Source organism: Diceros bicornis, chromosome 5 (genome assembly GCF_020826845.1).
Source record: "Diceros bicornis minor isolate mBicDic1 chromosome 5, mDicBic1.mat.cur, whole genome shotgun sequence".
Classification (NCBI taxonomy): Eukaryota; Metazoa; Chordata; class Mammalia; order Perissodactyla; family Rhinocerotidae; genus Diceros; species Diceros bicornis.
The window spans coordinates 57,884,146-57,955,598 of record NC_080744.1 but is presented as its reverse complement, the minus strand read 5'-3'; the positions used below and the strand labels follow the sequence as shown (position 1 = coordinate 57,955,598).

Here is a 71,453-nt window from a genome sequence, read left to right as displayed (position 1 = left end):
GTGCTACATCCCCCTGCCTTATCTCTTTAAAGAGACACCACTACCCAGACCTTGCAGGCTCATTCACAAATTACCTTCTCTCTGAGAGCTCATTTTCCCAGACTGTCTTTGGTTTGATCCTCTCAGAGTTGTGACATTTATTTTCAGATATTATTTTTAATTTCAAAAGTAATTTAGAATTCAATTTAATTAAAAAAGTTATACACACATATACATAGATACATATACACACATGCAATCTGCTAAAAGTTCTATACTATAATAGCTAAAAACACTATAAAAGAGTATTCAACAAAAAGTAAATGTCCCCTCCATCCCAGCCAAACACCAATCTGTACCCAGTTTTCTGGGTATTATTTCAAAGCTATTGTAAATATAAAATATTTTTTTTCAGGCATTAAAAAAAGATGTACTGTTTAATTTTAAAGCTACACTAACTGAAGACAGGGTAGAAAGGTATAAACCTGTGGATTTAAAAAGCAAAATAAAGCCTGAGGTATAATTCTTTTAAATGATGTGTTGATGTGTTGAGTTTAAAAATATTTTGTGTTCTAATACATGGAAAACAAGATGCTGTGAATCATTGACTGTCTTGAATAAACTGTCCAATATGATTATATATTTTTGTGTTCACTTAGCAAGGTCACCTTAACGAGTTTACACAATAGTATACAGAAAACAGAAAGCCACCAAATAAACTGGAGTGAGCAGGGGGCGGGGGAGGAGCAGAACGCAGACTGTCTCAAGAACCATCACGTAGAGAAGAGGTCTTGAGAAGGAAGAGAAATGAAAGCTGGAGAGGTAGGTGAACCCAGCTCCAGGCCAGTGCTCTCCTATAGGATTTTCTGCAGTGATGGAAATGATCGTGTGGGGCACTGTCCAGTACCGTAGCCACTCCTGCCATTGAGCGCTTGAAATGTGACTTGTGTGACTGAGGGACGGAATTTTTCATTTCATTTAGTTTTAATTCACTTGAATTTAAGTAGCCACATGGGTTAGCGGTTCCCATGCTAGACAGTGCGGCTCTGGGGGTTGCCACGGCTTTGGGAGGCCTCAGTGAGCACAGAGAGAGGAGAATGAAAAGGGGGAGAGAATAACGAGGGGAAAGTGAAAGCAGAAGAGGAAGGACGACAGGAAGGAGAAAGGAAGAAGGAAAAGAAAGAGCAGCCATTGGGCTTTGCCAGAGGAGAAAAGGAAAGAGGCAGAGAATAGAAGAAACGGACAAGAAGCAGCGAGGGAAGGAGAGGGGAAAACAGTAAGACACAGGAGCAAAGGGACAGATAGCTGAGAACAATGGTCTTAAGTGACAGTGACCCTGTATGGCTGGCAGGGACCTTCCCACCACCTCGGGCACTTATTCTGAGGATTCTGGGACAGCAGCACTGGAATGGCCTCCAGAGGACTAAATTCTGGGACAACATCCCACCCACTGACCTTGGGAGGCCTGCGGGCCTTGAGTGCCGAATCTGTGAAGGGAGCAGATGATCCCGAGGACTCCTCTACCCTAACGTGTGAAATAAAATAGTTTACTCCAAGGAAACCCCACAGGTTTGATACACCACTAGGTGTCACCATTAACCAAAATGAGTTTTTAATTTATTTTTTTTAACTTGCAAAATTTGGTGAAAGTTTTTTTTTTGAATCTATATCTGATCTACCCAATTTTTTTGGCTGTTTTCTCACTTTGCCACACCAAAAGCAAAGTGGTTTGTGCTCTGGAAGCCCACTAAACAGGGATATTCATTCTACTTTGGTTTATTTTTTCTTTCCCGTTAAAACTCTGCTAAATGCCACAAAGACGACGTGTATGCACGCACACAAGCTTGCTCACTTGCTTGCTTATTCATTCATTAAACATTTACTATGTGCCAGGCAGGGGCCTCACGTACAGCTGCATAAGTTGTGCACTGCACAACACCAGGGGGACACTGTTCCCATACACCTCAATGTGAATGGTGCTCCCTGATTTGTTCAGCCCAGCAGCTCTGCGAGACTCTGGTCTGGGCCATGGGGACAAAATCATGGTCTCTGCTTTTTCCTTCCTCTCTGTTTTCTCTCTTAGGAAAGACTGTCAGTCTAAAACCTTCTTTGTAATTAGAAATATCTGTGCCCTATATAAAATTTGAGAGTTATACATACCACATGTAGCTTTACCTTTCACACTTGTAAGAATGAAACTTTCATTCCTTTTCAGAAAAGTAATACCCCACGCTAAGCATAGTGTATGAATAAAGCAATGTACTCAGCCAGTTGGAAAATCAAGTCATGGCCTTTGCCCTTGAATTCAAGAAGAGGCTTGATCATAGCTAACATACAAGATAATATCCTTAAGTTTTGCGCGTCTCAACCTGACCTTTGACTAGAAGAGAAGAAGCAGCAATTGAACATGAACTTTGGGACCAGGACCTCTAGATTATAGCCTGAGTAGGTTTCTAGGGGAATGTACCAGTTGGGTTTTGCTGTGTCACAAACCACCTCCAAACTTAGTGGCTCAAAACGAGAAATATTTATTATTTCTCATGATTCTGTGGGTCCCTTGGACGATTCTCTTGATCTGGGTTGGTGTGGTGGGTCTCTGAGGTCTGTAGGTGGCTCATCTGGGGTTGGCTGGTCTCACTCACATGCCTGGAGGTCGAGAGGCTGGTGTGTTGAGGAGGACTCAGCTGGGATGGCTTGTGTCTGCTCCATGTGGTCTCATCCTCCAGCAGGCTATTGCAGGCTTCACATGGTGGTCTCATCATGGCAATCTCAGGGTACCAAAGAGCTGTAAGAGAGGGCAAGCTCCAACATGCAAGCATTTTTAAATTTCTGCTTGTGTCCTATTTGCTCTTGTCTCATTGGCCAAAACAAGTGACATGGCCAAGCCTGGAGCCAGTGTGAAAGGTATGACCAAGGATGTGCATACAGGGAGGTATGAACAAATTGAGGGCTATTGCTGCAACAACCTACTGAAGAAAATGAATTTAATTTCGCCTTATCTCAGTTTTTACCAAAATGATAATCATACTTTCTTTACCTATTGCCCAGGGATGCAAAAAGAATAAACACACAGAAGAAACTGCTGTGTATCATTCAAAGAAAAGGGACAATAGAAACATTATTAATTTTACTTCAGTTTCTTCATTTGCCTTTTTCATGTCTCCTCCATGACAAGACTAATCTATCCCACTTATTGGAAATTGCAACCAAAAGTAAAGGTAATATTTTCAAAATAAATTTCCATTTGTCTCATAATCTTCACTTGTAAATAGGTACATTTTAAGGGCTGTGTGTAGGGACACCCACCTAACAGTGTAAGTAGGAGTATTATTCAGGAGCAGAGACCCAGCAATGTCTGGCGGCATACTAACTTCCACAATTGCCTCTGTATGTTAGACTTTGCAGGTACATTTTTTTCCAAATAGTTGCTCAGCACTGCACAGGTTGACACTTGTTTCTATAGCACTCGAAGGACTTATCAGATAATAAGGAGAATGACTAGGAGTTTACAGTGTCTGCTCTGATTCCTTTTTGCATGTTGCTGAGTATTACTGAGGATAACAACACCTCTGCAAATTCACATCCCATTCTACTGGAACCAAGATTAGGCAAGAGCATTACTGCATCTTACTAATGACTTCTTTTTCCTATAACTTGTGATCTCTACCATTTAATTTGATGAATAAACATTTATTGAGCATCTACTACGTGTGAAGAAATGCTGCAGTGATAGAGACGAATAAAACACCATCCTCGCCCTCCTGGAGGTCATGTCTAATGGGACAGTTAGGTAACTAACAACAAACTCTAAGGCAAATCTGACAAATAAGTGCTCTGGGGAGCAGTAGAGAAGGAGTGATTTACACCGATGGGATAAGACTTCATAAGAATGACTGCATAAGAGAAGACTTCATAAGAATGACGACTTTTGTTCTGAGCCTTGACGAATGAGTAGATTTTTCAATGTGGAGAAAGGGTGAGAGAATTCCAGGGAGAGGGAACTGTATGGTAAACAGATATGATTTAAAGTATACATGTTTAGGAGAAGGAGATCACCCAGGGTGGCTTGAGTGTGGGATATGTTGTGGTAAGTAGGATAGGAGGTGAGGCCAGCTTGTCAAGGCCTTGAATGCTCTTATTAAAGAGCTTGCAATGAAGGCCTTCAATGGCCTATGATTAAAGCATTCTCATGATCGTAATTATTTTAGAAATGTTACTCTGGCTTCTGGATCCTGACAAAATGGTAACCCATTTTAGGCTACTGGCTATCTCCCTTAACCCAGCCCTGGGAGTGCCTCAGAAATGGGGCAGTTGGTGGATCTGAGTGTCTAATGTAATAACTGTGAGAAGCCTCTAGAGGGACAACAAATAGTTGGGTCCCAGGGTATGTGTGTATGAGACTGCAGTCTACAGGAGAAGAGGAAAGATGCCACAAGTGGCAAAGCTTTTATCTTGGGCTCTTTTTCTCCCCCATATTTCCACTAGCAGATTATGGTCTACCCCAACTCCACTACAAGACAAAACAGAATCACCAGTCCTGTGTCAGCAGGACATCAAGCTTGTGGCAACATTAGGGCAGACTTAACCCCTGGGGATAGGAAGGAGATAACAGTTGCAGATAGATGTATAGTCCCTCTAAGAACAGGAACTGCTACTACTCAACAGAGTACTGGAGGTCTCAGCCAATGTGATAAGACATGAAAAAGAAGTAATAGGTATAAGGATTTGAAAGGAAGTGACAAAATTGTCATTATTTACAGGTGATCTGATTATTTACATAGAAAACCTCACAGAATTAATAGAAAAACTTTTAGAACTACTAATTACGTTCGGCAAAGATGTCAGGAACAAGATCTGCTTACAAAAATCAGTAGCATCCTTCTACATCAGCAGTGTTCAACCAGAGAATATAATAGAAAATAAGATACCTTTCACAAGAGCAATAAAACTATAAAGTACCTAAAAATTAACTCAACAAAAAATTCAAAATAAATTTTTGGAGAAAAATGTAAAACTATTAAAGGACATAAGACTTGAAAAAGCAAAGAGATATGCAATGTTGGTGGACAAGACTCCTTAAGATGTAACCATATCAATTCTCCCAAAGTTAATCTAAAAATTCAAGGCAATTTCAATACACTCCCAATAATTTTTTTGAGAGGATGAAAAAAGTGTATTCAAAAATTTATATGGAAGGGGTGGGGGAAGGAGGAATTGGATAAAGGTGGTCCAAAAGTACAAACTTCCAGTTATAAGATAAATAAGTACTAGGGATGTACCGGCATACCTCAGAGATATTGTGGCTTCAGTTCCAGACCACTGCAATAAAGTGAATATCACAATAAAGCTAGTTACACAAATTTTTTGGTTTCCCAGTGCCTATAAAAGTTATGTTTACACTATACTGTAGTCTATTAAGTGTGCAATAGCATTATGTCTAAAAAAAATGTACATACCTTAATTAAAAAATACTTTATTGCTAAAAAATTCTAACCATCATCTGAGCCATCAGGGAATTGTAATCTTTTTGCTGGTGGAGGGTCTTGTAAAAAACACAGTAGCTGTGAAGCACAATAAAGTGAAATGCAATAAAACAAGGTATGCCTGTAATGTACAACATGATGACTGTAGTTAATACTGCTGTATGGCATATATGAAAGTTGTTAAGGGAGTAAATCCTAAGAGTTCTCATCACAAAGAAAAGAAATTTCTTTTCTTTTTCTTTTTTTTGTATCTATATGAGATGATGGATATTAACTAAACTTATTGTGGTAATCATGTCATGATATATGGAAGTCAAATCATTATGCTGTAAGTCTTAAACTTATATAGTGCTGTATGTCAATTTTATCTCAATAAAACTAGAAAAGAAATTTGTATGGAAGAATAAAACCGAAGTCCACAATTAGTTAAGTCAATTTTGAGAAGAGAGCAAAGAGGAAGGACTTGCCCCACCATAGCCGAGCTATATAATAAAACACTGTGGTACTAATGCAGAAACATGCAAATGGACCAAGGGTCAGAAAGTGCTCAGAAATGTATATGTGTGTGTTTGTGAATTTGGACGTGAGTGTACCTTGTGTATGGAAAGAAGGCACCACAAATTAATGGGGACAGGATGGGTTGCTTAGCAGATATTGCAGGGAAAACTGGCTCATGACACGGAGAAAAATTTAGTTGGATCCCTAACACCACAAAGAAAGGTAAACTTCAGTTGCATTAAAGATATGAATGTGAAAGGCAACCCTACAAAACAAGTAAATAGAAATATACGTAAGAGAATATATGTATGATCTTAAAAGTGGGGAAAGATTTTTTTAAAAACAAGACCTAAAAAGTGCAATCAGAGGCCAAAAAAAAATTGATGGATTTGAGTATGTAAAAATTAATGATAATGATAATGATGGATATCATTAGCAAAATTAACTGACAGGTGATAGACTAAGAAAAACCATTTCAGACTTCCAAAACCAGCAGGGGATTATTAGCTAGAATATATAAGAAAGTCCTACAAATCAATCGGAAAAAGACAGAGAACCCCATAGAAAAATGGGCAAAAGATATGAATATGTGACTCACACAAGAAAATTCAGTACTTTTGCTCAGCCTAACTAGTTATTAGATAAATGCTCAACCCCACTAGTTATTAGATAAATGAAAATTAAAACAATAGCAAGATATCTCTTTTTATCCATGAGGTTGGCAAAAGTTAGGAGATTGGATAATACCAAATTCTGGCAAGGTTGTAGGGAAGCAGAGCCGTATCTGTTCATCTGGTGGGAAAGTAAACCCATACAGCTAGGGCACATCAAAGATAAATAAAGCCAGACACTAGTTAAAGCCACGAGGGCAGGTTTTATTCAGTAACTACTGCAGTAGAGAAAATGAGTCCAGAGTGAACTGAACTCAATTTCCCCAAAACAAAAGGCTGGAGACATTTTATTTTATTTTATTTATTTATTTTTTTAATTTTTTGTTTATTGCAGTAACATTGGTTTATAACATTGTATAAATTTCAGGTGTACATCATTATACTTCTATTTCTCCATAGATTACACCATGTTCACCACCCAAATACTAATTACAACCCATCACCACACACATGTGCTGAATTATCCCTTTCGCCCTCCTCCCTCCCCCCTTGCCCTCTGGTAACCACCAATCCAATCTCTGTCTCTATGTGTTTGTTTATTGTTGTTATTATCTACTACTTAATGAAGGAAATCATACGGTATTTGACCTTCTCCCTCTGACTTATTTCACTTTGCATAATACCCTCAATGTCCATCCATGTTGTCACAAATGCCTGGATTTCATCGTTTCTTATGGCCGAGTAGTATTCCATTGTGTATATATACCACAGCTTCTTTATCCATTCGTCCCTTGATGGGCACTTAGGTTGCTTCCAAGTCTTGGCTATTGTGAATAATGCTGCAATGAACACAGGGGTGCATGTATCTTTACGCATTGGTGTTTTCAAGTTCTTTGGATAAATACCCAACAGTGGAATAGCTGGATCATATGGTAGTTCTATCCTTGATTTTTTGAGGAATCTCCATACTGTTTTCCATAGTGGCTGCACCAGTTTGCACTCCCACCAGCAGTGTATGAGAGTTCTGTTCTCTCCACATCCTCTCCAACATATGCTGTTTCCTGTCTTGTTAATTATAACCATTCTGATGGGTGTGAGGTGATATCTCATTGTAGTTTTGATTTGCATTTCCCTGATAGTTAATGATTTTGAACATCTTTTCATGTGTCTGTTGGCCATCTGTATATCTTCTTTGGAGAAATGTCTATTCAGGTCTTTTGCCCATTTTTTAATTGGGTTGTTAGTTTTTTTGTTGTTGAGATGCATGAGTTCTTTATATGTTTTAGATATTAAGCCCTTATCAGATGTATGGTTTGCAAATATCTTCTCCCAATTGTTAGGTTGTCTTTTCGTTTTGTTGATGGTTTCCTTTGCTGCGCAGAAGCTTTTTAGTTTGATGTAGTCCCATTTGTTTATTTTTTCTGTTGTTTCTCTTGCCCGGTCAGACATGGTGCTTGAAAATATGTTGCTAAGATCAGCATGGTACTGGCATAAAAACAGTTACACAGATCAATGGAATAGAATCGAAAGCCCAGAAATAAACCCACACATCTATGGACAGCTAATCTTTGACAAAGGAGCCAAGAACATACAATGGGGAAAAGAAAGTCTCTTCAACAAATGGTGTTGGGAAAACTGGACAGCCACATGCAAAACAATGAAAGTAGACCCTTACCTTACACCATACACAAAAATTAACTCCAAATGGATTAAAGACTTGAATGTAAGACCTGAAACTATGAAACTTCTAGAAGAAAACATAGGCAGTACGCTGTTCGACATGGAGACATTTTAAAGGCTGGGATATGCTAAGGGAAAGGCTCCTGGGGGTGTTAGGAAGGGTTAGTCCCTGTGAATAGGCCCCCTGGATTCTTTAATTGGTGCTCACCCAGAGGAGAAACTTCTATCTTTACGACAGGAGACAGTGGTGCAAGCTGAAGCAAGGCACCCACCAAAGTTAGTCCCTTATCCTCCCCCAGGGACTGAATGTTTACATTTCAAAGAGAAGGCTCTCAGGCCCTTGAGGAAAAAGTTTTGGGTGGTAGATTTACATCCCAAAGAGCAGAGAAAGGATTTATAATTGCAAGCTTTCTAAAGTAACTGTTCTAAGAGGGGGTTCAGAGGCCTATCTGCCTATCACCGGGTTTTGTCCAGAACAAACAGTACATCTTCCAGGTAGGCATTTTAAGGCGGGGCTGGGGTCATCCTAAGAATAGACCCTAAGCTGCTAGAAGCCATGTAGTTTGGTCAAGTCTCTTAGTGCAGGGGTTTAGATGGAGTCTTTTTTTTTTTAATTGAGGTAACATTGGTTTATAAAATTATGTAGGTTTCAGGTGTACAACATTAAAATTCAATACTGTATATATTACAGCATGCTCACCACCAAAAGTGTAGTTCCCATCCGTCACCATAAAATTGACCCTCTGTACGCATATTGCCCTCCCCCACCCCCTTCCCTCTGGTAACCACCAATCTGCTGTCTGCTTCTATGAGTTGGCTTTTGCTGGAGTCTTTAGATGCTGAGAGTTCTGCAGTTCTCAGGAACAACCTGGTAGTACTTTGTAAAAGTAAATATGCGTAGATATTATGACTCAGCAATTCCACTCCTGGGCATATGCTTCAGAGAAACTCTTGCACAGGTCCTAAAGGATCATGAACAAGGATATTCATCTCAGTGTAGCACTGGTAGCAGGGAATTGGAGGCCTTTGCTAGGGGAACGAATAAGTAAATGTGGCAGGTAGATTTAAAAACAGAAACCATACAAAATAACATAATGTATTTATATGTTCACATACATATCCAAGAACATATTGTCAAAAACATTAGAGGGAAGGCCTATGGGAGGGAGGGAAATGGAAGTGAGACTCAGGGATGAAGAGGGAAAAAAATAAAATAAAACAAGAGCAGTTCCTTAGACAGATGGATGATGAATGGGACATGAACTCCACTCACTGCACTTCAGTCAGAAAGACAGAGAGAGAGAGGGAAGGAGAGAGGATGAGGGGGAGAAACAGAGAGACAGTGTGTCACTCTGGCAGGGTGGGCAAAGAACGAGAGGCTAGGGTGGGAGAGGCCGGGGCAGAGCTGATGGGGCAGTGCAGGTGGGAGCGGACAGTGGTCAGAAGCAGAGCAGAGGACACGGAAATAGAAACAATCAGTGTTGATTAAGGACCTACTGTGTCCCAGGCACTGTTAGATTCTTTTATTCCCTTCGGGATCCCAGAAATTCCCTGAAGGTGGACACATTGATAATGGATGATATACTGCATGTGGGGTGGAGTCCGTGATGACCTCCAAAGTTTCCAACTTGGGCAGCTGGGAAGAGGATGATGCCATTAACCAAATTAAAGACATAAGTAAGATGGAAACGCACAATTTCACGGCCTGAGGTGTCCCAATCTATCTCCTTGAAAATCAAGATTCTAAGACGGCATTCCTATTCAGGGAGAAGAGAAGTGACATTGTGCTCCTAATAATAATTGGTATTTTCATAACATCAAAAAATGTGAGTGCTTATTGCACATTAGATACTCCGCTTAAGAAGTTTATACCCATTATCTCATTCATAACCCTATAAAACAGATACTATTATTATCTCCATTTTATTGGTTAGGAAACTGAAGCTTAGAGAAGTACTTGCCCGAGGTCACAGAGCTTCGATGAATCCCCGTCTTCAGATTCCTTAGCCGTACTATGTATCAGGCTTAATTTTCATATAATTCTCACAAGTTTTCCATGAGATAGGCTTATTATCTTCATTTTCCAAATGAGGAAGGTGAGGCTCGGAGCACTGAGATTACCGGTCCCCCCTCTATCAGCTGGTAAGTGGTAGAGTGGGATTCACACCCCAAGTTTGTGCTCTTTGCACAATACACACTCTTTGCTACTGCTCACTCTATTCCTCATGCTACTCATTCAGATTCAACCTATAGATGGAGTCTAAAGAGACATATTAACCAATTGCAATGTATGGACCTTGTTTGGAGCCCAATTCAAACAAATGGTTAGTAAAACCACTGGGGGAACAACTGGGAAAACATGATATTAAGGAATTATTATTGATTTTTGTGAGTGGTGGTAACATTGTAATTATGTTTTAAAGAAGGGAGTCCTTAAAAAAGAGAAATATGTACAAATGAAAAAATATGGTTCTCAAAGTGTGGCCTCTGGATCTGCAGCATTGGTATCATCTGGAAACTTTTTAGAAAAACAGATTCTCAGCCCCACTCCAGACCTGCTGAATGAGAAACTCTGGGGATGAGCTCAGGCATCTGTGTTTTAACAAGCCTGGTTACGAGTTGATCGTTATTGAAGCTGGGCGATGAGTACATGGGGTTCATTGTAACTGTTCTCTCTACTGTTATATGTGTTTGGAAATTTTGAAAACTTTGAAAAAGTTTTCAAAAACCCAAATCGGTTTCTCTACAGTGCCCCTTAGCTGCTCTCTTCTCACTCCTCTTGGTCCCTTCTTTTCCAGCTCTCCTCCATCTGGAACATTCCCTCCTGGCTTCGGAAATGGCAGCTCTCCTTATTCTCCTTATTTGCCTCAAGTTTTCCAAACCTTTGGGGCTCCTCCTGCTCTCGCCCTCTCTCCTTGTCCTCCCTGTTAAATTTTTCAATGACCTGTCTCTTACCAGTCACCATTTCTCTCCTCCCAGCGTTCTTTTTCACAGCTCGCTCTAGCTTCCGCTCACTCTGGCTGCAGAACTCAATTTCTTGGAGGCACCAAGGACCGCCTGCTTTGTCCAAGATCTTTTCTCTGCACTCGCTGCTTTGATTGACACTACTGAGACCCTCCTCTTCTTAGGTAATCTGTTGCTTCTTTTCTTTCTCTTGAAAAAGAAAATATTTGCCTCTTTCAAATTTTAAAAAATTTAATTTGTGCAACTGTTTTAATATGTAACAGATTTGCTGTTTAAAAAACCCAAACCCTACACAACGGTAACAAGTAAAACTGTCACCTGTTTCCTGGGACACTATCTTTATAGTTTGCTTCCTACAGCCCTAGCTAATCCCTCCGGGAGGTATGAGTTCATTCCTCAACCTCTGCCTTACTTAGGTTCTGCAGGATAGCACTCACTCTATGGGACCAGAAGACCACAGCCCATTGATTCCTCAGACTTAAGGATGGAGAAAGTTCAAGGGGGAGGAGTAAATGAAATAGAGAAAAAGACAGCAAAAGCAGAGCCAGAGTGAGTGTGAGGAGGATGGCTGGCAGCCGCCTAGAAGTGAGACAAAGAATGAAATGTCCCTCATGGATGTTCAGCTCTGATGACTCCCCAAACCTTTCCCTTCATTGAGTGTCCTCAGTTCTGTCATGGCTCTTGGGCTTTTTCAGGAGCTCTGAGGCCCACAAGCATCTTTAGAGGGCCTATTGATGACACACTGTTCAGCATGTGAACTTAGGATGAAGATTCATTGTCACGCACCATGGCTGCCTCTGTCCTGGGCTGTGAACGTGGACCCATCCTGGAGGCTCACTTCTCCCATGCGGCCAGCACTATGTGTGTGCTCGCTTCCCCTTGTTGTTCCAAAACCACGTCAAGCCACTGACTTACCAGCGATCTACGCATTGTCATATTTATCTGAATCTGTCAAATTGTATCTTCATTGCTCTTCTAGGAGTTTCCTGACCTTCCTGAGGAAGTCACTCAAGAAACTTGACTCCCTATTTTAAATCTATAGTCTGTCTATAGTCTTCCCAGGCTTCATGACTTCTTGAAACTTGTCTTAAGATGTTGTCGATGTTAAAATTATTAAGACTATGTAGAAATGTGCGATAGTGCTTATGATCCAATGTTAGTTTTAAAAAAAAAAGTAGTATACAAAACATGGTATATTTACTCCCTAGTAACAAGGTAAGTATTTTTGCTGACATGGATGAGAACGAGAATGGAACATGCAAGAATGAAGTTGTTGTCAGGCAGGATGGATTAGTGGGCAGTTTTTTTCTTTTATGAATTCCCTCCAACTTTGTATATAAGAATCACTTGGCTGAGATGTTTCCCTGCTCAGAACTTTAAAGTTCTCTTGCCAGTCTTGGCCAGGATTGCTTTGTCGAGCATCAGACTCTGTGTTGAATCTTCACAAGTTCACCACGTTGCTCATCCCCCAGATGGACCACCATGGAGTTATCTTTCACTTCCCTGTATCTCCCCTTTCATCTGGACAATGGCTACAAGTTAGTACTGTTCCTTCCATAACTTTTCTCTGCCTTCTTCGCCAGTTCTTACTAGTTTCCTTCTGCTGACAGCTAGTTATATGAGACCTGGTATGATGGGATGTCTCTTATTCACTATCTCTGATTTGATTTCTTTCCCATGCACTGGGCCTGTGTTAATTTGTTTCTTCTCTCAGAGGTGTAACGAGCCCAGGGATCTTTCTTCTCACAGACAGGTCTGATGCCTCCACTAACAACAAACAAACAACTCTACAGTTACAAGCACCAATACACTTTGTAATTATGGAGTATTGTGCCCTTCCTAAACATCTCAAAAGAATTTTACAAATTCTTACTGGAATTAAGTGGCACAGTCTCTATTATAAAAATGAAATGACTGAGGTATTTGAGGTATTTCCCCTTCCCACTGTCCCCCCAGAGGAAATAGAATTTGAAGAAAGAGTCCAAGTTTCTGGGTTCTAATTTTCTGATTCTTTGAACATTCTTTAAGGACTCTCATTGTATCTTGCCATCATTTCTATCACCCACAAAATCCTGTCAAGAAGAGAAAGCAGAGATGTGTGATATCAAAAATAAGTTTTGCATATCAGTGTTAAAAGATTGAGATGCAGACATAAGTAATCTAGTTATAATTTATTCTGCTGCAAACTGAGCCCCAAACTCTTATTTCAAGGATGGGGAGTGGGTGGGCATAAAGGAGTTAGCTCCATAGGTAAGATTTCCTTACTCATCTCAGTGGGCTCACCACACAGCCTCTCCTCAAGGAAGTATCTCTAGTTTGCTGGCTGTGTTGTCTGGGGCGAGAGAGCTATGAAGCCCTGGCTGCCTACCTGCTCTGCCGGACACTGGATATACCTGAGCCCTTTCTCAGGGTTGGAGAGGAAGCTGGATCCCTGCCAGGGCTGGCCTCTGGCCAGAGAGGCAACTCAACTTGAGTGGTCTGTTGGGAAGCTCACTGGCCTTCACCTGTCCATGCCACAAAGCTAGCAATGTTAACTGCACCAGTCTTCCAGCCTACTGAGCTGTCTGTCAGGCACTGGGGTCAAAACAAGGTGGCCCAGCTCAGCGTACAAACTCCAGCTGGCCGAGAAGCAGAAGAATCACACTGCATGTTCCTAGTGCTCTATACCTAGTGGAGATTATTGCAAACTGAAATGTAAGCAACCAGGGGTTGCTTGCCAGTTTTCTTTGAAAGGACCTGAAATGGGGATCAGCTCATAAATTCCCACAATTGTAGAGAACTAGAGTATCCAAGCAAGAGGAAATTACCAGCTTATTCCAATAGTTTGTGGCATCTCTGAGCTCAGGAGTACCTCCCAGTTCCAAGATGCTAGTGATCAGGCATTTCCTGTGGTAAAGTGGTTCTGAGTCTACTTGTTTAGAAGGAATCATTGCTTCAATAGGAAGACTGGTTTGTCATGACAAAAGCCACATTCTTCGAGAGGCCAATGTGTAGAACTATGGAGGAAAGTGATTTCTGGGAATCTTCACTCATTCTTCTCTGTGGGTTCATGGAAGTTGGTGTGGTTGCTCAAACCAGGGAGATTGGTGGGCTTGCCCAAACTAGGGAAGTTGGTGGGGTTGCCCAAGCTAGGAACTATGGGGTGAAATAGCCCCCTTTCAGCCAGTCAAGACCCTTCTACAGCAGAGAACTACCATTTATGTAGTGCTTACTATGTGTCACTGTGCTAAGTTCTTTACATGCCTAGCTTATTATATTTATTCCTCCCTATTGCCCTTTGGGGTATACATACTCTAAAGCTCTCATCCCTTTATAAAGGAGGAAACTGAGACTCAGAGAGGTTAAGTGACTTGCCCAAGGTCACCTAGGTAGTGAGCGGTGGAGCTGAGTTTCAAAACCCAGGTTCCTGTGATGCCAAAGCTCTCACCCCTACACAGTTTGGCCTCCTTCACCCTGGGCGGAAGTTGTCAGAACTGATATTAGGAGTATTCACTTTAGGTTGGTATCTGGCTGGAATGTAGTCTCCGCCTGCACTTTGGTTTAAAAGACAGGGGTGAGAGAGGAGAGTGCTTCAGACTGAGAACAAGAAGAACAGGATCTGGACCGAACCCCTGAGGTTAGAGGAGAGTGGATCCAACCGGCAGGTGTGAAAGAAGAGATGGATGTGAGAAACCTTAAGCTGTCATAGTCTAATTATATCTCCTCAGCAGCGCTGGTGTCGGCTAACCATGGTTTTTAGAACAATTTACCTAGAAAGAGGCAAATCATATTGCACCAAGGTTTATTTTTCACCTAAAATGCTAACATTCCCTGTGATTAGAATTTTGAATTATTTTCATTTTTTATTAATCATGCAGCATGCTTTATAAAAGTCCCAATGACAAGCCATTATTCCCCACTCGACGGAAGAAGCAGCTGAAGAATTCCATGGACAAGTAATTGGACCAGAGCCACCAGTTACCATGGTAACTGGTGGCATGTTCTGGGTAAGAACTTACGGTCCCTTATTGGAATCCAGTTTTCATTTTCTTAGATTAGTAAACCAAGGCTGAGATCAAAACAACTTCCTTTCTTTTGTTTCAAGCCCACTCAGGAATATCTTGCATATGTCAAGTGCTTTTATTTTGTTTTCCAAAGTACTTTCACATATATGGTCTCACCCCACACCCACAGCCCTGTGTGGGGTTAGACATTCTTATTTTGACTTATGGATCAGAAAACGGAGGCATATACCGGGGAAGAGACTTGCTAAGCCCCCAGAGCTGGTTCCTGGCAGAGCCATGAGTCCGGCACTCTTTCCTGTGGGTCACGTTGCCCTGCAGCCGATCCCGGATCCTGCCTGAAACTGAGCAGAGTAGCTAGGGTTCACACAGAGGTGATGACTCCAAGCCACAGCTGCAGAAGCGAAGAAGCAGATATGAATAAAGCTACAAAAGTGACTGTATTTTCAAAGACCTAGACATTTGCACAAGGGTCAATGGGTCCGTGCAAGTCCTGGTCTAGAGGTTCCCTCAGCCACCCCCCAGTCAAAGGAAACCCCTTGGCCTTTTCCTTCCTTCTTCCTTCCCTTCCTTGCTCTTCCTTCCTTCCTCCCTCCCTCTCCCTCTCCCTCTCCCTCTCTGTCTCTGCTTCCCTCCACACCCCCATTCCTTGGTCAAGGCAGAGCTTATTAATATAAGAAGGAACTCTGTGGTTGGCTCATATTCTCCTCCTCTGCTAGAGAACTATGTCCAATCAAAGCTCTGTGGTCTCAGGTTCCTCGCATCACATTCTGGGAGATGCTCTACGCACTGATCAGAGTGCAGGGTCCCTCAGGACCTGCATGTGGCTTGGGGAGGAGGACACAGCCATGTCCTGTGCTGAGCATTATTTGATTGCCAGAATTGTCACTCACAGCATCCAAAAACTGGAGAATCCACATCTCAGAGGGATCCAGAAATTAAACGTCCCCATCTGAAGCATGTGTGAGGACAGCCGTGGAAAGAGCCTGCCTGGGCCTCGGAGACAGAGAATCATCTGGTTGAGAATTCAGTCTCTGCCACTCCAAAGCCTCACGAACTTGTGCAGGGAAAGGATTTAACTTTTCCAAGCCTCAGATTCCTCATCTGTAAAGTGGCAAAAAAAAACCTAACACTATTCCCACAGGTTGTAAGAATTAAGTGCCAAGTACAGTGTCAGGCAAACAGTAGGTACCCAATAAATGTTAGTTCTCCTCCCACCAGTCTTTTCATTAGTTCCATACAAAGGTGCATTCCTAACTGAGTGACACTATTTGAAGAATTAATCTTATCTTAAGAAATAAAATTCTCTGTACTCTAACTGTTATGCCTGAAAGGCCAATGATTAGTGGGGTAAAGGGCGAATACCGCCAAAGGGCGCCAGCTTCAGAAAGAGCCTGGTATTAGCTGTGATTTCAGAGGTTTTATGAAGTCACAGAAGCTAATCCTTACATTGATGATGTCTCACCTCACCGCCCAGGACAGAGTGGCCCTTTTCTGATGATACATCAATCTTCCATGGCACTTATTACAATTGTAATTATAGAGCTCTTTATGAGATTATTTGTGTTTACACACTCTCCAAGAGCAAGGACCATGCCTAGCACGGTTCCTGGCACACAGAGGGTGAGTGAGTGGTAAAGTTTCTACTTGCCTTATCTCATTGTAACCATACAGCAATACTGTTAGTGACCCAAGGGTCCAGATGACAACTGCACTTTACAGATGAGGAAACAGAAGTTCCGAGAGGTTGACCACTGTTCAGGCCACGCAGCAAGTGGTGGGGCAGGCACTTCAGCCCAGACCTCCTGACACTAAATCCGGTTTTCCTTTCCTCCACGCTCCTCTGCCCTTTGACTTGCCAGCCTCGCCCTCATGTCAATTCAGATGGTGACGTAGAGGCGCTCAGTTCCCTGGAGCCTTCTGTCTGGGTGTGTCATTTGGTGGCCAGCTGCCACACTTTGAGTGCTGAAGGTCCACTTTCCACCTTAACCCACTGAGTAATGGGTTATTTATCGGCTGACAAGAGCCCCCTCTGAAGATGGCAAAGCAAGTCTGTACATGTTCAGCTCCACAGGCCTCAGGAAGCCTCTGGCAGGGTACGTTCCCAGGGTTGGGAACTTCAGCTGGTTAGTTTTGTGCTGTTTGTGGGGGGCCCTTGATATTCAGGTTCAATACTTTAGAAGTTTGGTCATTCCATTCATTTCTGTTTGCTTTCCCCCTCTCTAATCCCCTAAGATTTAAAAAAAACCAATTTCACTCAAAGCACTTAGGACAATTGGGTCTCAGTTTACATTCTCAATTCCCATTTAATTGCTATCCATTCTTTACTAATGAACCAGGTCTCTGATCTAGACATGCAGTAAACATCCCAACCTTCTCCTTTCTCGCCATCAAACCTATGTCACAATCTTGCCTTACTGTTCTATTAAATCCACGCCTCTTTTTTCAACCTCCCCATTTCTGGGGATCCCTGGAGAACACTTAGAGGTTCATGTTCAAGGAGCAATTGAACTTAATGTTTAGCCAGGCATAATGGGAAAACACCTGGAGTGGGAGTAACGAAATGCGTTAGGGGGGGCGGCCCCGTGGCATAGCGGTTAAGTGCGCGCGCTCTGCTGCTGGTGGTCCGGGTTTGGATCCCAGGCGCACACGGTCGCACCGCTTGTCAGGCCATGCTGTGGCAGTGTCCCACATAAAGTGGAGGAAGATGGGCATGGATGTTAGCTCAGGGCCAGTCTTCCTCAGCAAAAAGAGGAGGATTGGCATGGATGTTAGCTCAGGGCTGATCTTCTCATAAAAAAATAAAAAACAAAAAAACCCCAAAAAACCAAAATGCGTGTGAGGGCCCGCTCTGTGGCCCAGTTGTTAGGTTTGGAGTGCTCTACTTTGGCAGCGCAGGTTCTGTTCCTGGGAGCAGACATACACCACTTGTCAGTGGTCGTGCTATGGTGGCCCACATACAAAATAGAGGAAGATTGGCACGAATGTTAGCTCAGGGCAAATCTTCCTCAGCAAAAAAAGAGAAAGAAAGAAAGAAGAAAATGTGTGTGCATGGCCTACTTTACTTTAACTAGTCGTGAGATGTGGGGTGAGTGACTTCACCTCCGTGGGTTTGGTATGTGACTCTCTGAACCTGCAGTGGCTCCTCCCCAACCTCTTGTGTTCCTCTAGGACATTTCATCATCTAAAGCCCTTGATGACAAATCAGAGACACGAATTGTCTTAAGAACCACAAGTGAAAGGCTCACTGACCACTCAAAGGTCACTCAAGGCTCTTTTTCAGGAGCAGCAGGCAGAAAAGATCATCCTTAAGCCTAGTGTGGTCTGGAAGTACTTGCAACAAGATTGTAACTACTTCCTTAAAAAGACTTCAAAGCCCTTTATTAACCCAAATAATAGCTGAGCTGATAGGGACAGAACAGTAGCACCCCTTGAAGTGTGGGTGGCATGTACTTCCTGGTGGCTCTCAGGAGAGAAGCTGCTCTATCCCTCCAAAACTACCAGGGACAAGTGGCTTCACTGGTCACTGAGGCCAGCCTCAGCGTTTGGGCTGAGGATCAGCACAGACCTGAGAGAAGTGAGGGCTGGTCAGGCCGCTGTGGCCAAGAGAAGAGGGCAGGATGGGCCAGGTCACAAAACCAGGGAACACGTACCAGCGCTGGGCGTGGGCACCCTTCAGCAGACCATGTGGTCTGAGCAATGTCTGCAGACAGCAGGGAGCCAAGAGAACAGGCAGAGTCACAGAGCAGGAAGGAAACCAAGCCCAGCACGGAGCGCAGTGCAGAGACATTCAGAGGGCCCAGGGAAGCCAGATGCACAAGTGACAAGGGTGATGGGAACAGCAAGTGGCAGTAACAGCAGGAGGACGATTTAGTGAGCACTAAGGGCAGCAGGTTAATAAGACCTTTGACTTTACAACTGAACATGGACTAAATACAAAGGGGATCAGAACCACACGTATATGACCAGATGTATGTATACGCATATTTAAAAGAACACAGATATGTGAGAAAAGCAGGCAGAAATGAGCAGCAGGTGATGATAATATGCCCTGGAAACGGAACTCAGATACTGATCTAGACCAAGATGCAAAATGCCTGGTGGTACAGGGCCTGACACATGGTACCGGCTCAATAAACAATGTCAGCCGCTTTCTTCCCCTGCTTTCCCAGAGAAGGGACGCCCCTGCATCCCAGAGAAGGGATTGATAGTTTGAATTAGCATGAGCCTTGTCTACTTACCTGTTACTAGAGGAAAGTCTAATTGCTTAGTAAAGCTGTGCACTGTGTACCCCCACTGTGCTATTTACCTATTCTTAATTAACTTCTTTGTGTCTAAATTTCAAAGGTAAGACCTTATCAGGATGCACTGTACAATCCGCAGAAACTCTGAATTTGAATGCAGCCCCAGTCCCTAACGTGTGCCCAGTCAGGTAGGCACACGATGGAGGCCCTGCAGGAGCCTCTTGTCCATAAGGCACTGCACATAGGGGGCTTCTCAGTAAGGGCAGTGATAGACCAAGGCCGTGGCCACTGAAGCGAGCACCTAGACGCACCCTTCCCGGTGGGGCCGAGGCGGGCGGATCTCATCCACGCCTGCCCGTTGCTCCCACGGAGAACTGGGTTCCCAGGTCAGCCCGACCCGAGGAGCATCCGGGCCGCTGTCCCGCGGAGCAAGGCTGAAGTCCGGGCTGCAACACACCTTGGAACTGCAGCGCCAGACCTCCTGTAGGCAGGGCGTTCTTCCCCCTGCACGATGACATCATGTGTTTGGGGCTGAGTCGCTCCATAAAGCAGCTCGCGGGGAGCCAGGAGCCCAAGGGACGAAGCGCTCGCCACGGTGCCGGGCCGCACGCACGCGATCCCGGTGCGCGCCCCGCAGCCTCTGAGCACCGCGCGCCCGAGAGCGAGGAGCGGGAGCCGCCGGCAGCGCGCGCCCGCCGCGCAGGAGCCGCCGAGGATGCCCCAGCGCAGCCTGCACGCGGCCGCCGTCCTCCTACTCTTGATCTTAAAGGAACAGCCTTCCAGCCCAGCCCCAGTCAACGGTAAAGTTTCTGCCTCTTCTTTCCTAACAGTCCTGAGCTCTCAGCCGCCCCTGGGCAGAAGGATCTCCTGCGGGGCTCTCTAATGACAAAGTAAAATTATTTTAGGGGAGCAGGGAAGGACAGGCATAGTACCAAATAGCACATTTTTTAGGAAGGATGCTTCGTTTTCCTCTGGAATGCACGACCTGCTGCGATTGGGGGAAGCACGTTGTCTTCATATTAGAATATGTCTGTGCGTTCTCTGAGCGCCCCCAGCTCTGGAGGGGTGGCTTGGGAACTTGCTAACGGGGGGGACAGAAACGGAACCAGGATTTAAAATATTGTGCCTGGATCCACGCGCGGATAGAAGTGACTGGCGTTCTGAGCGGCGTCATTGCCAGGGAGGGCTTGCAGTCGCCCCAGCCACAGAACCCTCCGACAGTGGTGGGCGCTTTCTTTGGAGGAGGGACTCTTTACCATTAAATTTTATCTCCAAGTCAAAGGGATGATTCTTCTCATCCTTAATCATTGTTTTTCTCCTAGCGCTCTACTATCCTGAACGTACTGTGTGTGTGTGCGCGTGTGTGTATGTGCACTCAGAAGAGCATACACACCTCATTTCTGAGTGTAATTAGGGCCCTTCACCTGGAAGGGCTGGAGGCTGAGGCTGCCCAGTGGGGTGGCAGGAGGAGGTGGGGGGAACCTGACCTGTAGGCTCAGGTCCAGGCAGTGAGTTGCTGTGAGCAGTCAAGGTCAGGGTAGTTAATCCGTTGGAACAAGAGGAGGATGCCAAGCTTTGGCCTGGCTCTCCCCCAGCTGGGTGAGCACTTTTCTGAGGGGTAGATGGCGACTTTTCTGGAAATTTCCCAGGTAACCGATGGTGGCTCCTGCCCTTGACAGAGTTTGCCCCAAGTTGAGAGATATTTGTAGATATGCTACGATTCCTGGACCCAGGTGAGGTTGAAACATTTATGGAAGAGCCCAAAGTGACCATAATGGCAGAAAATCGATCCCCCCAGCTATGCAGTGGTGGTGGGAAGTTGGTCCTGCTCAGCAGCAGGAAAGCTCGGAGCCTCCTGGTGTCTTGAAGGTCATTGCACCCATGGGGCAGGGCAGGGACAGCAGGGCTGGACTGTCAGCAGCTTTGGCAGTACTCTCAATTCAATTCAAATCCACTGGCGAGTGTGATATGCTTGATATTATCCCCCTCATCTGGTCAGGGAGAAACAGAAAGGAGTTATATAAAAGTGGAAATTAATTTTAAAACTGCAAATTTTGACATGTATTCCCCTCTCAAGAAAGCTGCGCTGAGACCTGAAGTCTCACTAGAAATCTCCCTTTAGTTCCAAGCTGCTACAAGACAAAAGAGAGAAGCAGCCATTCACTGGCTGTCTTTCCTGAAAGCTTGTTACTCCCCTCAACTCGGGGGCAGCTCCTCCTCCCTTCTCTCTCTTCCCCTGCCCGCCCTGCCCCCCCCCTTTCTTCCCCTCTCCTCCTTGCCCCTCCTCCTCCCTCCCTTTCCCTCCCATTCTCCAAGTTGGGGTGGGAGACGCGTGCAGCAAAAAATCCACTTTCACCTCATACTGAGTAGCCAGCCTGCCTGTCCCCGGATTCTAAGAACACAGTTTTTATTCTGTTATTCCTCATGCAGATTTCTTGTCTTTTTAACTGCCTCAGGGGACAAGGTCGAAGCAAAAATCACTGATGTGTAGAGTGTCAGTAGTAACCCAAGGTTGGGGGTGGAGGGGCATTAAGCTGGGTATGCCCTCTCCCCAGAGCATTTAAACTTCCAGCAGTTGGCACTGGTGAATGTCTGAGAAAAATGGCCGGCGTTGGGGAGGGAGGGAGCAAAATAAGGTGAAGTCAAGTGTCTTCCAGAGAAAACTTTGGAATTCTTAGTTGCTGTGGGGGAATAGTTCAATAAATTCTGCAGAGCCTGCTCTGTCTGAACTTGGTGTGGAGAGTTGGGCTGCCCAGATAACTCAGGGAAGGTTCTAGCACCCAGGACAGGAAGCAGGTAACTCTGACCCCTGACCTGGATCTTTGTAAATACCATTTTCTCAGCAGGCACCCAGGGAATTCTCCCTGTCCGGTACAGACTGGGCCTGCAGGTTCTAACAGGCATCAAGCTGGGCCTCCCAAGTCTCCCAGATAGAACAGATGACCTTCTTGGGAAGGGAATGGTTCCCCTCCTGGAAGAGCCTGCTCCCTCAGGAAGCCACCAAAGTGTAGCCACAGGACCCTTGGTCTGGCCTGCCTTGTGGGGTCAGTTTAGTCCTGTTAAGACTCCTGCCCCTAAAGCTAAAGGCAGGGAACCAGGAGGTGCCGTTTCCAAATAAAGCAAACACACACGCGCACACACACTTCTTTATAAAATCTCTCTGAGGTCAGTTCTGAGCTGGTGATGAACCAGGCTGGGCCCTGACCTTCATCCGATGAACCCCCCTGACGTTTTACAGTGCTTCTTCTCCCCAGCCTCCAGCTCCTGAGCGCCTCCACACACCGCCATTTATACCCAAAGCTCCAAGTCTGGAGGACCACGCAGGCTTGCTCAGACAGAGGAGGGCAGGAGATGCTCTGGATGCTCTGCTTTTCAAGAACAAGTCCCCGGTCTTATGTCACCACCTGAGGTCTTACAGTCCCAGATGTCCACTCTTTAACATTGTGCCCTGAGCTTTCTCATCTGAGGATGAGAACTACAATAATAGGAGAAACCTCAGCTTAGCAAGCTTTGGGGAGGATAGCAGAGGATGTAGGCTATTAGGACTATGATTTGATTTTAAGGAAGGTGCAATTAAAACTTCTGGCCACGGCAGCCCTGCTCAGAGGAGCAGTGAGGATGAACTCCCCTGTTGCTTGTGAAATTTTATATCCTGGGCCTCCAAGTGCTCTGCCTGGCTAAGTGGCAATAATCTGGCTTCTCTGTCTGAAATCCGTGATTGTATTTTAATCGCGAACCCCTCAAACAAAATGTGGAATGAAAATGTTGAGAAAAGAGGTTTGATGTCTTCTGTAGCTTGGTTCCAAGGCAAGGCTCTGTTTGTTCCTTTCACTATTGTTTCAGTAAAAGGGGTAGTAGCAGATTTGGGGGTCACATACAAGTTTGGTTTCCCCCTGGTTCTGAAGGTCTTCATCCAATCGCTAATTCAGGGGAGGTTAATCTTGGGACTCAACTCTTGTGGAATCCATAGCAGGTTTCAGGGGTTCTGTAGACCTCTTGAAGTTAATTGTACATGAAATTTTGTGTGTCCAAGCTTATAGGCAATTTTATGGTGAAAAGGTCCACAGTACTCATCAGATGCTCTAGGGGTCTGCATTCCCCCCACTATCCCAAAGATTGAGAAGGAGACTCACAGATTCCCTAAGTGTCTGGAAAGTCATGTAACTATGGAGAGACTTCTTAGTAGCCACTGATCTTCCACTTCCCCTCCGTGGACTTTCCTCTCCTCATCTATAAAATGAGGTGCCAGCTACAGGTGTGTGACAGAGCCCTCAATCCTTCTCTTCCGGGGGCGGGGGGGGGGTGTCAATCAACAATGCCCAAACAAACAAATCAGGAAGGAGCAATATAGGTATGTTCTATAGAGATGTGGAGATAATGCCAAAAGAATCATTTTAAAAAGATTTAAAGCTGTGTCCCTTGGGAGCGGGGAAAATGGGTAGGGGGTGTGAGGGGACTGATATTTGTATAAAAAGCCTTACAAAACCATCTGATTCTTTAAACCATGTACAAATATAATTTGATAAAATTACCAATTGAACTTGAAAATTAAAAACAAAATTAATTAAAAACACTGAGGCAAAAAAATGAAACAGAACAACAAAAAATATGAGATTAAACCAGCTTAAAGAAATAATCAAAGTCCTCATTTAGCTTTTAAAGACCACACTTGGCTTAGGAAATGCCCAGTTGTGATAAGTGACTAGATTGCTGGTCAGTTAAGTTTTACTGTAAATCAATTCCCAAGAGAGAAAGGGGATGTGAGAGCCTTCCTCTCCCAGCTGTACCCTGTGACCAAGAATCCGGAGGCATTGGGAGAAGCTAGGAGAGAGGTACTTAAGAGGTGGAGTCCCCTTCGTTGGATGTGTCCCCTGAGACACCTGAGTCTCAATTTAGGGTCTCAGTCTCCTTCTGGAGGTGGAGAGAGAGGTGTGTAGGCAGGGTAATGAGAGCACGGCTCTGCAATGACTTGTTAAAAATCTGCGTTGATGTAGGAAGGAAGGACTGTATGTGCGAAGGGGTGGAGGGGGAGGGGGTAGGTGATTTGCGTTATAGACCTGGCAGAACTTCTCCTATGCCTTCCTACCAGCCCTGCAATTCTAACTCAGATGAGGGTGGCAGCTTCCTTAAAGAAAAACTTTCCTTTTGAGATTAGTTTTCACCTCTTTATGTACTGTTGTGAACTGTTCTCCAGGATATGTTAAGTGGGAAAAAGCAAGATGCAAGACAGTGTTTCCAGTATGCCAACATCTGTGTGAAAAAAGGAGAGAAAGAATATAAATATGTGTGTGTGTCGTCATACTGTGAAAGGGTTCACGCTGACTGACGAGACTGGCAGTCTCTAAAGGAGGCAGGGGATTGGGTAGAAGGAAGAGCTTTCAGACTTTGATGGCTTTTGGATTTTGAGCCTTGTGAATTTATTACCCATTCAGAGAATAAGATTTGGGTTCGCTAAGATGTCTGGGAGGCTTCCTCTCAAGAAGCCCACTCCTGCATGAGCCCCTGCACCAACCCACTGTCTTGTGCCTCTCTCCCTTGGGAGCACAGCTGCTCTGAGCAGCAGTTGTTCTGACACAGGCTGAAAAAGTTTTAATTTCTGGGCATCCACCTCCTTTTCAATTTCACCCACTTCAAAATAAAATCTGCAGTGTTTTCTCTAACTTGTTCAAGCTCAATCGTACTTACTTGCTTTGTTTTGTTCTTTGCAGGATCCAAGTGGACCTATATTGGTAAGTAGAGATCTTAAATACTTTTTTGAGGGGCTGGCTGTATTTAGTGAGAAAGCCAGAAACTTCATGATCTGTGGAGATTATTTTGGGGGTTGGAGAAAACCAGTTCTGGTGTTGTTAAAAGAGGGCACAAAGGCCTCTCTAATGAATCGCTCCATACAGGTTGCATACAGCACTTTCTCCAAGCAGAGGAGCCTGCTCTGTGCACTTGGGCTGTGAGTCAGAGTGTTAAGACTTCCAGATTCCTGCAAAGATTTCTCCCGAACCTCCCAGGTGAAAATGCCGAGGTTATCCCCAGACTGCAAGGACCCTGGGCAAGAAAGGACCTTTCTCCTCGGTAGGACATTGATCCTACAGTAAACAAAGAATAAAGGGCTCCTTTCTGAAAGTTTGGCTCAGGCCCCAGAACTTGCACTGCTAGCGTATCTAGAATTAACTTCCATTGCATGGCCCCATCGTTGCTAATATCCCTTATGTACTTATCATGTGCAAGGCACGTTGCTAAGTGGGTGGATAATTAGAAGGGTAGGCTGTGGTCTGTAGCTTGGAATTACTTAAAACTCACAATTCAAAGCAGAATATAATAAGTAATACTAACAGCTAATGAATAAATGGTTCACTGCTCTGATGGTTCAGAGGAGGATGAGATTGCTAGGGCTGGATGGTCAAGGAAGGCTTCCTGGAGGAGGAGGGCTTTCACCTGGACCTTGGAGGATGGGGAGGATTCAGCGTGGTGAGGAGGAATTACTGTTTGCCAAGATGATGATCACATCACATGAATGGAGGCAAGAAAGAGCAAGATGGTATTTGAGGGAAAACATGTAGAGAAGGAGTTATAGGGGAGTGATGGACTCTAAGGTCCAAAAGATAGGTGGGGTCAAACAGGCGAGGCATGCAGGGGCAGGCCAGACCTGTCCCGCTTTGTCCCATAGATAGAGGGGCAGGGCAGGGAGTGATCTGTGTTTTAGGGAGAGTAATGTGGTGGTAGGGGGTGGAGTGGGAAGGATGGGAGGGAGGCAGGAGGTGTTTGCCTTTGTAGAAGTCCCATTCTGTGTCTTAACGTCCAGTTTACGGTAATGGCAGTAAGAGGGAAGGAAAGGGCAAAGCAAGAGACCCGAAGAAGGAAAAATTGGCAGTCTGGGCCTCAGGGCCCCTTGGGCAGGTTCAGTGTGTGGGAGGTGACAGGAGCAGTGTAGGAAAGAAGGCGGGACTCGGGTCCCGGGCCTTATTCCATATGATCTTGAGTAAGCCATTCGAAACTTTTGGGTCTCGCTTTCCCCACCTGTACCCTGGAGAAGGGGTAGTCTAGATCAGTGTTCTTCAGACTGGCTTGGGGTCACCTACATCAGAATCACCTGGAATGCTCTCCAAATATGCAGATTTCTGGGCCCTAGCCTGGCCCTAGAGGAGGGAGGGAACCTGAAAATCTTGTCTATTTCACGCACTCTCCAAGTGATTCTTACGCACACTCTTAGAAAACCTCTGATCAGATGGTTCTCAAGGCCTTTCTAGCCTGAGCCTGAGGTAACTTGCCCCACCTCTTCTATCAGCCTCCCAGGTATAGTGGAAACACAAATCAAGTCTCTCCAGGGGGCCCTGCCTCTCGGTGAGAGCCCCCCTGGGCAGAGTGAGATGGTTACAGAGAACAGAGAGACACTGTGTCAAGGTGTGAGAGGAAAATCTTACTGGCACTTAGTCATGACATGGTGTTCCCCGAGGGAGGGCTTCCCTGTCTGGCCGTATGGACCAAGCCAGAAGCATTTCTTCCTGACTGCCAGCCCTCTGTCCCTCTTGTCCTGCACAATTAGAGCAGCTCTTTGCTGAGGAAGCAGAGGGCAGAGTCTAATGCTGCACAACATGCACTGGGTGAGCACAAAGGCAAATCAGGCTTTTTATTAGTGAAATGAGCATGCATGATGTGGAGTGAGCCCTCAGTGGGGGCCAGTGAAGGAGGACGCATGGAGGACCTCTAAGGAGGCAAACAGGTCCAGGCTGGCATCTGGCACCTGTGCTCAGAGTAACACAGGTAAACAGAGGGCCTGGCACAGGTGCTGGGGGGAAACACTTTCCAAACAGTAAGGGCTGCCTTGAATGGGGCAAGTCCTACCAGGCACCACGTGCTGGTTTTCCCAGGATGCAGACCTCAGCTGCTTTGCATGTAGATGCTGCTGAGTCATCCATGCTGAGGGCATCCACCAGACCAGCGGGGCCTCCCGCTGCCTGGAGCACATGGTAGGACTTCTAGAGGCACATGGAAAGAACTCTACCCTCATCCCCCTCCACACTGAGTCACCAGGCTGACTTCCTGGATGGCCCCCCAGGAGACAGGAGGACCATCCTACAGCCAAGATGGGGCCAACCCTGCCCCTGTGCCCTCCTCCCGGCTGGCTGAAGCAGCAGCTGGATATGTGCTACGTTTAGAACTGCTGAGTGGGCCCTCCCCCTGGAAATCAGCCCCAAGTCAACCCTGCTGAGCTTCACCAACTCTGAACTGGAGGGCGACTGCAAGTCAGGTTGTCACGTGAGCTGAGGATAAAGTCTAGCCTGCTGAAGTGAATGTGTGTTGGTAGAAGTCAGGATAGTGGGTGCCCTTGGGGTGTGGAGGTGACCGGAAGGAGGCACGAGGAGTGCTGGTCATGTTCAGTTCCTTGATGTGGGCACTGTGCTTGGTTTGTGAAAATTCATCAAGCTGTTCACTTATGATATAGACACTTTTCTGTATGTATATTATATACAACAAAAGAGTTAAAAAATTCCAGCTGGCTGGGAGAGTCATCCTTACCCTGATAGTTTTTTTAGCCGTCCCCCAAGAAAAACCAAAAAAACCTCTTAATGTGTTCAAAACAACAGCAACCAGAAAGAATGACTGTATTGGAACTAACAACCCAAGAACACGTCATGTGAGCAGAGAATGGGCACCATGCTTCATCCTTGAGGATACCAGACATTGCTTTGGTGCTCCTTGGATGTGAGCTAGTTCAGAAATAGATGAATACCGCTGTTTGCTAGAGATTTGGGAGAAATAAGACAAACCTCCAGAGGAGATGGAATGGAAGGGGAACATGGAAACCAAGCCCTCCTCCAGGAGGGTGGGCAAGTCCCACCTTTCTCCCAGTCAGGGCCCCGCAGGGCATCCACCAGACCAGCCCCTCTGTCCTGGTGCAGGGAACTCTGGAAAGATGGTGGCTTGGCCTGGGGGTGCTGGGCAGCAGGCTACAGCTGCTCCCAGGCGCTCCTGCCCATCTTCTCTGCCAGGGCTGAGGGCTCTGGCAGGCCTCCGTGTGACCCAGGCACTGCCACTGTATTCCTCACGTTGTTCTCCTTTCTCCTAGATGATAGATTCTCTGTCTTAAAGAAGTTCCTTTGGGAATCAGGAAGGGATCCTCCATTGGAGCAAATCTCATTGGTTTTCTAGGCTTCCACCTCCACCCACCTTCTGTCCTGAATCTGCTGGAATATTAAGTTGCTATAAATGAACTTTCCCTGGGGCTTGGGACACCCTTCCCAAGCCTTCCAAAGCAGAACTAGAGAAGGAACACATGCAAGGAGGCTAGGAGGAAGAGCTCTTTCCTTTCTATTCTTTAGTAGTGATAGAGGGACCGTGTGCCCTCACACTCAAATGCAGTACGAGGAGCAGACTGAGTCAGAGCTAAAGGGAGAACTGAAAAGTGGCAGGTAGGGGGCAGGTGCAATTAAAAGGCTGATTTAATTAAGGAGAGCTCTTGTCTTTACCAAAGGCAGAGAGGCTTAGCCAACTCAAAGCACCCCAGCGACTTCTCCCCAACTCCAGCTGCCATCCTGAGGATGAATGAGAAGAGGCACAAAGCACTCTCAGGACAGAGAGCCAGAAAAGGCCAGAACATGGTTTTCATACCAGGGAACTGAATCCCTAGCCCTGTGTCTTGGGGATTTCCCTTGAGGCTAGCAAGCCAACCCACTACCATTTATTAAATCTGTGCTACAGTTCCAGTTACTTCTAATTAAAGTTGTGACATCCAGGAGCTGTTTGGTTGTGGTCTGGTCCACTCACTTGTAATTACTTCTCATCTTTCCCGAGTTACAAAATTGAGGTTTGTGTGCTCCCAGGGATCTTGGCCTGTAGTTGCCAAAATGCCTGCCTTTTAGTGTTCCCAGCTGGCCTTACCAGCTGGGTAAAAAGATAGGAAAGCTAGCATTATTTCCTAAAGGTGGGTGTAGTGGCATGGGGTGCGGGGGAGTGTGAGGCAGAACACCAGGAGGAAGAAGTGGAAAGTGGACAGAGCCCAGAACTAGGCAGACCTCCAGGGGAATATCTGCTAGGCCACTTTCTGGCTGAATGGTGTTAGGAAAGTAACTTAACCTCTCTGAACCTCGGTTTTCTCAACTGAAAAATGGGAGTAATAGCATCTACCTCACTGGTTCTCAAAATGTGGTCTCCAGATCAGCAGCATCAGCATCTCCTGGTGCTTGGGTTTCCTTCCCAAATACTTAAGAGCTAGAAGTGAAACACATGGAAGGAGGCTGGGAGGAAAACCCAAACCCTTTGCCTCCTGTTCTTTAGCAGCAATCAAAGCGCCATGTGTGACTTTGTTAGACATGCAAACTCTTGGACCCATCCTAGATCTACCTACAAATCAAAAACTCTGGGGCTAGGCCTTGCAATCTGGTCTGACAAGCCCACCCGGTGGTTCTAACGCACACTCAGGTTTGGAACCACTGCTCCACTTCCTAGAGTTGTGGTGAGGATTAAATAAGAAACTAGATGGAAAGAGGCTAACAGTGCTTTGTGTGTAGTAAGTGTTCAGTAAAGCTAATCCTCATTTTCTTTCCCTTCGCCTCACAGAGTTATGGTGGAATTATATTAGCTCATATGTGAGAAAATGCCTTGTAAACTCTACAATATCAAATACACGCGAGTTTTGTTAGAAAGGATCTGCTTCTTCGTGCTTTTCTGAATTGCCTGAGTTTTTAACAGCGAGGAGGTACTCCTTTTATATTTTCAACAAAGGGCATTTCCTTTGTGAGAAAGAAAGGGACTGAACAAAAACACAAGGGCTCCAAGCCCTTGTCCCAAGGGCCTAACAGACCAGAATGTTCTTTCCAGCCTTGTCCTTCAGACCAGGGTGAAGTCGGATCTAATCTCCCTGGTGCTTTCCTGATCTCTAGGCACCAGATATCTGGTTCCATAGCCTTGGCCACCTCAGCCATGCAGCTGAAGTCACCAGAGAGCAGCAGTACCCTCTGCCTCCCCGCCCAGGTCACAGCTGCTGGGCCCTACTTGCACCTGAGCCGCTGGACTGAGCCTTGATTTAGGGCTCCAGAGCGGAGGCCTGAACCTGGGAAGAAACCTGGGGCTGGGCTACTAGGGCTCAGAACTACCTAAGCCCAGCCCCATGCAGGGGCCCTCACCCACCTGAGGCAGTCAAGCCTTGGAACTGCAGGGTGAGAGCCGGTGGGAGAGCTCAGAGCAGGTCCTGCCAGGGGCCCTGTCAGTCCTCAGGCTGTGCTCAAACTTGCCCCTTCTGCTTCGTGCTGGTCTTGAGCCCCAGCCGTGCAGGGGAAGGCAGAGTATATTCCTCCAGGAGCCGATTAAAGCCCTTGGCAGCCCATCCTCAGCACGGGAGAGAGAGGAGCCCTGGGGTAAACCAGCTCAAAAGAAAGATTTAAAGCCAAAAGGCTGAATTCAAAGCAGGTGTGTGAGCAGTTCCTGCTCCAGGCAGGGACTAGAAAGTCTGGTTTTCCCAGAGGAAGAGAATGGATCAGAGATGATTTCAGCAGGATCCCACAGTCTCCCGGGAGGGAGCAAGGGCCTCTTTCTTGGTCTATTACTGTCTTCCTCTGCAGGGCAGCCATGGGGGTGAAGGGTGCAGGCACCACTGTGGAGCCCAGGAGCACAGCCAGACTCTTCCAGGGGCCAGGCCAAGTGGCCACGAAAGAAAGCACCTGCTACAGTCAAATGTATTTCAATTGATTCTCTGATACACACTTTTCCTACATTTTAGCATCTCTGAAATTGGGATATATCTTATCATCCATGGCATCTAGAAGCAAGGAAATATGGTAGTTGTTCCACAAATACTCACTGAGAAGCACCCTGTTAGATGCTAAGAACACAAAGAAAGGAGCTGAAATGATTAATTTCAACAATAAATAGTAAAAACAAGGAGGGGGGCAAAAAAGTGTAAAAATACTGCCTAGTTGGCATGCTGTCCAATGTAGCATATAGGAATGATGGGGACTCATATTAGACTTTGAACTATAATTTTTTCCTATTTTCAGTCAATCCTCAGTTCACATATACTTCTTGGTGGTGTTGGATGGGTATTATAAGCATTTATAAACAAAGTAGTTTAGGTGCTATTTTTTTCTTTGTTTTTGTTTTTTGTGAGGAAGATTGGCCCTAAGCTAACTTCTGATGCCAATCCTCCTCTTTTTGCTGAGGAAGATTGGCCCTGGGCTAACATCTGTGCCCATCATCCTCTACTTTATATGGGATGCCGCCACAGCATGGCTTGACAAGCGGTGCATCGGTCTGCCCCGGGGATCTGAACCTGCAAACCCCCGGCCGCCGAAGCAGAGCTCACGCCCTTAACTGCTACGCCACCAGGTGAGCCCCTAGGTGCTATTTTTTTCTGGTTTGCAAAAGTATTCTTCTAAGGAACGAGCTTCCCAATGACCTGACAAGCATTCAATTTATGCCAACCAGGAAGGAACAACACTAGCTGCCACCTCCTTGTGTCTATAAAGGTTGACTCAGAACTGGTATAACTCTACATAAAATAGTTCATTTAGTTCACCTTAACCTTCTACATGATTTTACAATCATTTACTTCTACTAGATCAGCTGTGTGACTTCTGGATAAACTGGCTGAGACCCATCCAGATCTCATGAGGATGCCTGCAGATTCAGGGCAAATGGTTCATGCTGCCCCCACCTCTGGGGTAGGTGGCTCAGGAAAGGCTCCTTGGTTATTATGAAAGTGAGATTTACTCATAGCAGGAAATGGTGACATTGGCAAATGGTGCCTTGTGCTTTCATAGGCTGGCCCTCCCTTAGTGCCTCATCTTCTGGGAACTGCATGAGAAGTGGAGAAATGAGAGGAGGTGATTCTGAAGTTTGTGTAACAAAGATGTTTTGTAGCAAGTCTGAGGCAGTCATGCAAAGGACTATTTCCCCTTTTGGCTTTGGTACCAAGAAGCCCAGGGGCAAACTGGTGGCTCCAACTTGAGCAACTGTCTATTTTTCTGTGACCTGCAAATCTAAAGATTCTCCCTTGATACTGCCCTTCTAGTTTATAGGTATTTTTCCTGATCCTGAGCTAAAATGTTATAACAAATAGATTTCTGGAATTTTTATTTAGAAGGGACTTTTTTATTCTGCCTCCCTCCATGGATACCATTGTTTAAAAGATTTGTTTTAACAAATTAATATAATTAATGAAATAGTTAATTTTTCCCTTTTGTTATTAACCAAAGATAGAAAAATCAATCTAAGTTTTCAATTAGCCCAAGATAATTGGTTCACATTCATTCCACAAACATTTATTGAGCAAATACCGAATGCCAAGTGTTGGACTAGGTGCTAAGGAAATGATGAACAAGGCATGGTCCCTACCATTATAGACTGAGAATCTGGGAGGGGACAGTGAATTAGACAGGGCTTTACAATACAAAGAGATGAAGCATGGAAGAGAGAGATCTCACCTAGTGTTTTGGAGAAAGGGCTAGAGAAGCCTTCCTGGAGGAGGAGATGTCTAAGGTGAGACCTGGAGGACATGTAAGAGCTAGCCAGGCAAAGGGCAGAGGATGAAAGGACAAATTGTGCAATGATCACCTAGGCTGGTATGTTCTGGGGACTACCAAGGAGCTCAATGAGGAGGGAGGGGGCTGGGTAGACAGGCAAGAGCCAGAGTGAGGAGCTTGTGAGCCAGCTGAGGAGTTGTAACCTCATTCTGCAGGCAGCACGAGACTGCTGGAGCATTCTAAGTAGAAAACTGAGGTGATCAGATAAGCATTTTAGAAGCATCATTCTGGCCACAGGGTGGAGAGTGAATTGAGTGTGAAACACTGAAGGAAAGGAGACCAGGGGGCTGTGGGAGAGAAGGTGGGGGTCTGAACCAAGGGAGGGGCAATGAGGGTCCTGACCTGTTGGTATAATTCAGCCAGAAGCGTACACACCTAACAGAAATGTAGACACAATGCAGCCTGATCGTGGATGAGGGCCTGTCTCTGTTGGGCTTCACCAAGTATTTAGATCGGCATCCAGACTGCCATTATTGCCTAGGTGGGACCCCAGCGGGGAGCACTGATGTAGCCAAGCCCCACCTCCATTTACAAATGAGGCAAGGGAAACTCAGAGCTATCCAGTGGCCCAAACAGAGCGTGAGGAGCAGAGCCAGGACCGGAACTGTGTCTCCTGATTCCGTCTCATGTGCTTTCCCAGCCATTTGGCGGATGCTTATTTTATGCCAGGTGTTGTGTGCCCTACACTGCACATCATGACATTGTGTAAAAGCCATTGAGGAAATGCAGTGACTTTTTAAAAAGTAAATAATATAGATTTGCCAGAAACAACTTCTGCCAAATTAACCTGCTTTTCTTCTTATCAGGATAAAATGCTTAGTGGTTAAAGAAAACACAATAGACTTAATACCTGTTGACATAAATAAACATTTGATACGGTTCCTTGTGACACACTCGTGGGACATGTGGATCAAAGAACCAGTGTGGTTGCTAGGAAAAAAATCAAGAGAATCCAGACATTGTTACTGTGGGCAGCAGACAGCTGGGAGAGATGTCGGGGTTCCTCTGGGGACAACCCTGAATCAATACCCTTTTCGGATTGTTAGGGAGAGGATGGACAGCTGAAGGTGAGTGGTGATTGGAATCAGAAAGATCAGCGTTGGAAGGGAGAACAGGGAGGACATGTCATACATAAGTGAAGAAGCACGCCAGAAGAGCCGGTCAGAGTGAGTGGGCTGGGCTGCAGGGGCAGGAGGTAGCATCTAGTGAGCAAATACCGTGTGAGTGCAGCACACGGCAAGACGAGAGCGCAGGCTGCAAAGACTGAAAGGAAGAGGACCGTTGGCCACTGTGCTCGGTCCTTCTGGTTATTCAGGAAGGAGGCGAATGTGCGCGTACACACACCTATGCACGCCCACACCCATATTCATACATGTATCTACATTCTTAGATGTGCCTATGCCCACAGCTCTGTCTCCTACACAGTGCACTTGGAGTAAACCTCCCTGCTCGTCTCTGAGTTACAGGTATATGCGTTGACAGCTCACTGCTGGCAGAGGTGCTTAGGGGAAATCTTAAAGCAACTCCTCTGCTTCCTTTTGGCAGTTCCCCAAGAGTCTCCCAGCTCTTGATAAACCTCTCAGTGTGATGCTTAAACTTGTTCATCAGCAAGGATGAAGTAGGGAATTCCCCATCATTGAGTAAGACTGAATGTGCAAGGTGTGCAAGTAAGACCGAGTGTGCAAAGATGCCTGGTCAGAAAACTTGCTACACCCTGGAAAAAAATGGAGAACTGCAGGAATTTAATGCTCTCCTTTCACAGAACTGCCTCACGAAGCACAGCCACCTCTTGGGTTAATAACCATGCATTTGCTTTCCGGTGAGGATTAACTTGTCCGATTACCGCTGGAGAAGTTTTTCCTTCAATGGTGGTTTTTTAGCACAAGCCTGCTGCAAGCAGGGCAGTGTTCTAGGGCTTCAGAGGGGTGTAGGAGTGAGAAAGGAGCCGCTTCTAGCCTCAAGGAGAGTTATCCAGAAGGGCATTAACTGCACAGCGTGTGGGGAGCGACGTCCTCCCACAGGGGCTGCTCAGGCAGAGGCACAGAGCCCAGCCCAGGGGAAATACTCGGGAAACATTTGTTGAGTGGATGAGGAAAGAATGGTTTAGTTCTAATTAATTTTGGCTCTGGGAGTCAGGAAAGGCACCAAGGAGAAGGTAGCATTTGATCTGGGAGGGTAGGATTTCAGGGGCGAAACCAGCCTGAAATGAAATGCCAGAGCACCACGCGTATCTCATTAGAGGTAAAAGGAGACACACAGGGAACCCTAGATTTGTTCTCCGGGGAGGTGAAAGGGAGCATTTGCTCTAAAAGGTTGGACAACAGCCTCTAAGAAAAAAAGGAAGACTTCTCTAGCCTATTCAGTTCAGAAGGGCCTGGGAACCAGCATGTCTTAGGGGTCCATCCCGTCCAGACACTGATGTTACGCTACCACATTTATTCCTCACAACAGCCCCGGGAGGGGGGTGCTGCCACTTTCACTTTGTCAGCGAAGCTCAGGGAATCTAAGAGATGTGCCCAAGGTCACACAGCTAGTAGGTGGCAGAACTGTGATTGGCAGCTTGGTCTGATGGCTCTAAAGCCCACGACCTTCCAACTCACTCCATGCCTCTCTGGAAAGGAGACAGAAGTAGCCTGGATGTAGGTCTTTAGGTGTGAGAAGAATCATCAAAAAGCAAGTTTTCTCCTTATAAGGGAGAACTGAGGGAGTAGCTTTAAATAACAGCAAGAGTGCTGTAGGTTAGTTATCAGAAAGGACTACCTCATTGGGAAAGCTGATAAGTGAAGAACTGGGTCAACATCGGGTCAATGTTTAGAGGCCAGTCAACCTTCACTTTAGTTCAGGTTTCACCCTGGGTAACTGCAGAAAGTTTGCGTCTTTCATTAGATCCCCTTCTTTTGTTATTTCCAGACTCCCCAGAAAATGTTTACAAGGTCACAAATCCCTTCATTGCTGCTTCTCCCCTCTAGCTTTGGACCATCGCCTAGGGCTTACCTGCTGGTCACCTCTCACCACCTCATAACAGCTATCGCTGCCCAGGCTCCGGACCCTCCAAAGCGCCTTGGGAGGCTGCTGTGGTGGAGAGCGTGCGCTGTCAGGGTCAGAGCCCAGCCTGGCTGCTTACCGGCAGCGTGACTTTGGGCACATTACTCAACTGAGAACATAGTACCTGTGTCGTGGGGTTGTCATGCAGATTAAATTAAGACAGACATGTTAAGCATATAGAATGGGGGTTGGCAAACTATGGCCCATGGGCCAAATGCAATCCACCACCTGTTTTTGTGAATAAAATTTTCTTGGAACACAGCTATGCTCATCCATCTGCATATTCTCTCTGGCTGCTGTTGCACTATGACAGCAGAGTTGGGGAATACTGACAGAGACTCTGCAGCCCGCAAAGCCTAAAATATTTACTCTCCGGCCTTTTGCAGAACATGTTAGCCAACCTCTGCTATAGAATGATGCCCAGCCCACAGTAAGTGCTCATTAAATGGCAGTTTAAAAAAACAACTCACTAGGCTTTAGAGTTTAACAAAATTTGATTGCGATCCTGGGATGACACAAGGCACCCACAGCCTAAAAGGAAAATCTGAAACAGGTACCTCTGTCATCAGCCCTCCCTGAGGGCAATGAGCATCCCTTTTCCCAGGGGGCACTACCATCATGTTGTAGGCACCAGCCTTGTTCTCCTGGCCTGGAGTCCTGCGGACTGTGCTTCCTCTTCCCCGAGCCCAGGCTCCTATTCCTCTTTCCTGTCCCAGGATGATTGACAGTGAGAGCACTCAATTCCTTCGAGAAAAGCCTCCTCCACAATGTGTGACCTGGTTCTTTCTTCCTCATGGCCCAGATGAGGCAATCACAATAGTCTAGTCCAGGGCTTCTCAGCCTCTGCACTGTTGACATTTTGGGCAGGATAATTCTTTGTTGTGGGGGGCTATCCTATGCGTTGTAGGATGTTTAGCACTATCCCTGGCCTCTACCCACTAGATGCCAGTAGCATTCCCCCAGTTGTGACACCAGAAATGTCTCCAGACATTACCAAATGTCCCAAGGGGCAAAATCACTCCTGTTGAGAACCACTGGCTAAGTCTGAAATAACATCACAGGCGGAGCAGCAACATCCCAGTCCAGGACAGCTAAATTCATGTTTGTAACAACAGTGTTCTTTGCAAGGGCACAGACCTGTTAAAGATGCACCCAATTTGTATCACTGAATCACTAAACAGAATGCTTAGCATCTCAGCCTGAAGCGCCAGCATTTGGATTATTACGACTGGGGCTACGCTTTAGCAGAAGTGCTGAGTATTTCCTGCCTTGTGTCTGTGTAACTAAGAACGCTTATCAAAGTGCTCCACCCCACGACACAGGAGGGCCTCCAGAGGACAAATTTCTGGTCCCTTCCACAGAATATGGAAACCGCTTATGAACACCCTGCCTGCCCCACCCATTGACCCAGGCCAGTTTTCTAGCTTCATTAGTTTTTACATCCGACTCCATCTCACGTGACAGGAAGAAACTGCTGGCAGCCTGAAAATAGCAGTTTATTCATTGATTCACTTATTCTTTCGACCAGTCCTTAATGATCGATTCCCTTTGTGGACGGGTCACTGGGGATCAGAGACAAGCACCACACAGCCCTTGCCTTCAGTGGGCCGATAGTTGAGGGACAAGCAGACATGTAAACAGGTAATTACAATGGAGCAAAGTAAATGCCCCGATAATGCGCACTGGCGCTGCAGACACAGAGGAGGGACAGAAACCCTCAGTCTGGGGCCAGAGTGGCTGTCACGCCTGCCTGAAGAGCTGATTCCTGAAAGACAGAGGAGTTAGCAGGGGAAGGAAAGGGTGTGAATGTCTGTGTGTGTGAGTAGTGTGCATTTTAGGGATGAGGATGGCATTCCATTGCAGGTGACAGAGGTCCAGAGAGCAGGTGAATGAATGCATGTGGCACAGTTAGAGACTCAGGATGACACAGCCCAGTGTTTGGCGAGTGGTGCTGAGAGACAGTTCTCCCTGGGTCTCCTGTTTCAGCGTATCTGTGAGCAGAAGCACTGACAGATTTTGTTCCAGACTATCTTTTCAAGGATGTTTATGTAGCAAATAGTCTTACAAGATAGAGATAGTGTCTCCTTCCAGGGCAGAGAGCAGATTTGTTTGCTGTCCAGTAAAATAAAGATAATGTCTCTCTTGGGGACAAAGGTTGGGCAGGTTTGCTAACCATCCCCCCCTTTAAAAGATTGGGGTTTCCTAAGCTCCGAGTTCCTCAGCCGTAATGCCAGGCAGTTTGCATGTGCAGGCATCACCTGGTCCTCACTGCATCACCCTATGGAGTGGGGGCTTGGGAAACAGGTGCAAATGTCACTCTGCTACTGCTGAGTATTAAACCGTCCTTTGTCTCTGACTCAGGAGTCTCGTGTCTTCTCCAGTATCCAAGAAACTGTGGCAGGCTAACTGGTTAGTCTGGGTGGAGTCCCCCCACCAGGTTTTGACAGGAGGTAGTGGGGAAAGCAAAGGCTGGAGAGTGAGGTGGGATCACGAGGGTCTTGTGGGCTGCATTACAGACCTTAGGATTAATCAAGTTTTTTAAAAAGACACCTGAAAGAGTGTAACACCTGAAAAAATGTTACGTATCTGTGCCTAGAAGTGGGGGCCAAGGGAGAGGAGAGGAAGGAGTTGACTGTGATTCCAGGCTTTTGGTGTGGTGGGTGGTACCATCAGCTGAGATGGAGAACCTCGAAGGAGGTTGTGGAGGGAGGAGGGTGAGAGAGGAAAAGATAGTGAGTTTGGTTATTTATTTATTTATTTTTTTGTGAGGAGACCAGCCCTGTGCTAACATCTGCCAATCCTCTTCTTTTTCTGCTGGTTATTTTTAAAATTATTTGTTTGCCTGTCTGCCTCTCCCTCCAGCCATATCTGATTTCAGGAACCCACAGAGTATCCAGAGGGGGTGTCCAGTAGGCAACTGGTCTGGAGCTCAGGAAGAAACCCTGGGCAGGGCAGAGGTGGTCTTGAAGCCATGGGAGGGGATAGGATCATCCCACGGGAGTGTGTGTGTGAGAAGAGCAAGCTGAGGACAAAACCATGGGGACAACTGACATTAAGGGGCAGGTAGCTACAGAGAGCTGAGAAGGGGCAGAAGAAATGGGAAGACAAGTCAGACGAAGCAATGTCCCCAGAAACCGGGAAAGGAAAGGTTTCAGACAGCAGGGGTGGGAGAGTGGGGATGGGTGGGGTGGGCACTGGGGCCAAGGGCTGCAAAAAAAAGAAGAGCAGAAGAGTCTATCTGAATTCAGTGGGACGTGGGCCTGGAAGTCAGAGTCCCAGAGCGTGAGATCTGAATGGGAAGTGAAGACGCAGAAGTGAGCAATGTGGACAATTGTTGTAAGATGCTTGCCTGCCAAGAGAAGGCGAGAAATCAGAGCAGGAGCGAAAGGGGAAGCACTTGTCCTAGTAAATAAACATTAAAACCCACAACGAAACAGTTTGTTCCAGGCACATTCAACTTAGATATCCAGGGTTCTCCCTGACCTATGGTCTAACCGCGGAATCAAGTCACGGCTCTCATCCACCACCTCACACTTTTAACAAAGATAAATGCTGAGAAGGTGGATGGGGAGAGGGAGGGAGAGAAGAGCGGCTTTTTGTCAGCCAGAAGAGACAGCTACCCACGATGACAAACACCTGTGACATTTTCAAATCTGCCAAGGAAGGAGCCTGTCACAAAGGCAGCCTCTGCCCACGTTATTTGCTCTCCCACCAATTTCCTTTTAGTGCCAGAGAACATTGCTACACCACCTTATATGGAATATGCCTTTATTATCATTACTATTTGAAGTTTTCTCTTTTCATTCAGGAACTTATTGCAAATAATAGCCTTGTGGACCCCTAGACCCTCATTTCCAGAAAATCAGGCTATGTTTTCTCCATCTTCCTTTGATGCCAGCTCTATTCACAGCTTATTTTCTAAAACCCACACAGTAAAAATACCAATGCTTTATTTTAGTCAACAACTATTTTACAGAAGAGAATAGCAATTAAACCAGAGTCAAATATTTGAAATTCAACAAAAAGCAACCCTATGAATGGATAAACAAATTGTGGTACATCCATACAATGGAATATTATTCAGTCATAAAAAGGAATGAAGTACTGATCCATGCTACAACATGGATGGACCTTGAAAACATTATGCTAAGTGAAAGAAGCCAGACACAAATTGTATGATTCCATTGATATGAAATATCCAGAGTAGGCAAATTCATAGAGATAGAAAGTAGATTAGTGGCTGCCAGGGGCTGAGGGGAGGAGGGGAAATGGAGTGACTGCTTAATGGCTATGGGGTTTCCTTTTGGAGTGATGAAAATGTTCTGGAGCTAAGTAGTGGTGATGGTTGCACAACATTGCGAATATACTCAATGTCATTAATGGTAAATTAATGTTATATATATTTTACCACAACAAAAAATTAACTAATTTAAAAAAAGCAACCTTACCCTAACAGCAGAGAGTAAAAAGCCCTGGCTCCAGCCACAATGCTGTTGATCTGATGACAGCTTCCCACCAGCTCCTCTTAACTTTGGCTGCACAATAGAATCACCTGGGCAGCTTTTGAAAGCCTCCTGTATCTGGACCCCACCCAAGACCAATTAAACCAGTTCACAGGGGCTGGGGCCACGGGCAAACTTAGACGCTCTCACCGATTCCAGTGTGCAGCCAGGGTTGGGAAGTACTGCTCTAGACCAGTGGTCCTCAAAGTGTGGTCCCCAGACTATCAGTGTCAGCATCACCTGGGTACTTGTTAGAGATGCAGATTCTGGGGCTCCACCCAAAACCTACTGAATCAGAAACTTTGGGGGTGGAGCCCAGCCATCTGTTTTAATAAACCCTTCAGGGATTCTGATGCACACTAAAGTTTGACAACCACTGTTCTGAGTCTAGACCAAGAAAATCACAGGGAGTTTTCCTCAACCAATGAGCGTTTACTGAGTATCTACTGTAAGTTTGGTTCTGTGATAGGTGTTGTGAAAATAGAGAGACCTACCTTGGTTCTCCTCAAACATCTAGTGGGTTAGATTCTTGGAAAAGAACGTATACATTAAAATGAGACAAACCTTTTTATGGCTGTATAATATCCCATTGTATGTATATACCACATTTTGTTTAGCCATTCTTCTGTTGATGGGCGCTTGGGTTGTTTCCACCTTTTAGCTATTGTGAATAATTCTGCTATGAACATTGGTGGACAAGTATGCATTTGAGTTCCTGTTTTCAATTCCTTTGAGTATATACCTAGGAGTAGAATTGCTGGATCATGTGATAATTCTATGTTTAACTTTTTAAGGAACCACCAAACTGTTTTCCACAGTGGCTGCACCATTTTACATTCCCACCAGGAGTGTACATTTGGGATGATGGAAAAAGTTTTGGAAATGGATACTGGTGATGGTTGCACAACAGTGTGAGTGTACTTAATGCCACTGAATTCACTTAAAAATGGTTAAAATGGTAAATTTTATGTTATGTATATTTTACCACAATAAAAAAAGGAGTAAAGAAATAAGATGAGCCATGAAAACAGGTTCAGAAAAGGAAGTTATGTTCCTCATGGTTAACACTGAGTAATATTCTTTTTTTGTGTGTGTGAGGAAGATCAGCCCTGAGCTAACATCCATGCTAATCCTCCTCTTTTTGCTGAGGAAGACTGGCTCTGAGCTAACATCTATTGCCAATCCTCCTCCTTTTTTTTTTCCCCAAAGCCCCAGTAGATAGTTGTATGTCATAGTTGCACATCCTTCTAGTTGCTGTATGTGGGACACGGCCTCAGCATGGCTGGAGTAGAGGTGCGTCAGTGTGCGCCCGGGATCCGAACCCGGGCCGCCAGTAGCGGAGCGCGTGCACTTAACCGCTAAGCCACGGGCGGGCCTGAGTAATATTCTTTTTAAGGAAGGTAGAGCAGGACGTCTGGCTTGACTATGGACTTAGCATTTTTACATCTACCACAATTCTTTTGTGAATGAGTCCAAGATGATCAAAGAGGGGCCGGCTGGTGGCGCAAGCAGTTAAGTGCGCACGCTCTGCTGTGGCGGCCTGGGGTTCACCAGTTCGGACCCCGGGCGTGCACCGACGCACCGCTTGGCAAGCCATGCTGTGGCGGCATCCCATATAAAGTGGAGGAAGATGGGCATGGATATTAGCCCACGGCCAGTCTTCCTCAGCAAAAAGAGGAAGATTGGCAGGTGTTAGCTCAGGGCCAATCTTCCTCAAAAAAAAAAAAAAAAGAAGAAGATCAAAGAGAATAACATGCTGAGCTCTGATGGTGACTCTGGCCTGGCTAGGTTTCATTATCGGGGTTAGGCTGTTAACACTTAGCAACTTGTCTGACTTATTAATCGCTTGTTGTTGTTGCTGTTGTTCAAGAACCATCTGTTGAACACGCCAATGTGCCAGGCTCTGTGGTATGAGTCAGGGATACAAGAATGAATGAGAGGAGCTGGGAGCCGGGTGTAGTGGTTCTCAACCTTTAGCGAGCATCAGAATCACCTGGTGGGCTTGTTCAATGACAGATGCCAGGCGCCACCTCCACAGGGTCAGATTTAGTAGGTCTGGGGTGGGGCCCGAGAATCTGCATTTCTAATGAGTTCCTAGGTGATGATGATGATGATGATGCTCGTCCAGGGACTGCACTGTGAGAACCAATGGCCTACTAGGGTAGAAAGATACAAAATATTATTTTGGTAAGTGTAGGTGCTGCTAGGAAAGAGAAATGCAAAAGGCTCTCCAGGAGCAGCGAGGAGGGAGAAACACTTGGTCCTGCTTTAGGGGATGAGAGGGGTAGGAAGAGGGGGTTTCAGGGAGATGGGAAGCAGCTTGGTGTGTCTGAAGAGTGCAAGCAGACCAACATTCCCGCATAATATGTAGAGGTGAGAGCAGGCTCAGAGAAGTTAAGAGAGGGGGCAGAGCTTCTCCACAATGAACACTCTCTAAGGCAACAGAACCTAAGAGGGTAGCAGAGGTGGACGAGCAGAAGCACACAGTTGTCACCCATTCACCTTTGGCAGCGAGGAAACCCCACCCTCCTCCCTATAAAAGCCTTGCCTCCAGAAAGGACCTGACAGAGGCCTGGACTCCAAAGTGTAAATGGGACAAAAGCCTTTTTGTCCCCTACCCCCTACGCCAGTCCTGGCACCTCCCTTCTCCCCCAACCCCAGCAATATTGGAGAGGGATTGGGATTATTGGAGAGGGAGGGGCCCTCTAGATATGGCAAAGTAGAGGGGAAGGACTTCCCAAGGGCCAGCAGAGAGCTGAGCTGGTGGCCCAGTCTTGCAGCTCACCTCTTCCCACATCCAGCCTGCACTATTGGTCCCCACTGCCACAGCTATACCAGAAATGATGCCAAAGAGTGGTCTGGGCGGACTTTACCCAGTCCCAGTCTCAGCCCTCCCCCTCAAGCTGACCCAAATAAAAATTGAAATAATAAAGAGAAAAGTTTGATATAAAGTATGGATTAAAGCATTTAGAAAACTTTCCTATTTTTTTTGGATCTATAACAAAATCCAAGGAGGGAGAACGGGCCTGTTAGGGCAGTCCAGCTTTATGCTTTATAAATAAAAAGGAACCCTGCCCCTCTAGCCCTTTGCTCCCTGCCCTGGCTCTGATTCATTTGTAACATTAACAAAGGAAAAGTTTCGACGCCAGTTTGATTCCTTGGCCTCCGTCTGTTTATAATAAAACCATAAGACCTCATCCATCAATCATTAACCCCCACACTCCTGCTAGCCTCCTTTCCTTCTGGGCAGGATCTTGGGCTTTATGGCCATGCCTCTCCACTTGACCAGCAGTAAAACAGGCAGAGTCAGCAGAATGTGGCCTTCTGCTCAGGCCACAGGGGGCCAGAATCCAGCCAAGGTGGACACTGTGGGAACTCTGTACTACCAACTGGCTAAACCCACTGGACTTTTTTGAGAAGCTGTATATCTTTTAATCAACTTTGGAAGTGAACTACAGGAGCTGTAAAGTATATATTAAACACATTTTGAAAATGTGGCTTTCACGTCCCAACAACATTCTGAGGATGTGTGATATTGGGATGGATTTAGAGGGGACACTAAGACTGCCTTCCCAACTGAATGAGGTCCTGTGGCTTAGCCGTGTTCTGTGGCTCCAACCACAGGACCACGACTGATGGATGACCTCCCTAGGGAGGTGGGTACCAGCCCCCTGAAGGGAGGACCTTTCTAATAGAGGTGTGTACATGAGCAGGTGCCGAATGATTCCACTCAGCCTTATAGTAGGGCAGCGCCCAGCCCTGGACAAGGGGAGGCCAGATGAATGCTAGGTTCTTTCTGAATCTTTACATCACAGACACGTAAGATATACAAGCTCTCTGCTGTAGCAGGGCCTCTGAGCTTGCTGTGCCCCCTCTCTGGAATGCCATGCCTCAGGTTTTTCTCATGGTTGGCTCAATCCCATCCTTTAAGTCCCAACTTTAATGGCACCTTCTCTGAGAAGCCTGTCTGCACGTTGGGTCCATAGCGGCCCCTCCATTTTTCTCCATCACAGCCCTTGCTTATTTCCTTCATAGCACTGATTGCAGACTGCAATTATTTTATTTATGTATTGCTTTGCTTGTTTGCTTATTTGTAATTTATTATCAGTCTCTTCTACTGGAATGTAAGCTCCATGAGGACAGAGACCAGATCTATCGTGTTCTCCATTGTATTTTCAGCACCTAATGCAGTGCCTGGCACAAAGCAGGCACATTTGTTGAAGAAATGAACTAACTTCGGAATTAAATAGCACTCCAAGCAGAGTATTTCCTTCATTCAGCATTTGAATATTCACTTTTTATTGCAAATATAATGTTTTATTAAACGTGTATTCAAATTTGATACACAATCTGTGATCACTTTCATACAAATAAACATACCAGGACGAGGTACTTTTTTACTCTCATCAGATCCCCTTACAAAACAAATTTTGGGAGCTGACCAAAAGCTTTTATTGTTCTGAAATTTTGACTATTGGTGGAAAAGAAAGTGTAAACCTTGCCACTACAGTTTTATCCGTTGGGACAGGTTTTGATATGACTGTGTTTTGATAGCCAGTCCAAAGAGACAAGCCCTGAGGCCTGTGGCCCAGGACAAGCTCCCAGGGCAGCTGTGGCACTAGCCTTCCCCCTGACATGGAGGGGCGTCTACTGCAGAGAGTATGACCACCAAGAGACGTCAGGGGCAGGTCTGAGGGACGAGACAGAAAGGCCCAAAAAGACAAACCTCAAAATAGGATAATAATGAATGCACTCTTTTCAAGTCCAGACTCGTTAAATACAGTCCAAGTTACAAACAATATTTATTTTCACTAAAATTTTTATTATTTTTGAGCACACAGAATGCAGAGTCGGTGAGAAAGAGTAATCAGTGAGAAACAGGAATCAAACTGTAGCAGTAATTATATAGTTCTTGTCTTCTAAGGGGCTCTATGTGCTTTTATTATTACAATATATGCTATAATGTATATGTACCAGGTGCGTAAATATAAGAAACTACTCAACCCATAAAATTTTTTACCTACCCCTATACCATGTCTGCACATGGTATAAAATAAAATTTTATCTGATAAAATTATCTTTCATTTACTTGCATAAATTGTTATTTGCCCAAGGTGGTAAAGAGTCTATACAGTAATGAGTCTATATGTACAGACTAACTATACCGTGTTAGAGAGAGACGAAAGGGGGACCCATAGATAAAAAGGAACTTAAGAGGCATAGTAACCAGTCACCATACATGGACCTTATTTGGACCCCAATTCAAACAAACTGTTAAATAAATTTATGAGACAATTGGCGAAATTTAACACTCACTGGATATTTGATGACATTAAGAAATTATTGTTAACAGTTTTTAGATTTTTAGATGAGAAAATGATATTGTGGTTATTTTTAAAGAGTCCTTATCTTTAGTGAGACAAAAGCATCCATAGATTTTCTTCAAAGCAATCCAGGGGAGAGGAACAGATGGGTGCAGGGGATAGATGAAACTGAACTAGTCATGCATGGATGGGTATGTGGGGCCATTATACTATACTCTTCACTTTCGTACCTCCTTTGAAATTTTCTGTAATTAAATTTTAAGACAAGACACAAGGTGTATTAAGAAAATAGCCAAATTTAAGTTCATTAAAAAAATCACATCGACTTTTTAGGCTCATTGGTGTACTTTGGCTGCATACATCTCAGAATGTGAGAAACTTGGACTGTTTATCTTCTCACAGCCAATCCTGCTCTCTAATCACCTTGGCAGGCCTGTTGAATTCCAGGATTTCTGACTGGGTTTTCATTCTATGGGACTCATTTCCAGGCAGGCTTCAATGTTCTGGTCTGAATCATTCAGCAAACATTTACTGAGTGCGTCCTTCAGCCCAGAGTTAATTTCTGCCTCTGCTGGCTGGGTCCTCCACTGCTGTCTTCTCAGGGCCACACTCCGTTAACAAGCTCCTCTTTCTCCTGGATCCAACCTTCCTTCTCTGCTCCCCTTTCCCTTCTGCATGGAAGTAAGCTCAAGTCTCTCCACTAAAAAACAAAACAAAACCCTTCTCATTACCCTCATCTTCCTGTAACCAAACACACACACACACTCACTCTTCTCTCATCTGTTTATGTCTAGTTTTCTGAAATGAGCTTAAGAAACCCTCCAAATGAATTAATTAAGTGTTTGCTAAGTGCCACTATGTGTTCAGACATGGGGCAGGGATGTGACAAAAAGTTCTAGACTTCAAAAGGTCTTTGAAACTTGTAGACCGAGTTCTAGTCTGGAGTTTACATGCTCCTCTGGAGAGAACAGTCACAGGTGAGACAGGTAAGTGACAATTCGAGGCACTGTACCATTGGGCAAACCTTGAGTAGGCTGGCCAAGAAGCTCAGGCAGGGAGAAAGCACTGGAGTAGCTTTGGCAGGACTTGAGCTGGACTTTGAAGAGTGGACAAGACTTGGAAAGGTGAAGAGGAAAGAAGAAAGGCATTTTAAGCAAATTTTTAGCATAGGAACATTTGTGAAGGTTGGTGGGCATAGCTTGTTCTGAGGATGGGGGAGCCGGCCAGACTGGGGGCAGACTGGGGAGGGTGTGAGGGCCTTTGAAGGCCTCGACATTTAGGCAGTGAAAGACGGCTATGGCTCTGGTTTTTTATTGGGGTGGGGCGGGCATGCTATAGAGACAGGGAGTGGAGGATGGAGTGGTGCCGCAGAAGCAGGGCTACACCTGGTTAAGCCTGGTTGCAACAAGAAAGGAGCCTGGCAGCTAACACGAAAGGCTGAGGCAGGGACCCTGCAGGGAGCCTTTGCAGTGTGACATGGCAAGGGCTTAACTGGGGCGGTGGAGGTGGTGGTGGTGAAAGAAACTTGGGACTCCATGGCCGACTGAGGGCAAATGATGGACCAAGCCAGGCTGGCTCTAAGATTTTGAGTCTTGGAAGAGTAGGGCCAACTGTTCTCTGACGAGGCATTGCCCCCATCAAATTGAGATCCTGGCCATAACACGTCAACTAACTGCAATATGGGGACCTTATTTGAATCCTGAATTTTACAAATAAACCATTCAAAAGTTATGAGATAATTGGAAAACTTTGAATTATGTCTGGATTTGATAATATTAAGGAATTGTTAACTTTTTAAGTGTAGTAATAGTATTGTAGTTTTAAGAGTCCTTATGTTTTAGAGATACATACTGAAATATGTACAGCTGAAATATATTTGGATTTGTTTCAAAATTATCCAGGGATAGGGGAGAGTGGGTGCGGCATAAATGAAGCTGGATAGACTGTAAATTGTTAGTTGTCAAAGCTGGGGGACGTGGGGGTTCATTTTACTTTTCTCTCTGCTGTTGTATACATTTGAAATTTTTCATGAAAAAATTCTGGTCCTCTGGTAATGCAAGTCTTGCACTCTGGGCCTCATAATTCCCAATCCGAAATCACGAGAGGCATTTTGAGCTGTGCCATGTTAATCTCTTGTTACATTTCAAAACAGAAATTCAGTCCACTTCTGTTTTGCCTAAAGCAGAAAAAGTCATGAACTGGAAACAAATAATGCCTTGATCTTGTTTGAAAAAACAAACTGGGAGATACATATGATCTCCTTTCTCATGATCATGGGGGGAATCCAACCAACTGAAGAGGCAAAGTCAAAACTCAGAAAAGTCACATTTTTACGGTAGCTGGAAATAAATGGTTCTTTGGGAAGAGTCAGTCTCAAGAGAGGTTTTCTGGCAGAGCACTTGGCATGAGTGTGAAAGCTGAGACTGAGCTGAAAAATTACAGCCTGGGCTGTAGCTGCCAGCGAAAAGGCCAGAGTTACTGCAGCGGCAAGTCACACATTGCCCAGGCAGAGGCTGGGGGCAGAAACGAGTCTGCTGCCAACACCTCTGATACTGGTTGTCCTGGTGCCCATCCACATGGCACCTCTCCCTCTCACTCACAAGCCACAAAGATGGGAGGTTGCTCTGACAATGTCCCCAGCCATGCAAGAAGGGGACATCAGCCATCACATGCTGGTGAAGGGTCCTATGAACTGCCATGAGGCCCCACACTTGGCAGGCCATCTCCCAGGCTACAGGGCAGTAACCAGATTTCTTTTCCAATGAGTGGTCCCAAACAAAACAAATCCCCATGCAGGCAAACTAGCAAGCTAGCAGGGTAAATTTTGAACCTGAGCAAGTGCCGCCATTTTCCGTTTCTTTTTTGAGGGAAAAAAACAGTAATATGGGGGAATGGGAAGCTATTAATATAGGTGCCTGCTTCCCTGGAGAAGAACAAGCACGAAATTAGCATGAGAATCCAGTTCAGTAAACATGTGAGGGCCTGCTCTGTGCCAGGCATTGTGGGCAAGGCAAGGAAGAGTGAGACATGATCCTTGCCTGCAAGGAGAGGATGAGAAAGGGAAGAAACAGGTGTGCACAAAACCTCCTGGATAAACACTGAAACAGGAGGGAATGGAAGTCCTGTGAGCCAGGCAAGGTAACTCCGTTACTGAGCCAAAGTCTGACTTTGGGCAAATCACTTAATCTCAATTTTTCATGTATAAAATGGGACAATTCTTGCCTTGCTGACCCTGTAGAGTTGTAAGGACCAAAAGGACTGAAATTAATAATAATAGTAATAATAATAATAAAGCAGGAGGAGGAGTAGAAAAGGCTTTTCAGACCCTCCTGCTCTAAGGCCCTGTGACTGATACTCAAGGATGAGTGCCCTCTGCGGACGGCAGCTAAGACTGGTGGTAGGTTCCTGATGCAGATGGCTGCCCACTCTCCAGCCAGCCCCAGGAGCAGCAGTGCCCTGTGCCCTCATTCCCACAGCTGGTTCCCACTGGGCACCTCGTCACATGCCCAGGCGCTGCCTCGGCATAAGCAACTCTCTCCAACTTGTTCAAACTCACCTGATACAGAGGGTGAAGGTGCTGAGTCCTAGTAATCTTAATAAATCTTGGCGCCTGAGAGCCAGAAGGGACCTTGCAGAACATAGTGTCCCATCTTCCCATATGTACAAAGGGTGAAGGAGACAGGAGGGAAGGTGCCTTGCTCGAGGTCACTCACTGAGGTGGTGGGACAGCTGGTGTTGGAATCTTGTTCTCTGCACTCTCCTGGCCCAATACAGCTGCTTTTCTTTCCTAGGAAGGTTTTGCCACCACTGACTCTGATGCCTTTCAAATCCTTAGGAAAAGGAAAAGACAACCTTTTCCCAAGCTCTCTGTTCTTTGGGGTCTTTCATTCTTTGGGAAAATGTTTACTACATGCCTGTTATGCATGTGACCCTAATCACAACACGGGTTCACAGAGACGAAAATGGCATGTCCCAGGCCCTGAGGAGCTCTTGGTTTAGTTATCACTCAAACGCTCTCTCCAGGAAACCTTTGGAACCTCTGCTCTGGGAAAGGAAAGTCCTTCTAACTCGGTTCCCTTTAGTCATGTGTGCAAGGAGAAATCTTCTCATTGCTAAGCCTCTTTACTTCCTGAGTTTTTCCATTCATGCCTGTCTGGCAGCTTCTGCCACCCTGGCTGTGGGCCCAGGTGGTATTGTGAGCAGAGAAAAGGCAGGCGGCCTCACTCTGGAAGGCTTGCCACCCGGTAGCTGTGCCTCTTCCTGACCCTTAGGGTTTGCCTGATACCTCGTGATTGCTTCATCTCTGCTCCCTGCTGTCCCTAAAGAATTTGCTTTTGCCTTCAGCTGAATAATTGTCTTCCTCCAGTTTGTCCGTGGAGTGACTGCTTTGGTGTCCTTCAGCCTCCCTCTCCCCCAGTCGCCATCTTGGTGTAGTTGAGTTGCCTGGAGTCCAAGGCTTTGAGGCTTGCAAATAAAAATAATATAGTTCAGTGGAAACTCTGCCTGATGTGCGCAAGTGAGGAAACTAGAGTCCAGTGAAAGGTTAGACTGGAGATTCTGAAATCCTTTCAAGCTCCAACATTTCTGAAAAGGTATATCCAAAGGTTGACAGCCTGAAAAATTAGTAGGGTTCTATTGTGTGTGTCCAGACCTAGGACCAACTCCTCATAGCATTTTAAATGAATATGGGCATCAAGTTTTGCTTCTGACTCTCCCTACTCTCAGATGAGGTCCCCCTAGAGGAGAAGGTGTAAGAAATTGGGATTCTGTGGGACCAGTATACACACTTACACTCTTATGAAATGGTGCTGTTGTCTGTGGAAGCGTTCCCAGAAAGAATGGTGTTCCTTCTCCCTCTGCGCTGGTTAACATCTTCCTTGTGCTGAAATACTAATGAATGGACCCCAGATGGCAACACATGGCTCCCAAATCCAAGAGTGCCCTCAAGGCACCATGATTCTACTCTAAACAAGCCATGACTTGCCAATTATTTGCTTTTCTGGAGAAACCTCAACCTGAAAATCCATTTAATTACCATGGGAGATAATCTTATAAACATAGCTCTACATTCTTTAAAGACTTTTCCCTGTGGGAGAAAGTTTATCTGAACATGGGATTGCATTGTTTATTTTCATTTCCAGAGGAAGGACTACTACCTGGTAGTTAGCAAGAAGCCTGAGCCCTGAAGGATTTATTTTTTAAGTCTGTTCCTCCTCACTGATAGTTTGTCAATTATTTTCTATTATATTGTAATTATATTTCCTATGAGGAAGATTAGTAAGTCCACCAGCCTCAAAGACCTACGTGGAGCTGTCAGGGAGCTGTCAGACACCAATTTTTCCGACTTGGGCCATCCCAGTGGATTCATTAAATTATTCCCCAGCAGAGTGCTAGCTTGGGTGAGCAGGGGGCATATTGTTGTGTTCAACATGGCGGCCCCAAGATCCAGAGCAATTCCTGCTCATAATAGGTGTTCAATAAACAGATGCTAAATTGCTGAAAGTCAACAGGTCTTCATGTGGAGAACATGTGTATTGTGTCTAAATATGAACAATGTACAAAATAAAGCAGAGCTTGGTGGGCCCTAGTCCCTGGCATGAGGCTGCTCTAGTCCTTCTTTCTCACATCACTCTAAGAGCAACTAGTCTTGAGGCATTTGTTGGACCTGATTCTGTAGGCTGAGATCTCTGGACCTTGAAGAATATACCTCTGGGGATTAAGAAAAGCAGAGAAAAGATGTAATTGTATTGAACACAGAATTAGAAGGTGAAGAAAAACCTTTTGTGGAAAACATTAAATCTTGAGCTTGACTCTCTCCTTCCAGGTCCCGATGGGGAGAAGAGCTGGTCCAAGAAGTACCCGTCATGTGGGGGTCTGTTGCAGTCCCCAATAGACCTGCACAGTGACATCCTCCAGTACGATGCCAGCCTTGTGCCCCTTGAGTTCCAAGGCTACAATGTGTCTGCCAACGAGCAATTTACCCTGACCAACAATGGCCATTCAGGTGAGGGGCAGATCTCTGAGAGCAGCAGGGGATGTCTGAGCTCCCCTCAGCTCCCTGGCCTGCCCTCTTCTGTCTGTCAGGGAGGGGGCTCTGCTGAGGCACCCAGGAGGAGGGGCAGAGGGGAGCCCTTGAGGGATGCCTGGACCACTCTCTTCAGGGGATGCTGGAGGCCCTGGGGTCGGGTGGTTCAGCCAGGGCAGGACCTCCCAGAAGAAGCATATCTCCTGGGATGGGAGAGGAGACAGGCCCGGGTCCTTTTGCCCATTGGCTGTGGTGCAAGAGTGAATTTTGGGGCATCATGGACTACTCAAGGGGACACACAGTTCACTGGGGGAGCACTCAGGTTTTGGAGTCAAACCTGGATTTGAATCTTGGCTTGATCATTTATGAGTCATGAGACTCTGGGTAAGAATTTTAACCTCCTTGAGCTTTTATCTGCAAAATGGGCATATTGATGGGTACTATGAAGACTAGAGATTATATATATTGGGATCTGGAATAGAGTAGATGCTTCATAAATAGTAATTATTATTATTGTTGTTATATAATTCTATAGCTTGGCAGATACTTCATTAAAGGTTCTATCTTCATGGCCAGGTGTATAATACATGGATATGTAAACAAACATCCATCCATTGGTCTAGTATTAGTGTTCCTGCTATCATTTTCCAAGGGGAACCAGGAAGGCATTGGTGCCGCTGGAATTGCTTTAATGAAGTGGGGACGTTCTCAGGGAAAGAGCCCAGGTTTCTGACCTGCAGGCTGTGTCTCTCTGGTCTCCACCTCCTGCATCACCTGCCCCCTGTCTGGGCCCCAGGCTGGTGTTGCCTACCTGGCTGCTCTCAGGCAGCGCTCAGCCGGCCAGGGTTCTGAAGGCTGCACCTCCACTCCCCACAGTGAAGATGAACCTGCCCCCGGGCATGCACATCCAGGGCCTCCAGTCCCGCTACAGTGCCACGCAGCTGCACCTTCACTGGGGGGACCAGAATGACCCCCATGGCTCCGAGCACACGGTTGGTGGGGAGCACTTCGCCGCTGAGGTGAGTGGGGCAGCCAGGCTGGCAGTGGGTGGTCTGGCACCCTTCCACTTGGCTAGTGTGCAGGTAAGATCAGAGCATGGGGGGGGGCTGCCTTCATGCTCCACACACCCACCCCTGGCCCTGTCAGCAGCACAGGAAGGTAAAGCCACTCCAGCCACCCTGCAGCTCATGTGTGGTGTCCTGCCCCCACTTCCTCTCCTGAACATGTGGAGTTTTTCTCTATGTCTTTTACCGAGTGATGCTGCCCAGAAGGCAGTGCTCCCAGAGTGGCACAGTGGGACACACAGGCCCCTTTTCTAGATATCGCCCTCCCACTTGCACAGATTAAGATCCCACCAGCCTCTCTGGCTTATGGCTCCCACTACTGAATCATATCAGGCTAATTGCTTCCCCAAACTTCTCAGTCTTTCTTCACATGCCATGCTGTTAGCACAGGTCTTTCGCATCCCATCATTCCTTTCCCCGGGCATGGGTTGTACTGGTAACTTGCGGCCCTGGGTCCAGAGCCACTCTCCACAAATCAAGGGATGACTGGCATTATAATGCGGGGCACATCATGGCAATCAGAGACTCACTGAGGACTCAGAGCATGGGATGTCAGCACAGCATTGTGTTATGTCACCCTGAGGCACCAACCCCAATGCCCAAAAACCAGGAGGAGAAGCAGAGCATTGTTCCTGCACTACAAGTGTGCAATGGTGTGTGTAGGGGGTTGAGTTGCTCCCTTTCAGATGGGATTCAATTTGGGTTTGTGGTTCTGAATGTTTACAGGGCAACGCAAAGAGATAAATGCTACTGATCGGCCAGTGGAGCCCATGGCAAATAATGACATGACCACTCTCCTCTGTTCTTAACTGCTGAACTGCTTAATGTCTCAGGCTAATGACAGGTCAAGTAACAAGTGTGGAGGGACTATAATTCAGGCCCAATAGGATGGCACTACTGGAGGTGCACATATTTCAGACCAGGCCCCTCTCTGAACCTCCAGGACTGCAATTTCTTTCGGGCTAATTGCAATGCGGAGGCTTCTACTTTCCCGTGGAGAATGAAGAAGGAGTTAGGGTGTAAGCTGGGAGGGTTTGGGCATTTAAAAATATTTCTAGTTATTGTATTTTCTGCTATTAAGTTACATCATCAGACCAAGGGCTTGGTGAAGATGGACCATAAATGTCAATAATAGAGAAAATACATCAAGGTGACCCTAAAGTGGCAGATTCTCTAGGGAGGGTCCTTGAAAGTGTAGCAGTTCTTCTGGATTGAGTCTATATAAGAAGCCTCTCTTAATCCTCTCAGTGGGAAATTCCCTTCTGTTTATATTAGTCTTCACCTCATCTTGATTTAATCTCCACACAGTGATAAAAGTGCTAAGACAGACCAGAAGCTCAAAGTTTAGCTGTAAAAAGAAATGAGGATATAGGACCTTTGGGGTTTAGCCATATAGAATTCTGCTCTGTTTCTCACAGCGATGCCAAGCCACAATGGTGTGGGGCAATGCGGCGGGCTACATCCTTCAGGGAGAAAGATGGTGAAGTAGGAGCCCCTAAGAAATCCTTAGTAGAGGACCACTTAAAAGAAGAAATGATTTGATATAATTTTTAAAAATTAGAAAGGACCACTTGGAAAATGGGGAACATTGAGCTGCATTCAATAAAACAATGCTTGAATTCTATCTATAACCACATAAGGTAGAAAAAGAGATGAATGAAGAAAAAGAAAAGAAAGAGATAAAATCTCAATGTGTCATAGTCCCAAGAGGCAAAGAATCAACAAAAACGCATGTGTCATATATATAGATTGATCTACTAAGATAGTTTTTTGGAAGACAGGTGACACCACCTTTAGGATTAAAAATCAGGTTAAACATTGTCAGAATTTGTCATAACAATGTCTTCATGCTTACCTAGACTTTTTAAACCCAAGATTTCTCAGAAACTTCTCTTTTCCTCACTTTAATAATGATAAGTAATTTCTGCTTTGAAAAAATGAGTTTAGAATTTTATTTGGTAAAGGTCAAAGTCTGTATCCGTGGAATAACAGTCTTGTTTCATGGCTTGTTAAAATATGGCTGATAAAACCTTTATAAAAGCCATGCTGTGATTTTCTCCACCTGAGGGATAGATACGTGTCCTGCTCTGGAGATAACTGAGATTAAGTTACAGTTGGAGGTTCACTGCCCCAGCCCCTACTGCTTCCACATCAAGTGCAGAGCGGCCAGGCTGAGGCTGGGCAAGCCACTTGAGACCATTTTGCCCCAGGATCCAGAATAAGTAGGAAAACTCAGAAGGGAGAAGTGCTCCAAGTACCCGAGCTTTTTCATGGCTAGTATAAAAACCCATTTATTCATTCATTCAGCATCTATTGTGCACCTCATACTTTCTAAGTACCATATCAGACACTGGGATACAATGAGTGAATAAGATGGACAGTCTGCCTTGGTGGAGTTTGCAGTCTCGAGAGGACTGAGGGAAAGGGGAAAACTGGGGAGGCGTGAGGGGTGAGTCGGAGAGGCCTGATCTAGCAGTAGGGGTGGGAGGGGGGATTCCGTCCTCCCACTGGATTAGAGTCTCCTGCAGAATTGAAAGGTTCCCATGAGTTGCTTTGATGGGTGGCTTCTCTCCCACTGCAGCTGCACATTGTCCATTATAACTCGGACCTGTACCCTGATGTCAAAACTGCCAGTAACAAGTCAGAAGGCCTCGCCGTCCTAGCTGTTCTCATAGAGGTAAGAGATGTTTAAAGGGATTTTACATGGAATTTGAAGCCAGGATGAGTTCGGCCTTTGGTTCCACGCACACCTGTCTGTTGGATGTGTGTGGCTCTGGTAATAAGCTGCTCCCATTTCAGCTGTGTCTTGCCACTAGCATGGGGGTATTTCCCCACAGGGTTCCTTCTCTCTTGGCCTGGAGGCAGCACTTTCTGTGGCTCAGCAGCAGAAATGTGCATGTTCTTTGTGACATTGGAAAAATGAGCCCTGGTCCTCAGCCCTATTGCATAAGGCATGGAATTGCCCAGTTGGATAAGACCTGTGTGTGTCCACAGGGGTAGGGGGGTGGGAGGTGGGGATCATTCAGTGCTGCCCCATCAGATGCCTGAACCCCTGATACAACTCCCAGTATACAAATTCTATCCTTTACAAGGACCCTGGAATCAGTTCTTTCCTTAATCCCAGAAAATGGGAACGTCTCTTGATTTGCTTGCATTTTTTTCCCCCAATGAGCCAGCATGTATCTCGTTTCTCAACATGCTTACTTGCCTGACTTGGCTTGTGTAAACTCAAGCTCCCTTAAGTTCTGGTTAGAGAACATGCTAGTTGTAGCCTTCAGGCTCACAGCCAGATAATCAGGAGCACAAGCTATACCCCATGCCCTGAGACACTCAAGCCCCAGTGCCTTTAGCTGGAAACAGGACATCCTGAGATGCAAGAGGGCAGGACCATTACACCAACCCCCTAACAGCCTAGTGATCCATCATAATTATCCTAGTAAAGTGCCTCCTTCGGAGAGGACCTGGGCAGTGGAGACTACATACCCCCAGCAGAGCCCTTCCATTGGGAATTGTCAATCCAGGCCCAGCCTATAGAATTCTGTCTCAGTTCGACCTGCCCTGTCTCTGTTGCAGATGGGCTCCTTCAATCCATCATACGACAAGATCTTCAGTCACCTTCAGGATGTAAAGTACAAAGGTGAGGGGTCCTTATTTATTCACCCTCTGTGGGAGAAGGATGTAGTCACCCCCGTATGACCTGAAGAAAAATGAATGCAGGGGGCAGGTGCTGTATGTGACTGGGTCCTTGGGTCAGATGGCCCAGAGAGGGGCTAGTTCACGTTTCTAGGCTTAGTCATATGCTCAGCTGCACCTCTGCTCTAGAGAGCAAGGCCAACATCATCCCCTGAACATGTCTCTCCAGGTCAAGAAGTGGTCATTCCAGGTTTCAACGTTGAAGAGCTACTTCCTGAGAGGCCTAATGAGTACTACCGCTACAAAGGGTCCCTCACCACACCTCCTTGCCACCCCACTGTGCTCTGGACGGTTTTCCGGAACCCTGTGCAAATTTCCCAGGAGCAGGTAACTGTCGTGCCCGTCTGAGTCAGAGGCTACGTGGTACCTCACCCATATCATAATCAACAACTGGATTTCCACACTTAGTTTCCTTGGTAGCTATTCAAAACTTCCCCAAAGATCACAGGTGCCTGGAAGCACTGTAGAAATTACAGACCAAGCTTCAAAAGTGGAGCTATTAAGTTAAGCTAGGAAAATGAACCTGTCTCCATAGTTCTTTAAAAAAAAAAGTTGTTGGGGCCGGCCCGGTGGCGCAAGCGGTTAAGTGCGCGCGCTCCGCTGCGGCGGCCCGGGATTCGCTGGTTCGGATCCCGGGCGCGCACCGACGCACTGCTTGGTAAGCCATGCTGTGGCGGCGTCCCATATAAAGTGGAGGAAGATGGGCACCGATGTTAGCCCAGGGCCGTCTTCTTCAGCAAAAAAAAAAAAAAAAAAGAGGAGGATTGGCAGATGTTAGCTCAGGGCTGATCTCCTCACAAAAAAAAAAAAAAAAAAAAAAAAAAAAGTTGTTAAGGGGCTGGCCCTGTGGCCAAGTAGTTAAAGTTCCATGCGCTCCGCTTCAGCATGCCAGGTTCGCAAGTTCAGATCCCGGACGTGGACCTACTCCACTCATCAGCCATGCTGTGGTGGCGACCCACATACAAAATAGAGGAGGATTGGCAATGGATGTTAGCTCAGGGTGAATCTTCCTCACACACACACAAAAAAGTTAAGCTGCATTTCCTAAGAGATCTCTCAGTGGCTGGATGATGGTCACCTCCCAGGCAGGAGAGACCATGGTTCCTCTACAGGGGCAGAATAAAATAGGATCAGGTTAAATTGTTTAACAAACTGGGGAGCTGGGACTGCAGCATCAAGTAAGTGAGGGTCTCTGCCCTCAAGAAGCTCACAGTCTAGTGCAAAACTGGGGTAAGAATCCTGAGCAATCATCTCTAACCCTCTCATTTTATAGGTGATAGAAATGAGGGTTAGAGAGTTGTGGGAACTTGAGGGATCACCCGTTGGGTAATGACAGAGCTAAGACCCAAAGTCAGGTCTTCTGAGTTCCAGGTCACTGCCCGTCCCTCTACTCTACAGCCTAAATTCATCAAGAAGAAAAACATCTGTCCAGGAGATGGGGCCAGGGCAGTGCTGCACACTGGCTCATGGCCCACCCCACCCCTCACCCCCACTCATGAGTCCAGTACAGTCCTCACTGTTACTCCTTCTTTTTTACTATTAGCTTCTGATCTGAGTAACATAGATAAATGGCGGCAAGTAGGCGGACAGGAATAAAGATGTGATGAATCAAGAGATGAAATGTGCTGGGAAGCAGTAACACCCTAACCTAGAAACTGCCTTGGCAACAGATTATATCATCTATATTGGTGTATGAGAATTAATGGAACTAGCAGTCAGATGACCCGTGAAACTCTTGCCTCCCTCTTTTTATTCCTTTTGATGAGACCATCAGAACAAGCCCCTAGTCCCCTCTGCTTTAGATTTGGGCTCCAATTCAGACTCATGAGAGGAACGCAGTGTCTGTGGGAGGCTGAGGAGCCCCTCCACCACCCCAGGTTTCCCTCCATGCAGAGTAGATTTCAGGTGTCATCAGGAGCTAACAGCACTAACCTTCCCCTAAGCCTCCTCTCTGGCTTTCCCACAGCTTTCTAATGTGTCTCCCACCAAGCACCACAGGGGCTCGTTCCAGATGCTTCTCCCAAGTGTGAGAGGTGAGAGTTGGCAGTCTCTTCCCCCTTGAGGCCAGGCAAGGAAGCGTCACTCTCCCCGCCTGGTGTGTTTCTGCTCTTCCTCCCACAGCTGCTGGATTTGGAGACAGCGCTGTACTGCACACAGGTGGATGACCCATCCCCCAGAGAAATGGTCAAAAACTTCCGGCAGGTCCAGAAGTTTGATGAGAGGCTGGTGTATGTCTCCTTCCGACAAGGTGAGGAGATGCTGTGTTTGTGGGGAGTGTGGCGCCAAGAGGTCTGTTTTGTATGAAGCCGGGTACCCTGCCTTCGGTCTTTGTCACCAAGGCCCTTAGGAGGTTAAGAACACTGTGGCTGCCAAGGGAACCAAAGTACATGAGGAGCTATTGTGTGTGGGTTTCCTTGACTTCTGAGCCTTTGCAGGGAGGCCAAGCCAGGACCTCCAGGTACATGGACCAGAGCCCTCATTAAGTCTGGGAGTCTCCCACAGATGGGGAAGAGAGGATGTTCTTGAGGACCTCTCTGTTCTGGAGAACTACCCCTTCTCATAAGACACATGATACCACCCTTTTCATGAGATCAAACTTCTTCTTACCCTAGGCTTTCTTGGCATCAAGGCCCATCTTAGGCCTTGCCAAGTGATTCATGACACCACCACCACCAACATCCAGGGATGCTCCTTTGTAAGGGTTTAGAAAGTGGGCATAACCCAGATCTGTGGCCACTAGCAGCTTGTGGTCTAATGTAGCAGGGCCCATCAGGCAAGAAAGCATCCTCGTTCACTGCCTTTTTGTCTCATCTCCTTGAAGCTTGCATGCGCACAGGCACACAGGATCTATATGGAATGAAGCTTAATAGTTGGGTTTATTCCTAATTCTATGAAAGCTTGGTTCTTCCTTTAAAATCTGTAACCATAACTCCCCAGAAGGATATTTAACATCTTTACCTGCTCAGTACCTACATCAATGCTACTGGAAGCTGGGGGTCCAGGGGAAAGGAGTGAGGGAACACTCTTGGGGTCCACACCCTTCTTCAAACCTCCAAGTACACTTTCTCACTGTAGATTCTTGAGTTGCTCCCAACCTGGGACTCTCAAATGGTCTGAAGCAGGATAGGTCCGTGGAAATTCCATTTTATCCCCTTGCATCATTTGTGACTGAACTGGGCCAGGTGTTCATATTTAAAGATGACCGTATTAACCCACTTGTCAGAGAATCAGCTCTTCTCATCTCACCTGGTGCACCTTTTTTTGTTCCTTTCTTACTGTGTGAGATTATAACTGTCACCTACTAAGCTTAGTTGAAGATATGAAGATTATATTCAAGGCCCTTGCCTGAAAGCTTTAGAAACATGCCCTTCTGAATTGACCCATACATATGGTCAGATTCATGTCCTTCTCTGTCAGTCACTTAAACAAGAACTGCCCAAGAATTTGTCTTTTGTGTTCTCCTCTCCAGAGACCACTAGTTAAGGTAACTTCCCTCTTTTTCTGTTTCCTAGTCTGAAAACTGAATCTGTGAACAATGGCCCTTCCTAAAAGTTAAGAACATATATGATGATGACTACTAACTTTTTTTCTAGCAAATGCCTCAAATGTACAGAATTATCCCTTTGTGATCTATTCTGGATGTAACTTTCTCTTTTCCCATTCTAAATGGAGTATGTAGTAGTCAAGGGTTAACTGGAAATAGTTCAACTCTTAAATAAAATAAATAACAGAAAAACTCTGCCAGGAGATAAGGGACTTTGCCCACAAAGATCAGGTAGAATTTTGCTTGTAATTCAAGAATAATAATCAGCTCTGTTCTCTGGGCTAGTCTATATAAGTCACAGGGGATAAGGGGACAAATCCTGCCCCTCACTTTGTTTCCTCCTGGCTGTATGATGTAGGCAAATCATGTCCCTTCTTTGGCCTTAGTTTCCTCAGCCATAAAATGACAGGCTGGACTAGGAGAGCTAATGTCCTTTCAGTGCTAACCTGTTACGATTCTAAGTGGACAGTAACAACTGCCCGTCCTGACTTTACGTTGCAGGGACAGTATTTGAGGGTGGTGATAAAGGATCAGAAGAAACCACGCAGGAACTTGAGTCTGACATCCAAAAGTATCCCCCTCTTGTAACGATGGACTGTGGCATTGGGAATAAATAGCCATCTTCTTAAACCGGTCAGGCAGCGCAGTGGGGCGTGTAGCAGAGCGCTTCAGTAGACCTTCCCAGTGTGGTGGGGGGCGTTGAAGGGCCTCTCAGCAGCAGCCCGCAGACCGACTCCCAGATTACGACATCAAGATCAAAGCCCACATGCAGCTTTGTCGCTGCCCCTCTTGCACAGCTGGCCCAGAGCTGCTGCTTCCAAGAGCCCAGGCTGGGCCCAGTTCTCTCCCTGGAGTGAGAATCTGTGGTAGTCCAAAGCAAACCTGTTCATTTGGAGCTGATTATGGAAACTTGGCCAGAATTCTCCCCTCCCTCTCACTTCCCAAAGATACAGGCAGCAAACAGGGCTGTTTCCTAAGGAGCAATGATGAGGCAGCCCCAAAGGAATGAAACCCCAAACCTCATTCCCCCAGGGGTGCCTGCATTCATAAGGGCCCTCGTATAGCAACTTGGAGTAGGTCTCAGACCATAACATGCTGTTTCAGGTTTATGGGGTGAGCCTGTTTGTCAGCGTGAACCTTGAGCAATTTGGACTCATTATTTGTACAGTCTTCCACTGAGGCATGTTTGTAATTAGGGTCTGGTTTATTCAGGTTTTTTTCTGAAAGTTAACAAGAATGATGGCGTTAAAAAATTCTGCCAGGAGAAAAGTAATGTTAAGGAAATCCTCTAGAAGAGAAAGTGTATGGACTTTGAGAGGAGGATCTGAGGTTTAACCAAATTGGACAATTGGGATTGAATCATTTAACTTGACCCTGCTTTTTCCTCAACTATCCTCAGAAAAGGAATACAGAACTTGGTTTCTGTCCTTAAGAGGTGTACAGTCTAAGTACGACTTACCCTAGGGCAGGGTTTCTCAATCTTCACACTACTGACATTTGGGGCTGGATAATTCTTGTTGTAGGGGGCCGTCCTGGGCATTGTAGCATTAGCAGCATCCTTGGCCTCTACCCACTAGATGACAGTAGCATCCCCCCACTTGTGACAGCCAAAATGTCTCCAGACGTTGCCAAATGTCTCCGAGGGGGAGGGGAAAATTGCCCCTGATTGAGAACCACTGCCCCAGGGATTGTACAATGACTCCTAGGCCCAGATTGATTTTTTTCACTCATATCACAGGATTCTAGAGTTTTATATCACATGCCTTGGTCTTTATTTTATTACAGCATGACATTTCCAATTTTACCCCCGAAACAATGAAGTTGGAGTTACTAAAGTAGAACAACCAAACCCAAGAGAAACCCTGTTCCCCATCTTCCTTTAGAATCTGAGTATATATTCTTTTTATATAATTGGGTAGATCCAAGGCTAAGAGAAGTGGATGAGAGACAACTACTCACCCTTAAGAGAAGTATACAAATCTCTATCCCTTTAGTTACCAGATGCTTGAGCATCTGCCTCCAATGGGGCCCCAGCCTTGTGGGCTTCATCCAGCTCTGCAGGGAAGCCCCACTTTCAGGATGGTTGGTGCTGTCTCAATTGGCAGGGCACAGCATCCCAACAACATTCCTGCCCTGAGCTTCCTGAGGGAGAGAATTCTTATTAGGTGACTCTCTCACCACCATTCCTCTTCCTTAGTGGCTCTTTGCTTACTCAGTCAAGCTGCTTTGTTTTTGCTGCATCCAAGTCTTGGCTGAAAAGCATCTGTCCCAGTCTTTGGAGCTTTCCTTTTCTTCATGGCTGCTTGGTCTCATTTCATTGTTTCCAAGGAGAGGCAATTTAGGCCCTGACAAGTGGTTGTCCAGGAGCAAGAAGCCCTGGTTAGAGCCCTGGATTAAATTAGGCTGTTGTTGATAGGGCCTAATACAGCCAAGAGCACTGCTCGGTGAACCAGGAAAGCCAGACTCTCCCTCCAGATAAGCCACCAATCTGGGTCATGTGTTCTTGTGAAAAGTCCCATCCCTGGGGTCATTGCTCTCAGTAGACTTGGCTCAGCTCTCTAAGACCATAGGATGGGGGCACCTCCTCCAGCCATAGAGTGGGGCTGCTCAGCTGTCTGGGGGCCTGTGTGGCTTGCAGGATGTTTGAGGCAACTTTAAAAGCAGTGACTTCAGAAACTGTCCAGTTTGGACGGCTTAGCAAAGTGGTTAGCCCTACTAGTAATAGTCTCATATGGTGAGAACAGCTTTGGTACCATAAGCATCTGGAGCTTTATGAACAAAGAACAAAAGTGTATTTCATCAAAAGGCTTGGAAAAGAAACCATGACTAGTTGGGTTCTTGTGGTGGTGGTGGTTGTTTTTAAGATCTTAAGGACCATGGCTTCTAGGTACCTATTAAAAAAGCCCCAAAATACCAAATTACACTGTGCAGAGGCCACAGGCTATGCAGGGAACAGAGCATGTGCTGTACAAACACCTGACACTCTCCCCAGGTGGAGACTCATGTCCTGAGCATCTCCCTAAGCCACACACTGGTCCTTGTGTTCAGGCTACTAGAGGCCTGAGGCAGGGAATCTGGCCAGGGGAGCCACTCTTTCTGCCACTTGGGAGGCCATGGGTTGCTGGTTTTGGCCAGCAAGAGCAGAGAGAACAGGCACCCTGTCATTTGTGGACAGCTCCTCTCCATGCCTGCTCTGTTTATCATCACAACAGCCTGGGGCCACCTGGGAAAGCCAGACCAAGGACTCCCAGGGGCCAGTCTTGAACCAGGAAGGCTGCAGGCTCAATGTGAGATTGTGGAAGAGGACAGTAGGAAAACGACACAGGGCTGATGGCTTCTGGGAAATCAGCCAGACTCTGGGCACATGACAGAATGGGGGTGAGCAAAACCTCACTCTGCAGTCTCAGGTCTGGTCCCCTGGGATGTCAAGCACCCCAAGGGTAAGTCCTTGGCTCTCTGCTGGCATCTCACACTTGGTCAGGGCTCTCAGAGGGTCTCAGTCACCATGGTGGGCTCTATAGGAATAGGGTCTCCCGTGTGTCAGGGTGGGTGGCCACCACCTGCACAACTCTGGCTTCCAACATGAACTGAAACAAGCACACACACATACATGCTAGAAGTTTCTACTGAGGTCAGAAAACCACCAGACAAGAGGGTAGGTGTAAACAGACTTTCTTTAGATGGAGGACCTGATTGGGAGAATGGGGAGTGGTTCTAAGAGCCTGGAAGAAGCAGGCTGGGGGTGAGCCAGGGGGGCTTCATGACTGGGCTCCTCTATCTTACTCAACTAGATAGACTCACCCATGACCCTCCCCTAGTGAGGTCCCTAGTAGGCTGACTATGGGACTTCACCTTAGAAAGCTGGGCACTACTATTTCAGCCCCACTGAGGACTCTTAACTCACCCCATTCATCCCCAACAATAACTCGCTGGGAGAAGCCACAGTCCTCTGGTTCCATGCAGCAGAGAAGGGAGGCTGGTATGGTGCAGGAGTGTCTTCAATTTGTCCAGTGGGGCCAAAGCAAAAACAGAACCAGACCATGACAACAAGACTGGGTGGGATAGGGCAGAAGTCTGGTGACAGGTTCCAACTAAGCTCTGCCAGCCCCTGCCAGCCAGAACCTGGCAGGTTCCTTGCTGAGGAAGCTGGGTAGATACCAGAAAAGAGATAAGAGCCTGCTCAACTAGACCCTGATTCTTACCCTTCCTCACCTTCCAATTTGGCCACTTTGTATTAAGAACTGAAGTCCTGCCTAGCAAAGAGACTGCAGTGATAAGGGAGCATTGGAAGGAGGGATCATGATGTGAATTCCCTAGGTGGGCAATTCCCTCTACCCATTAAGCAGTTACCTGAGCCAAGGGTGAACACCCCCAGGTCTGCATAAGCCCCGTACCTCCAACCAAACAAAAGGTAGAGCTTTTCTCAGCACACTGTCAAGTCCACCACGGTTTGACTCAGTTAATTTCCAATCTTTTCCTCTCCCCTTTAAAGTGCAAGACCTTACCTCCACAGGACTGAGTCTGGGTATGTGGCCGGCAGGCCGTGCATGCTGCAGCTTCGTGATCACTGTGATTCTTGCTGTGATCTGGGCCTGTGATACTTCCAGCCCATCCTCTCTGCTTCTCTGTGCTGTCATGCTCTGGCCCTCTCCTCGCTGTGGGTTTTACCCTCAAGTCACTCTCTGATTCAAAGATGAACTACCAATCAAATGCTCCTCTAATGAAAGACCTAATCACTCTACAGCATGTGTACAAAGAGCCTATCCAAGACCTTCTGTGGGCCATGGTTGGAGGCCGTTGCCTAAAAACAGGCACTGCCTGAGCCCAGGGTGGAGTTGGGTTAACTGACCTTGACAGTGGGATCTGGTTGTTTCAGGCTGCTTAGGACTGTGCAAGGGAACTTGGGGGCAAAGCTGATAAAGAGTCATCCCAATAAGCCTCAAATCCAGCTAGCAAAGATGGAGTAAGTTCTTATTCTGTAGCCCAGGGTTTCTCAAAGTGTGGTTCACGGACCACATACATCAGCATCAGCTAGAGGTGTTTGGTAACCCAGCAGATTCTTGGGCCCCACTCCAAACTGAATGTGAATCAGAGTCCCTGAGGGTTGGGCTCAAAAAAGGTCTACATTTTAAACAAGCTCTTCAGATGATCCTGGTGTAAGTTTGAGAATCCCTGCTACAGAATCACTACAATTTGCAAATGGCCCCTCTAAGTACTCTAGCCAGTCCTGCCAAGCCAAAGACCAGAACCTGAGAACAGAGACGGGGAAATTATACCTTATGTGGATCATTATGCAGCTGTCACTTGGCTTCACACCCATGTGCCGTTGGATGAGATGAAGGGGAAGGAAGGAAAGTAATGTATGTCTGCTGCCTTTTCACCAGGCATTGTTCTTTGGGTGGTCCTGGCTGGTGTTCTTGGCATCTGTATTGTCCTGGCAGTGTCCATTTGGCTTTTCAAAAGGAGAAAGAGGTGAGCTGGTTTTGGTTTGAAATGGAAGTGGGTGGCTTATGTGTCCATAAGGACTGATCTGTCTGGGAAGACACCCTGCAGAATGAAGAGCCTGTCACCTATACCAACACTTATTCTAGGAGTGCTGTTTCCTAAACACCACTGCCCCAGGCCTCCTTTGCATGAGACGCTGGGTGCTGGTCATTCAAGGGTCTTTATGCTCAGAGTTGGAGGTGTGTCTGCCAGCCTTGCTGCCACTGCTAATTAGCTATGGGACCTTGGACATGGCTCCTGATTTGAGGGGAGGGCCCATTTGCTTCAACACAAGCAGCAAGGCTGTCTTCTTTCCAAAATCTTTACATTTGGTTTTTCTTCTATGAATCCAAAAAGGAAAAATGAAAGAAAACCTGGTTTCTCACTCACGTTAGCTATTAAAGCCCTTTGCACATGTTTTTATTGTCATGTTTGGTTTTTCCTAAAACCTAATTTATTTTTCCTGGTATAAAAGAAAGGTTGCCAGGAACCCTGTTATGGAATCAGAGGTTTGAAGCGGGAGCAGTAATGAGACCTTCTTCAAAATGCAGGTCTAGTATTGTCAGGTGTTAAAGAGAACAGCTGGAACATGAATAGGTTCCACTTTGGTTAATGCTTTATTTCGGGGCATTCCCTCCCAAGACCAACAGAATTGGGGAAAGGCCCCCAAGAGAGGAATCTGACCTCTAAAACTTGCCTCATTCCATAGCTCATTCAGGCTGCTCTCTGGATCTCTCTCATCTTTGACTAATAAGATTCATGTGTTCTGGTTGTTCCAGTAGCAAAAGGGGTGACGACAACAAAGGAGTCATTTACAAACCAGCCATCAAGACGGAGACTGAGGCCCACGCCTGAGGCCCAGGCACTCGCAGGCATGTCCAAGGAAGAACTTTGCTTTGGACGCTACACACTGTGGCTCCCTGGACATTTGCAACACCAGAGGCTTCTATGGAGCTCAACCCACAAATAGCCTAGACCCTTGAGGGGACTCTAGCTGGGTGTGCTGCCATCCTGATGCCACAGCCACCCCAGTGTGATCCATGGGTGAGAAGACCTCGCCCAGGAGGTGGGAACTCGGAGCTGTCTACGTCATCTGTGTGAGACCATTAAGTGGTGGATTCTGGGGGCACAAACCAAGACACCTGCTGGGAACTGTTATTGGTTGGAAAACACTTTCATCCAGGGGCTCACGGAAGTGTGGTTTCAAGTGTCCTGGAAATTCTGCTTCTTGTCCAAGTTTTCAGACCAGAATGTGCACTCTCTGCTTAGGTTTTGCTTTTGAGATTCAGTTTCTTTCCTCAGGGAAGGGGTTGTTGTCTCCCTCTGATTTCTTTCTGCTATGTCAAAACCTTTAGTCTGACCTTACAACTGAGGGGGAAGATTTGATACAGGAAAGGTCAAGGTGTCACAAAGAAAAAGAAAACAAGAGATGTACTTTGAACTATATCAGAGGCATTTTCAAAGTCCTGTCCTTTGGATCAGAGGCACTGATGGACCTTAGAGAGAGAATGAAAAGACACGTAAGGTCTGGAAGAGGCTCAGTTTGGAATCAGAATTGGAATCAGAAGTTGTTTGTCAAGCCATGTGAGAAGAAAAGAATATTAAGCCCAAACCTAACCTCCTGTCAGCAGGGCAGTTATGTTTTGTACCCTACAGATTTTATAAATAATTAGGCTGTTCCTTGAAAATGTATTGTTGCTTTCTCTTTCCTCGAGTAGACATGAGTTCTGAGATGACTCAAACTGCTTTTGAATCTAGAAGAACTAGGCAGAAGAAAAATGACTGAAGAGCTTTGTCTCTTTTGCCCAATTCATTTCTGCCCCCTTTGCAGTGTCCCTACTGTCAACCTGGAATTGGAACTCACCTACTTCTCTGACTTTGAAGATGTCGAGTCAAGGCTTAGTTAAAGTATATTTTCAAGCTATAAAAGCAGGAAGTTATCTGTGCAGGGGCTGGCATCATGGTATTTAGGAACCAATAATAATAGAATGTTACAAAGATTCTTCACGGTCTTCCCCTCAAGTCACAAAGAAGTTTCTGAGAAGACTTAACTCCTTCTTCATTCTCCTCTCATAGATGTGAGAGCCCCATGGAGATCAGTTAGTCCCAGGCCTGAGAAGGAGCCTCCTCCACCAGCCTCTCAGGTCTAGCACCTCAAAGTTCACAGAGAACTTTCTGATTCAGTCTCATTTTGACAGCATAGAATGTCCTCTTGAAGCATAAGTTTCTTTATAATATCTTTTTCCTTCTCCTTTTCCCTCTGACTCTGAGAAGTCTTCTCCCTTCTCCACTGTAACAATGTTTTGTAGTGATGGCAAGCCCTATGTCTTTGTAGCTTGTTAGGCAGAGCTACAAATGACCTAATGGAGACTGGACACGTGTGTGTGCACGAGACCTCTGACAGCCTTGGAGCCTGGGGTGGCCTCCCGGCCTTGCCATCAGCACGCCTGATGCTGATCAAATAACAGCAGGGACAACCCTCATGACCGAGCCATGTGAGTTACATGATGTTTCTTGGCCTCTGCCCAAAGTTGCCAATCAGAAACCAACATACCACTCCAGAGCTGTGGTACTGTCTTTCAAATAGCTCTCTACACCTTTTATGGACAAATTTTGTGAGAGAACAGAGAGATTACTGTACCTGGAACAATGGCTGTTCATGAAAAGGGAGATTTACCGGGTGGTGAAAACAGTGGTATTTCTTCTGCCCTCTTCCTCCTCAGCACAGCCCAGGCTCTTGGTCCTTGTGGATGAGACAAATCAAAACCAGGGAGGCAGACAGAAGGCTACAAGAATCAACACTGTCAACTTCCTTGCTAATCCTTATGGAACTCCTGAGGATCCAGCTTTGGAATTGGGAAACCTTTCTTCAGGTTCTCACTCATTCCACTGACACCAGTGGCTACTAAAGGAAACCAGGGCTGTGGTGCGTGAAGCTCCATTGCCTCGCACTCACCCCTCAAAGGGCTCAGGCACTGTGCTGGGCGCAGCTAGCACAGTGCAGGTGGAGATAACAAAAACAAGGTCTAGGCTGGGGGAGGGACACAGGGGAAGCCCTGGCTTCTTTGCCTCTCACTAATGGGAGATTTTGAGTCTCTGTTTTGTTCTTTAGTATCATCTGGTAAAAACCTGTACCTTTTTCCTTAACAGACATTCTAGGATTTTGCTGCATTGACTATTAATCCCATTTCAAGTTCTTAAATTCTTCTTTATTTTTACCTTAAATTTTACCTTAAATTCTTCTCCTCTTCACTAAACTCTCTGAAGGCCTCCTGACTGGCCTTTAGGAAGCACCAAGGTCTATAGCACCCATCTATCCCTGTGCCTCGGATGGACCATAGGCCACTGTGATGACAGTCCATTTAGCACTTCTGTATTTATTGTAAGAATGATTGTAATGAAGACATACACTGTAAATATGAGAAATTACAAATAAAATGTTTTTTACATCAGACTGATATTTTGGAGGTGAGGTTAAAGCATTGCTATTGGCAAAGCCCTTTGTAGTTCCCTGTCCATGGTGATAGGTAACTTATCAGAAGGAATAACAATGTTGTCTGCATCTAGCCCTTAGAACCTGGCTCCAAAGGAAAACAAACTGATGTACTTAATCATTTTACTGAGGACGGAGGCCTATGGCGTGTGCAGCCCCGGGATCACACAGCAGCTTAGTTAGTGGAGCTGAGAGTCTAGAATAATCAGGGAAAGGCTCAGGGAGAAAGGGGAAATCTGAGCTGGGCCCTGAAGCATAAGTCAGATTTGAAGAGGTGGATGGAAAAGAGGGAGACATTCCTAACCAAAATGACATGAATATAAGGAATGGGTCTTTTGTCTCTTTTTACTTTACTAGGTATTGTACCTAGTAGGTTGTAGCCTCTCTTGGTTGTGTAACTGTTACCTTATTTTGGATCCTTTTTGCGAAACATGCTGTTACCTTCCATATAATCTTTGGTCTAAATCCAGATTTCACATTCTAGTTTGCTAAAGGAGGCAGTCCTGAAAAGGTTACGCATAGGCACCATCATTGTTTGTTTGAGTTGTTTCAAAAAGCTTCCAATTTTCATTTCAGTTGCCGTAGGACCAAGATCAGTGAACTGTTCAAGGGTAATTTTGGTAGGTGATAAAGAAGCAGGCCCAGCTTTGGAAGGGAAACATTACAAACTCCTCCAGGTTCTGATGGTCTCTTAAGTTGGAACATAAGGATTCTTCAGTTCTCCCCCTTTGGCATCCCACCAGGTGTCACAGCCACTTGCAGGGATGAGGACAGGTGGACAGTGAGGCACAGAGTTCCTGCAGAACACTCATTCCTTACATTTGCTCCCATCCCATTGGGAGTGGGGGTAGGGGGAGGCTGGAGGGAGCACTTCCTGGAGCAAGCATTGAGCAACAGAAGTCATCTCCCTTCTCTCTCCACAGCCTTTCTCCCTGGTCCCTGAACTTGAGATTCATCTGGGTTGATGGTCAGGGAAGTGTGGTGGCGACAGCCATGGGTTGGCAGAGGAGACTCAAGTCCTCCTTCAGCTTGGCCATTACCTCCTCATCTAAATCCAGCTAAATGGACACTCTAGAGCACAAAGTCCAATAGAAATACAATAAAATATATGTGAGACATGAAATTTTAAACTTTCTAGGAGCCACACATCAAAAAAAAGTAAAAGAAACCAGTGGCATTAATTTTAGTAATATATTTTATATAACCCAATAGATCAAAAATACTACAATTTCAACATGTAATCAATATTTTGATATGAGATATTTTCATTCTTTTTTCCACAGTAAGTCTTTGAAATCTGGTGTGTATTTTATACTTAAAGCACATCTCAATTGAGATGCTAAATTTTCATTGAAAATATTTCATCTGTATTTAGAGTTCATAAAATCTGCAATTGAAAAAGCAGATTCACATATTCAAGTTGCTCCAAACACACTTAAAACTTTTCCAAATAACTGAATCAATTATCAGCTTTTAAACTTAAATTTATTAAAATAAAATAAATTGAGTTTCTCAGTGTCACTAGCCACATTCCAAGTGCTCAGGAGCCACATGTGGCGAGGGGCCAGCATAGCAACTGCGCAGATATGGAACACTAACCTTCTCCTTTGACATACCCTTTGAAAGGGATTAAACATAGACGACTTTCACACAAAAATAAACCCTGGAAGAAAGCTTTGGGGAGTGAGGGATGGAGGATGAGGGAATAGAGGATGAGGGAATCCAGGGAGGTGGATATGGAAGATGGGAGAAAAGAGCAGATGGAAAATCAGGCCAAGGCTAACAGACCAGCAGACCTTAGGCGTGGCTCCCTCGTTCCTCCTACCTCTTCCCCTTGCTCTCACAGGGGCTCCCCAGCCCTCCCCATCCTGGCCACGCCCCTCAACCTCCCCCTGGGGTCCAGGTGCTCAGTAGTGACTCCAGCCTTGGGTATCCCAGTACCTTTGTGGGAGCTCAGGCTGTGGGCATGAGGGCGCCTGGTTAACCGCAGGGGACTTTGCTGCAGGACTCTGGCCAGGTGCCAGGGGCTAACTGCTCCCCACCCACCAACACCCCTCTCCTGATTTCCTCAGAGTCCTAACATTCCCACACTGGACAAGGTGTCTCCACTTTTCTGGAGCCCGCCAGCCCGAAGGGGGCGAATGCCTGAAACCTGAGTCTCTTGAATTCTTAGCCATGCCCCATCCCTCACATTAGAACAAGTTGCCTTCCTTAGAGGTGTGAGGAGAAGTCTTGAGACCCACTTACAAGAAGAAATGTCTGCCAGGAAGCACAGGTGCCACCTGCACAGTGGGCACCATTTTGGCCT

The 71,453-nt window shown here is 46.0% G+C and overlaps 1 protein-coding gene across 2 annotated transcripts; it reads left to right on the top strand.

Annotated features, from left to right (window-relative positions):
• The first annotated feature begins 20,143 nt into the window (after window positions 1–20,143).
• On the top strand, window positions 20,144–69,104 carry CA12 (carbonic anhydrase 12). 2 transcript variants are annotated; one of them, XM_058541783.1, is made up of 11 exons: window positions 20,144–20,260; window positions 25,169–25,189; window positions 51,667–51,846; window positions 52,744–52,886; window positions 55,513–55,608; window positions 56,505–56,568; window positions 56,794–56,951; window positions 58,746–58,872; window positions 64,661–64,693; window positions 65,553–65,640; window positions 66,432–69,104. In XM_058541783.1, exons 1-11 carry the CDS (start codon window positions 20,176–20,178, stop codon window positions 66,505–66,507), a joined length of 1,071 nt encoding a protein of 356 aa, XP_058397766.1. In that variant the 5' UTR covers window positions 20,144–20,175; the 3' UTR covers window positions 66,508–69,104. The 2 variants fall into 2 exon arrangements, with proteins under 2 accessions (XP_058397766.1, XP_058397765.1); XM_058541782.1 differs by lacking the exon at window positions 64,661–64,693 and having other exon boundaries at window positions 20,160–20,260.
• The last annotated feature ends 2,349 nt before the right edge of the window (window positions 69,105–71,453 follow it).

Excerpts from the sequence above, each read along its gene's own strand:
- CA12 (XM_058541783.1), top strand. The coding sequence starts at position 20,176 with ATGCCCCAGCGCAGCCTGCACGCGGCCGCCGTCCTCCTACTCTTGATC. Across the intron at positions 56,952-58,745 it reads TGCAAATTTCCCAGGAGCAG|CTGCTGGATTTGGAGACAGC; the intron begins GTAACTGTCGTG and ends TTCCTCCCACAG. Across the intron at positions 64,694-65,552 it reads CTCCACAGGACTGAGTCTGG|GCATTGTTCTTTGGGTGGTC; the intron begins GTATGTGGCCGG and ends CCTTTTCACCAG.